General features: G+C 37.7%; 3 protein-coding genes across 5 annotated transcripts; 2 read left to right on the top strand and 1 right to left on the bottom strand.

Annotated features, from left to right (window-relative positions):
• The first annotated feature begins 5028 nt into the window (after positions 1 to 5028).
• Positions 5029 to 28947, top strand: LOC310731449 (uncharacterized protein). 2 transcript variants are annotated; one of them, XM_083551106.1, is made up of 8 exons: positions 5029 to 5558; positions 10093 to 10144; positions 10911 to 10991; positions 11112 to 11242; positions 14891 to 15005; positions 24879 to 26946; positions 27037 to 27125; positions 27670 to 28947. In XM_083551106.1, the coding sequence occupies exons 2-8, from the start codon at positions 10100 to 10102 to the stop codon at positions 27748 to 27750; spliced, it is 2610 nt and encodes an 869-aa protein (XP_083407232.1). In that variant the 5' UTR covers positions 5029 to 5558; positions 10093 to 10099; the 3' UTR covers positions 27751 to 28947. The 2 variants fall into 2 exon arrangements, with proteins under 2 accessions (XP_083407232.1, XP_083407233.1); XM_083551107.1 differs by lacking the exons at positions 5029 to 5558; positions 10093 to 10144; positions 10911 to 10991; positions 11112 to 11242; positions 14891 to 15005 and adding an exon at positions 20143 to 21517.
• LOC310732007 (palmdelphin-like) lies at positions 15413 to 20024 on the top strand. Its single transcript, XM_083552157.1, has 3 exons — positions 15413 to 15546; positions 17352 to 18299; positions 19555 to 20024. The coding sequence occupies exons 2-3, from the start codon at positions 17354 to 17356 to the stop codon at positions 19620 to 19622; spliced, it is 1014 nt and encodes a 337-aa protein (XP_083408283.1). The 5' UTR covers positions 15413 to 15546; positions 17352 to 17353; the 3' UTR covers positions 19623 to 20024.
• Positions 28948 to 29660: 713 nt separating the features above from the next.
• Positions 29661 to 40431, bottom strand: frrs1b (ferric-chelate reductase 1b). 2 transcript variants are annotated; one of them, XM_083551420.1, is made up of 16 exons: positions 40284 to 40431; positions 38495 to 38699; positions 37853 to 38007; positions 37637 to 37731; positions 37404 to 37536; positions 35961 to 36143; positions 35778 to 35876; positions 34892 to 35042; positions 34693 to 34806; positions 34478 to 34593; positions 34302 to 34388; positions 33302 to 33399; positions 32553 to 32611; positions 31999 to 32142; positions 31557 to 31651; positions 29661 to 30209 (listed from the first exon to the last, which is right to left on the bottom strand). In XM_083551420.1, exons 1-16 carry the CDS (start codon positions 40287 to 40289, stop codon positions 30117 to 30119), a joined length of 1833 nt encoding a protein of 610 aa, XP_083407546.1. In that variant the 5' UTR covers positions 40290 to 40431; the 3' UTR covers positions 29661 to 30116. The 2 variants fall into 2 exon arrangements, with proteins under 2 accessions (XP_083407546.1, XP_083407547.1); XM_083551421.1 differs by lacking the exon at positions 40284 to 40431 and adding an exon at positions 38783 to 38899.
• Positions 40432 to 52588: the final 12157 nt, after the last annotated feature.

Raw genomic sequence — 52588 nt, 5'->3', positions numbered from 1 at the left:
ATGATTCATTACTGTGTTCACACACATGCACACAAAACGTTCAGTTACTATATTCTGACATCGTTTCACTTGGTGTCAGCTGCCTTCCGACACATACTTGGTGTGATTTGCTTTTCATTAAAATAGAATCTTATCAATAGTTTGGCTTCAGTGCCATCTTCTGGTAGTGGGGTTTCTGCATATACTCATATTAACTGCATTTTCACTTTAGGCATTACTCAATATTGCCATGTAGACAAATCATGAGAGATATATCACCAGATTAGTGCTAAATGACTGTTAATGAATTAATTATCAAAGGATCAAAGATGAAACCATTTTCCTGTTATGCATTAGACACAAGTTAAAACCCATAGATGCAGCATCAAAACTAAATAATGAATATAAGTGATTCCTAGAAGTTAATCAATATACTATCTGATTCATGCTGAAGGTAAGATTTTGACATTTGGATTTAACTGGTATTAATGAACACATTTGAAAAGTAGAGGGACATGGTGTTTTTATGAAGGATGTCTTACATGCATCACTGAATCCTGGCCAACACTGATATAAGCCTGGAACAATATAATATTACTCACATCTACCAGTGGCTTACCTCTATTCTATAGTCTCTTATTTCCATACTCTCATTAGTTCAGACAGCAATAGCTGCTGGGAATGCAATGATTCCTGGCCCATTGCAATCTACAAAATCTAAAAGGAACCATGCTCAGTTATTAAAGCTGGCTCTACAGAGGCTGTTACACAACACTAATTAGGAGAATAGCTTACATAAACCTAACAATCCAAGCAGTGGGACACTTCTGGTTTGTGCAACACTAAAATTACTTTGCTCCTTCTAGATTTTGATGTGCATCCTGTTGAGTGCCCCCTGGTGGCGTGTTAGAAAAGAGGACCAACCCCCCCCCCCCCCCCCCACACACACACACACACACACACACACACACACACACACACACACACACACACACCTCCTTTCTTTCTTACTGACAAGGAGATATCCAGCTACCATGGCAACTGAACCACAGGCTTTATCTTATAGTTAATGTTTGTCTCTATGCTGTGTTTCAGCATTGTAAGAGCTGTTAAAGTCATCCTATTATCCTATAATTGTGTGACAGCTATTAACATGCCCTCAATGTCATCCTCCATTGACGAGGAGGCTTTTAGAGAAGGGCACAGTCAACAAACTGTCTGCATTTGAGGGGATTCAGGCTTACACAAGTGTGTTTTCAGTATGCAGCATATTGTGCTAAGAGAGTTGCTTAGTGCTCAGCATAATAATTAAAGCACTGATTCTAAAATGTCTAGCATGTCATGAAGTATCCAGCTTTAGAAAATGGGCGTGATGGAAATTAAGGGTGCACACGAAAGTAGGTTGTGAAATATAGAAAAAATATAGGAAGTTTTACTGGTTTGCTAACATTCTAGTAAATGCTTTTAACAGCAAAGTAAGCAGGAGCTAGACATTTTAAAAGATATAAAATTTCTGCCTTCTTTCAGTGTTTATGCTAAAGTCATGATCCCAAGAGACAAGAACAGCCAAATGTTAGTGAAAGTGCTCTAAACTGACAGGTAACATGGTTCAAAAATAAGTAAACATACTTCATCTTTGCTCTTGTTGTTTAGAAGTTGCTGGTCAGTTATTTGTTTTTTTCCATTTAAAATCTTACATTCCACAGACACTAGGATTTTACCTCATAGCAAACATTTCTATTAATGGAATATTATTTATATAAATAAAGATATTTTAGGACAAATGGCAAGACAATAATGTATTTTTTGTGCAATCCCAATAAAATAAATAAATAAATTAAACCATTTTAAGGGAAAAATTAAGGTCATTTTGAATTTGATGGCTGCAACAGGTCTTGACAAAGTTGGGTCATGTTTAAAACTGTGTAGCATCACGTCTTCTGTCTGTATACATCTGTGAAATGAGAAGATGAGTGACTGAAGTTTGGGGAGAGGAATTTTGTCCTATTTGTGTTAAATACAGGATTCTAGCTGCTCAACAGTTCTGGGTGTCCTTTGTTGTATTTTTTCGTTTCATGATACACCAAATGTTGAAAGGTCTAGATTGCATGCAAGCCAGATTAGCACCCGGACTTCTCTCACCCGGACTATGAAGTCATGCTACTGTAATACATTCAGTATGCAGTTAGCATTGTCTTGCTCAAATATGCAAACCCTTTGCTGAAAAACACTTTTTCTGAATTGAAGCATTAGTTGCTCAAAAACCTGTATATATATACCCATCAGCATTGATTGAGCCTTTCCAAATGTACAAGCTGCCCATTTTACAGGCACAGGCATCAAAAAAACTTTTTGAACTGATTGCTGATAACAAGCCAGGGGGTTCCTCTCCTGTTTAGTCTGGAGGACATGGTGAACATGGCTTTCAAAAAAAAATAAAAATTTTGATTCGTCTGACCAGAGAACAGTTTTTCACTTTGCCTCAGTACATCTTAAGTGAGCTTTTGGTCCAGAGAGAATGGCGTCGTTTCCGGATAATGTTCACGCATGACTTCTTCTTTGCAAGATGGGGATTTAACCTGCATTTGTGGATGACATGGCAAACTGTTTACAGAGAATTATTTCTGCAGGTGTTAACAGACCCATGCAGTGACAGAACCATGACTGTTTTAATTGTAGTGGCGCCTGAGAGCCCAAATATCACAGGCATTCAATATTGATTTTCGCCCTTGTCCTGGTGCACAGAGATTTCTCAAGGTGTGGAGGAACATTCAGAAATTTTTCGCACAATTTGTAAACACAGTCTTCTTGTATTCTTTTCTTCTGAGAGACTCTGGCTCTCTAAGATACACCATATATACCCAATCATCTTACTGACCTGCTGTCAATTAACCTAATTTGCTGCAAAATGTTTCTGCAACTGTTTAATTTTAATAACTCTCAAAGACTTTTGTTGCCCAATCCCAACTTTTAAAAAGACTTGTTTCCCCCATCAACATCAAACATTTGATATGTTTTTGTATGCTCTATTGTGAATAAAATATGGGTTTATGAGACTTGCAAATCATTGCAATTTTTTTTATTAACATTTCAATCTATTTTGGAAATGGGGTTGTAGAAAGTTCAGTTTGTTTCACAAACTTTCAAACACCACCATAAGTGCGAATGTATGCTAGAGCTTCTGTGCATTTCTATTTCAAGTGAAAAAGGGCTCTTAAACTTTACACTTAAAATTGGTCTAAATCTGTCTGACACTTTGCTGCTTAGTCTTTCTCACATCCTGAGTTTTGCACATGTCTAACACCAAATAATTCATTATCACGTTTTCATTATGATCCCTCTTTTGCAACACCAAAGGAATATAAAAAATTGAACTGCCTGAGAGTATCTGTGATTTAGGTATTCAAGCAGTTATGCAAAGCTCAATGGGCATGACCTCAAGCACTGTATTCTAGAAGGTTGTTTACTTTCATGTGAATCCTGGCCTACTGGAGCTATTTTTGTCAGCTCGTGTGAACTTCAGTGTCCTTGAAGGTGGACTGCTGGGTAAAGTCTCAACCATGAACCCCTTGCAAAGGCATCTTCAAAAACAAGTGTCTGCCAATCAGATCTTTAGATTGAATCAAAACCGTAGCAGCTTGAATCAAAGACTCAGTGGAATATATAATAGAATCTTTTAGAGTCTCTTGAGCTTGTTAAAATAAAGAAATAGAAGAGCAATTGATTCAGCCATATCTGCAGAGATTCCTGCACTCTGTGTGACAGCCTGTGAGTGGGTAGCAGGGCTGACTGTTTCTCAGTAAGCTTGTAGCTAAGACCTGCTTCTGATGGCACATTTTGTCTGCATTTCCGTTCATTAGAGACTCAGCAGGACGTGTAGCAGGTTGGTGAGGACGGCACAGCCATCGGGAATGTCCCACACTGGCACTCTCTGGCTGCAAGCTGTTCCTGTTCAAAAATCACTGTGAGCGTTTGTGTATGTGCATGCATATATATATATATATATATATATATATATATATATATATATATATATATATATATATATATATATATATATATATATATATATATATATATATATATATGTGTGTGTGTGTGTGTGTGTGTGTGTGTGTGTGTGTGTGTGTGTGTGTGTGTGTGTGTGTGTGTATGTGTTTGTGCATCAGCCTCTTTGTGCATTCTGTCCCTCTGAGCTTATTCTGCCAGCTGCTCATGATAGTTCATAGTTATACTCTGTCATTCAACTAGTGTTGCATTTGACAGTCATCACTCATGTAGGTGATCCAAGACAGCCATTCTAGCCAGAGAGTAACAAATCAATATTCATTTTCATCCTCATTATCCCTTTTGTAGCAATCCAGTGTCCCACACCGTTTGCCTGAACAAGTCAATGGACTCTTCAGCTTTAAACAATACTGTAGAGAACGGCAAGAAACATAAGAGCTTTTATACAGCGAGAATACGGCTGTGTGCCGCATGCTCCTATCTTTAGCTAGTGAAGGACCAGAAAATGTGGTGAGGGTTCAGCCCGTTGCCATGGAGACTTTTGTACCTGCCTGCGGCTGCTGAATGATGGCATGAATGATGGAGATAGAGCGGGGGAGTACCCAGCTGAGAATATACTCTGAAACATTACAATCCACCTTAAAAGGCCATTAATTTGTTTAACATAGCTATATGAATATACTTATAATAAATTACTGTGAAACACTAGCCAGCTACAGAAGGCAGAAGTGCAATAAGAGTGGAGTGTTTAAGGAACCAGATTATATAACAATGCTGCATTCTGAACCCACTTTCTTCTTCTTTTTTTTTTTTTGGAGTCGCTCAGTGTGCTGTAATGAATCACCTGGGTAATAAGTAATTTCAAGCAAAGGGTGAGGCAATAATATTTTGATGAGTACTGTGCATTGGATTATGTTACACATCTGTCATTTTACACATCTAAAACACTCTTGGTGAATACAATGAGCTGCATAATAATTTTAATAACTGTTTGGAGCTATAGTGCCACTGTGGTTATGAAAAACTAAGCATAATGCAGAACTGATTCATCCTCAGTACAACTGTGTAGGCGAAGCTAATGAAACGGCTCCAAACCACTGTCCTTCGTGGTTAATTTTAGAAGAGGTTACTGAGATAATTGTGTGAGTGTTTATTGGATGATTGACAGTCGAAGAACAAGATGGGCATATTGGGAGGTATCAGTGTGTCTGTTTCTCTGTTGTTTGGCAGTATTATACTCGCATATGGTCTGGCAGCCCAGTTCTGACAGGCTCAGGAGGAGCTTGGTGAGTGGGAGAGAGAAAGGAGAGAGAAGAGAGGGGAGTGAGAGAGAATTAAGCAATAGAAGAGAGGAAAGTGGCTGTATGTAAGTAAGCGAGCGTGGGGGCAGTCTGCCAGAGACTGATAACCTCAGCTTAACTCTCAGCCTACATTACCTGCACATCTACACACTCATTAGTACACACGCATGCGCACACACTCAGCTATGATGGACTGTGTTCTGAGCAGAGCAAAGTGACTTCCCTCCAGTATATGCTCACCAAAGATCTAAAAGCAGCCACAAACTATTGGTAAGTCAATGCCTCTCTTTCCTTTTACTGATATCATCGTGTTTATTGTATATGCTTAATCTTATTGAACTGTCTGCCTATTAAACAATAGTACTATCTGATTAAGGCTAATATCTGACTTCACAGTGTTAGTTTAATTAAAAAGTATAATTACTGGAATGATGGCTTTGTTTAGCTCTGAGCCTGTTGTCTTTTATTCAGTAATCTTATAATTCCTCTAAGCTTGGTGTGTTTCCATGCTTGCCAACTGTCCCTGTTGGAGCTCTTTAATGCCTGGATAATAAGATTTAAAAGGGTGTGACTTTTGGTAACACATTGCTGTCATCTATAAAAATCTCAAGAGGGTTACAGAGACACAGTGACGGCAGCACTGTGTTTGGGGAGATTCCCCAAGTCATCCCTTTTTTTTTATTTTAGTGGCATACCAAACGAAACACAAAACAGCATGGTTCAGAAAGAAATGCTATGATTTACAATTATATATGACATCTGAACACTAAAAAAGTATTAGATCCACGTATGTATGTATGTATGTATGTATGTATGTATGTATGTATGTATGTATTTCTATCTATCTATCTATCTATCTATCTATCTATCTATCTATCTATCTATCTATCTATCTATCTATCTATCTATCTATCTATCTATCTATCTATCTATCTATCTATCTATCTATGTCTCTTTCTGCAATAACTACAAAAGCCAAACAGAAACAAATGGATCTAACTCTTTGCCATGAAAACAGATTGGCTGTTTTTTGTTCTAGAAGAATGTACATTTGCCTCATTTAGCAAACTGTAGACACAATCCCTGCTTGAGGATTAGGATTTATTCAGAACTGATTGTAAATATTAAGTGTTCAGTGTATGATCAGAAACTCATGCAAAGAGAGAATGTAAAATTTTTTAGAGCAACAACTGAACCTAATCTGCTCACACTACAGCACTGTGTTTCAAAGGATCATGTCTGCATGACTTGTAGCGTTTTATTTGTTCGTTTACATTTTAGTTTAAATAGCAGTGGCACCTGCTGACAGACCCGAGGAGCACACAGGATAATGGCTGTGTTCCATTGCTCAGCACAGCTGGACAGAAAAGCTATTTTCAGTTGCAGGTAGATCCACTGGCAGCTTAGGCCTTTGTGACATAACCTTCTGTAGCCTGTCCTGACTGTGTTTGTGTTATACTACACCACTACATATCTGCTTGGTTACTGTAATGAGGTAAAGGGAAAAGCCCATTAGGGAGACACTTATTTTGCCTCTCTATCAGAGAAAGAAAAAAATAGCAACCTTATTTCATGATTCAAAGGGGTCCAATAATTCAAAAGTTAATTAATTAAACTGCTAATAAACGTATAGAGTAAACACCTCTGAAATCAAATACATATAATTATATCTGCTACTGTCTTTTATGTATAATGTTGTTTTTTTTTGTTTTGTTTTTGGATCTTAAAGAAATTTGCAGAAACACATGCCATTTCTGCTGCCAAAACCCTATTGGTTTTTTGTTTCCTGTTTGTACTCAGTTGGCAGACAATTTAAGGGAGTACACCACTATACTATACTAATTATGACTTTTCAATGAAAACTTGTTTGTATTGACAAAACCTGATAGCTAAAAGAATAACTGATTATAAGTAACATAGTGTAGTGCTAAAAGGAAGTCACCAAAGCATGATTTGTGTTACTGGGAAGCTAATTTTAAACATGACATGAGAAAAGCTGCATCATAGCTTATCATAAGCTCGCAAAGGTAGGAATAAAGGTTATAAAATGTGATTAGGAAAAAATATATACTTTTAAATTTAATGGAAGAAAAGTTCAATCTAAGAAAAAACAATCATATAAGTTTTAAGAAAAACATATGCTAGACAATTTTTTGGTATCCCAAGTAATTCTTGTGCACAAATGAAACTGAAACATTTAAAAACATTTTGAGGACATGGCTTACAAAAGAAATTATTTTTTATTTTTTTTATTTAAGCAGTCATCCGCAACTTTATTTGGTTATTAGGTTTCATTAGGTTGAATAAGAGGTGACACAGAAGCCAAATTTTCTTAGTCATCAGCATGGGAAGATTAGAGATTCACACCAATGAAATGATACAAAGTAAAATTATTTTCAGGCAAAGGGACAAGAAAATAGCTATACCCCTAAAATGCCCACATTGACTGTTGGGGCATTAATTAAAAAGTATAAAATAACTAGAACTGTAATAAACCCATGTGCAAAAGGATGAGAATATATTTTTTTCACAGGCACAGTGAGGAAGATAGTTCGAGAGGCAGACATTTCTCCATGGATCATGCACTGAGATTTGCAAAAGATGGTAGCATTTGGGTCCCAGTGCTCCAAATATACAATTAGACAGAAGTTTCATGCCAGAACAAAATTTTTTTCTTTCATCCAGTCTCAACGATAAGTGTTTGGTATTCACAAGATGCTATTTGAACCAGGTCTTATGGTCCATGAGACTCAAGGTGGGTTTGGTGAAAAAGGAAGAATGAAAATAAACACTATTATAGAGGCAGAGAAGCTGTGTTTTCTCCAGGGGACCTGGTACATGCATCAGGATACACGGTAGCATGTTTAAGCACGACAAAGATCCAAAACAGATTGATGTTTAAATTAACATAAGAAATCCTTCATTGGCAACATTAAAATAAGAGCACACCAGAAAAGGATTTGATTTGATTGGATAGCACATTTAATCACATTCCTTTCTAATGTAGACATTGAAACCCACCATGCTACACAATGCATTATATTTGCACTTGCACAACAAACTCATAAATTAAAGATATATGCCAATGGGTTGTGTTGATTGCACTCTTATTTGTTTGACTTTTCACTTGGGAATTTGGGTTTTATGTCAAATTAAAGGACGAGGGATGAAAGATGTAAAATATATGGGAATATTATATACATAATGTTCTAAACAATGGTGGAGCACACCCAAAACTCTTTAACCATGGTATGCACAGGTTGGTGTATGGTCTTCTACACATAAAATGCATCAGTCAGATGTATGCTAAGCTTAGAGCCACAGAGCAGTGTGATCTCTATGCTGAGGAGTTGCATGCCACTCACCCACCAAATAAAATCGCACTCATGTACACATGAACATTGAACACCAACATAAGTGAAAACTTCACATGTTCAAATGTCTTACTTCACATAGCCTGTCTCTACAAATTTAGACCCAGGGGTTCAATAAATCACTGCTGTTACTGAGCACAAGTCTAAAACATTGTTCAAATGGACACTCAGCCAAGATCAATTTTGTTTTTAACTGCAGTGAGTGAAAGAGAGAGAGAGAGAGAGAGAGAGAGAGAGAGAGAGAGAGAGAGAGAGAGAGAAAGAGAGAGAGAGAGAGAGAGAGTAAATGAACCTTCCCCGTGGAAAATGCCCAGTAGCATGATTTAGATGGTTTATATGAATGTCATCACACAACAGAATATTGTTATGGGAACACTTCAATGCTTATCAGATTCCTTTTAAGAGTTCACAAATGTTTGGAAAAACTTGATTTATAAGCAACTAGGAATTTCTGCAGTATTAATGATGAATAGTTTTTGATACTGTAATCTTGTAAACCCTCTTGCACTTGTGTAAATCAGTGGCCTATTTATTTTCCCGTTCTATTACTGACTGGTATTCACATACATCACTGCGGAGGACTCATATGTAGGTATGTTTCATAAATGCACATTGTCATTGGAATGCCTTTTCCTCACACTGCAATCATCTATCTTGCTTGTCGATGTTTGAGTGACAGATGTGAGGCTTCACTTCAGCAGACTATAACTAGCATGAACAACATAGCCTGTCATTCTTCCTATCAAATCCATCACAGACTGGCTTTGAATACCGCAATGGCTGCATATTTATAGATCAAATGTGTACAGTGCATGTTTTGGAAATGTTACAAAAGATTAGCAAGGCTTAGGGTATATATTTGGAACAATAAATCCTATAGACAACTTAAAACAAACCCTGACCCCTGTCTTACGACCATAAGTTTTATGTACTGTATGATATTTGAAGCCATTGACATTGGCCACTAGTTTTACTGATACACTGACATGTATTTATCTTCTCCTGTTACTGCCATTAAATTTGTTGCCTTTTCATCACTTATTTATTTACACCCAGGAAACTGAGAGTGACTTTTACAGGTCTACAGATCATCATGCTGGAAAAATCAGACACATGATACATAAAAAAACGCATCTTAACCTAATCTATTAGCTTATTAGTTCAATAAATTATAGCACTATTACTACCAATCCAGTCCTCCCTTCGAGAGAACACTGTTATAGAAAATGCTTACTCCTTTTCACCTTTTGCTTCCAAACCCCAGTGGTTTTCCAGCCATACCCAAAAAAAATGTGTGCCCCACTTTATCAACCATCCACCCAGCCATTGTCTAAATTTGGCTTTTTTTCTCTTGCTTGCTGCCTGTACACTGTTCATTCTCTGGCTGTATGCATTGCTCAGACGAGATTCTTCTCACCTCTATGTTTTAGAGTCAGTATGGAGGAGGCTGACCTTTTGCGGGAAAGACTACAGGCCATCACAGTAAGTACAGTACTATTCTAGAAACGAGAAATTCACTATATTTTCATATTTAACTGTATATTTTAGCTTGCTTATTGGTTACAATATTTTCTTATAAACCATTAAAGCTAAATTTCTTACCTCCTCATCTATACTTCTGAAAATTATCATTTATTCAACACATCTTAATAAGGAAGCACTAATATTATTGCAATGATATACAGTCAGATACTTATGTGAGATATTGTTAAAATTAAGAATGCAGGGTTTAATTGGAATATATATACCTAAATCTATAATCAAAAACAGGTAGAGGCAAGCTTTGTGGTTTTGTAGCCAAATTATTTGCAGCATTATGAGATTGTGATGTGCTTTAAGACATCAGGATCCTAATGTGCATTAAAATGTTTTCAGTTGATAAAGATCTAGTATTTTGAACCTGTAATGGCCCCTTTCGTGAAACTTGGTATTAAGTTATTATTAGCCTTTTTTCTACAAGTAAAATTAGAAGATAATATCAATCAGATTGTTCTTATGTTCAAATATCAGTTTGTATGGTTGAGAATTTATTTGCATGATCCCTTTTTTTTTAAAGTTGTGTTTAGGGCCATTGTCCATGTTATGTATGATCTATTCTTGTCCCAGGAAATTTCATTTGACACCTTATGCATGACTTTAATGTACACTACCAATAGAATTAAAACACCGACTCCACAATCACACAACACAATATGTTTTCAGGAATCTGAGAAGGAATTTATGTTTGTTGATTCATGTGTTGAAACAGGAGAAAAGAAGAATACAAGAGGATATTGCAACAAAAAGGAGAGAGATCGAGGAAGAGAAATTAAAACTTCAATATCTAAAGGTATTAAATGTCCTACAGTTTCATAATCTTGTATGACTTATTTGAGGTTCTATCATTTTAAGTATTGGCATACATAGTTAAAGACTATTAAACAGAGAAATCTTGCTATTGTCCAAATAGAAAAAAGCTCTGCGGGAACAATGGCTCATGGATGGCCTGAGCAGTCAGAATGAGCAGGAGGAAGAAGCCATGAGAGCACAGGCTCAAGAGGAGAAGCAGCAGAACATGCTATTGCAGCAACAAATCCTCAGGTACTTCAAATAGCAGGACTGCATCAGTTTCTGGAAGTTTCTTTTTTACTTTCTCTACAAGCATCTGTGGACTTAATTATTTGTAGCCTGCAGGCTTTAACAAAATGTAAGTAAATTTTACTTATACAGTGTAGCCCCAGACACTTCACAAGGTAGCTTTACAGAAATGCAGATGTAGATTTAGCTCCCCTCTGAGAAATCCAGTGGTGATTGTGGGATGAAATGAAGAAGAATTTGGGTGACATGGACAAATGTGTTGAAGGGATGTTCACTATGAGAATTTGAAGTCCTGGGATGAGCTATGAATTATAGTGTACAAGTTAGATAATGCACTGGAACAAGGCTAAACGTTGTGCATAAACTATTTTGGGGAAATCTTTGTGGTGTCCATGCAGTAACACAATGTGACTCAACAAAGCAGAAAATTTAAATAGAATTGAAGATGAATTTAGTATGTCTGAAAGGTGAGAGGATCCACAGTGATAGAAGAGTTTCAGGATCAAGCAACTGCATCATGTCTGGCAGCAGAAGTACACATACAGCTCGAGAGAGAGAGAGAGAGAGAGAGAGAGAGAGAGAGAGAGAGAGAGAGAGAGAGAGAGAGAGAGAGAGAGAGAGAGAGAGACCATATTTTATATTATATAGAGACCAATTTGCTCTAATCCTGCAGTGGTTTAAAATAGAGTGAAAATGGAGACTACAGCAGATTTAGATATGACAGCATATCTAATAGGGAATATAAAAATGTAACCCAGGCATGAGGGCATCCTGCGATATTCATTATCCTTTCACTCCACTATCAACAAATCTGAGAGGGGTGCAACAGCATCAAGACAAACTCTCAGTACAAAATAATCTCTCAATACCCAGTAGATCTATAACTTTACACAAGAGAAAGGCTATGTAACTTTGTAATGTAATGTTGGATCGAACAAAGTTTTACAAGACTAGATTTAAAAAACACTTTTTGGACGGCTGTTCAGAGGAAAGGGATTTGCAGGAAAAAGATCAGGACCATGCTGTAGGCTTTATTATTCTAAATACTAATCTCTTTGGAAAGTGGTTGAGAGGATTATTTAGGTAGGATTAATACGAATATGTTAAACAATAATTCTGCTGTGTATACTGACACGTTCTGTCTATTCACATCAGATCCATATTGATGTATGACTAAGAGATTAGTATTAAATAAATAATCACGGAACCATAAATAATGTATTGAACTTCTGCGCACTTAAGAGTGCATCAGTCCAAATAAAAAATTAAAGGAATTTAACAATCAATGTCTAAAATCTCTATCTCAATCTCCCATTATATTAGTAAAGGCAGGATGATGCAGTCAATAACCAGGTTGCATTTTATTTCCCCACAGTTGCTTGTGTTACACAGCTTGTTTTATATTTTCTTTGAAAAACAAAAGGAGTACAGTCAGACCCTGACCTACAACCACCCGACTTACGATTTACAACATTTAGATAAAAAAATTTTATGATTTACGACACAAAAAAAAGAAAAAATTCATAAAAATAAATTCATTAAAAAAATTATATATATATATATATATATAAATATATATAAAAAAAAAAAAATATATATATATATATATATATATATATATATATATATATATATATATATATATATATATATATATATATATATATATATATATATATATACAGTGAGGAAAATAAGTATTGGAACACCCTGCTATTTTGCAAGTTCTCCCACTTAGAAATCATGGAGGGTCTGAAATTGTCATCGTAGGTGCATGTCCACTGTGAGAGACATAATCTAAAAAAAAAATCCAGAAATCACAATGTATGATTTTTTAACTATTTATTTGTATGATACAGCTGCAAATAAGTGTTTGAACACCTGAGAAAGTCAATGTTAATATTTGGTACAGTAGCCTTTGTTTGCAATTACAGAGGTCAAACGTTTCCTGTAGTTTCTCACCAGGTTTGCACACACTGCAGGAGGGATTTTGGCCCACTCCTCCACACAGATCTTCTCTAGATCAGTCAGGTTTCTGGCCTGTCGCTGAGAAACACGGAGTTTGAGCTCCCTCCAAAGAGTCTCTATTGGGTTTAGGTCTGGAGACTGGCTAGGCCATGCCAGAACCTTGATATGCTTCTTACAGAGCCACTCCTTGGTTATCCTGGCTGTGTGCTTCGGGTCATTGTCATGTTGGAAGACCCAGCCTCGACCCATCTTCAATGCTCTAACTGCAAAAGGAGGTTGTTCCCCAAAATCTCGCAATACATGGCCCAGGTCATCCTCTCCTTAATACAGTGCAGTCGCCCTGTCCCATGTGCAGAAAAACACCCCCAAAGCATGATGCTACCACCCCCATGCTTCACAGTAGGGATGGTGTTCTTGGGATGGTACTCATCATTCTTCTTCCTCCAAACACGTTTAGTGGAATTATGACCCGAAACTTCTATTTTGGTCTTATCTGACCACATGACTTTCTCCCATGACTCCTCTGGATCATCCAAATGGTCATTAACAAACTTAAGACGGGCCTGGACATGTGCTGATTTAAGCAGGGGAACCTTCCGTGCCATGCATGATTTCAAACCATGACGTCTTAGTGTATTACCAACAGTAACCTTGGAAACGGTGGTCCCAGCTCTTTTCAGGTCATTGACCAGCTCCTCCCGTGTAGTTCTGGGCTGATTTCTCACCTTCCTTAGGATCATTGAGACCCCACGAAGTGACATCTTGCATGGAGCCTCAGTCTGAGGGAGATTGACAGTCATGTTTAGCTTCTTCCATTTTCTAATGATTGCTCCAACAGTGGACCTTTTTTCACCAAGCTGCTTGGCAATTTCCCCGTAGCCCTTTCCAGCCTTGTGGAGGTGTACAATTTTGTCTCTGGTGTCTTTGGGTAGCTCTTTGGTCTTGGCCATGTTAGTAGTTGGATTCTTACTGATTGTATGGGGTGGACAGGTGTCTTTATGCAGCTAACGACTTCAAACAGGTGCATCTAATTTAGGATAATAAATGTAGTGGAGGTGGACATTTTAAAGGCAGACTAACAGGTCTTTGAGGGTCCGAATTCTAGCTGATAGACAGGTGTTCAAACACTTATTTGCAGCTGTATCATACAAATAAATAGTTTAAAAATCATACATTGTAATTTCTGGATTTTTTTTTTAGATTATGTCTCTCACAGTGGACATGCACCTACGATGACGATTTCAGACCCCTTCATGATTTCTAAGTGGGAGAACTTGCAAAATAGCAGGGTGTTCAAATACTTATTTTCCTCACTGTATGTCACATATACCACTATAATTGAAAATAAATCTTTCTAATGCAGTAATTAATTTGACAATTAATTTAATAAGTCTCATCTTTCAGATTGGTAATGCTGATGTTCTAGGGGGCTGAATAGATAGCAAATAAAAGTAATAATCATCGTCATTTTTATTATTATCATTATGATCATCATTTTAATAATAATAATATGTATTGTTGAGGAAGATTTGTTAATTTATGTCATAATTTTTCATGAAAATTTAATTTGATGTATGTTTAGTTTTGTAATTGGAATTACTATTTAGAACTTCCTACAGGATATTCCTACATTCTTGACTGTTCTGTCGTCTTATTTTCTTTTTCCTTTCATTTGTCCTGCAGAATAGAGAGTGAAATTGAGTATCTTGAAACAAAGGAGCTGAATATCTCAGCAAAAGAAGGGCTCATTTTAAAGCGACTGAAGGAGGTAGAGAGGACAGCTGAGGACATTATAAAGGTATTGCTTGGTTTAGTTATTTGAGCATGTTTGAAGGCAGTGAAGACTTACTGCAGCATTCTGGGTTACTGCTGATGGGTCAATAGCACAAGGTGTGCTTTCGTTTTGTACCGAATGTTACAAAACTATTGTTTGCAATCTCTTGGCTGTGAGACCGGACAGAAGGCAGTTTGGTAACAGACGGATTGATTGTTACTTTGTTTGATATCTTTACATCATGTTATGTCTTTATGTGCACCAACTGTATTTCTACACAGGAAGTAAATGGTGATGTGCAAAGAGGTAAAAAAAAAATTCCTTGTTAGAACTTATAACATATTGCTATTTTATAATAGCATCTAATTTATATATATATATATATATATATATATATATATAAAAACAAACATCTGATTTATTATAGTAATATTTATTTGTTATTTTACAGAGATTCAATATATCTACTCCACAATACCTGATATCCCTAAGTCATATACCCCAACTGTTATAAGAAGAATCAACACTTCAGTAAAAGATCCTGTTAGTGAAGCAGAGAAAAGGGGTATGCTTCAAATTCTCTGCTTTATTTGAATAGCAAACATTTATTTATTTATTTTTTTTATATTATTAAAGTTAAATCTCTTAATAAGGGACAATTTAACATTAAGCAACTTCTAACCAATTTGTATTTACAGAGTGGTTTATTGTTTACTCTGAAATCGCATTTGGGCATTTAGTGCCAAATTACCACTAATTAAAGGCCAGTGTATATAAAGGTTAAAGCAGTTAAGCATATAACGTAGATAACTGACTTATAGAAAGCGCTAGCAGCAATTGGAAGACAAAATCACACTTTCAAGCATTTAATTAGACTGTTCCAGGTTGATTAGTTGTCAGATAGTACTAGCATGTCCAGTTTCAAAAAGCACAAATAGTTCTTTATTCACTTAGTTATTTAAATTAAGGTAATTTAAGTATAGATTTACCCTGGAACTAAGCATTCAGTTTTACTGTGCAGACTGAAAAAGACTATATGTTCGTTTTTCAGCAGAAAAAACAGCTTTAGTTAATGAAAAATATAAAAACAGATATTCCGCAGGAAATATTACACAGTTTATTTCCAATGAGTCAGAGTGATGGCTAGAAAACATTTGGTAGACAGCTTGAGGGAAACCAGACTTATAGACTTAGGAATGCCTCTTATAATAACATTTTGTTCATTTCCATATAGTCATATATTCAAAACGTATGCAGTATTAGATGCATTCAAAAGACAATGAATATTGGTTATCATCATACTGCTTACAGTATTGAGTATATGATAGACATACTGTTAATTAGAGGTTGCAACAGAGCAGTATCAAGGTAAAAATGAATCAGAATGATGAGTATCAGTTGTGAATATCTTGAGGATATTCTGGCCCTTTTTGGAGGTTACAGCTCTTGATGATGCAGAAGGTGCTGAAACCTGCAGAAGCAAGAAGAACAGCATCAGAATGAATCATGCACATTAGGTGGGAGAGTTGGGCCACAGCAGAAAAATGTGTCAGGATTACATCAGAAGACTGTAGAACACATGCAGCTTGGTGGATAGAAAGAACAGGTATAGCTAGAAGCACATACTCCATTCGGTTGAGCTATAAAATTCATCATGCCAAGCCACCTTTAACAGATATGAGTATCCTAGTTCACAAAAACATTTTTCATGCTCAAGGCCCCCCCTGAATCTGCCCCATTATCTTTAAGAAAAAACTTTTTAAAATTTGCATTCTTAAACAAATTTCGGAAGGATAATCCATAGCTGGAGATGTTATAGGAAAGGCGAGGAACTCGGTTTACGTAGCATTGTTCATAACACAAGGCTATTCAGAGTGCAATTCAAGGGCAAATATAAATATAAGTGAATTTTTTATTTATTTTTTTATTATGCTATATGCTGACTCAAAAAAACCTGCACTTTTTCATTAAAGCAAGGCAGAAAATCTAAAGTTCACTGTACAGAGAGACTACGCCTTTTCGGCTTCTCCCGTTAGGGGTTGCCACAGCGGATCCTCCGCACGTTTGATTTGGCACATGTTTTACGCTGGATGCCCTTCCTAACGCAACCCTCCCCAATTTATCCGGGCTTGGGACCGGCACTAAGAGTGGCTGGGGATGGTTCCCTGACCGGGAATCGAACCCGGGTGTACAGAGAGACAATTTTCCTAATTATTGTTACCCACCGATTTTTGTTTTTTATTGTATAAACAACAGATTATTGGTTGGAATTCTTTCATTGATGATCATTTGCCAATGCTGTTTAAAGTCTTTTAAATAGCAGTGTAAACCAATAGCTTGACTTAAGCTTAATTAGCCTTTTTTCTCCAGCTATGTATGCTATGGAGATCAGTGTGGAAAAAGACCTGCGCACAGGCAAGTGCCATGTTCTTTCTACTGCCACAGTCAATTCACAGAAATTCCAGGAAGGTATTAAAGTCTACGATGACGGCAGGAAGTCGGTCTATGTTCTTCAGTCACCTGGAAAGGAGTCTGAGGATGCACCTGATAAACTGAGCCCTCTGGATGTGAAGGAGCTTTTAAGAAAAGCCACAGTGAAGAAAGACCTAGCTGATGTGCAGTATCATGAGCCTGTTTTCTCCAGCCCTTACAGCAGGTCCTGTACTCCTCAAAAAATGGAGCGAGGGATAGTCAGCCCAGGTCCTAATGGGATCCATATACAGAGCAAGACCTTTAGTACAATGCAGCCTGACAATCAAATTTGTCAACTTCAAGATCCTAAAAAAGTACATTCTTATATTCCTGATCATGGGGATTTTCACATAAATAAGAATGCTGTGAAAAGACAAAACGCAAATATTACCAAAGGTTGTGGTGGTGTGCACATGAATAATGCAGAGCCCATGCAGGAGCTTAAAGAACAGAATCTGCCAATTCCAGTGTTTGATTCACAACTGGGATATAAGAAGCACTCCACATTTTATCCAAGAGAAGATGCTTGCTGCTATGCAGAGAACTCTTTCTCATCTAATGTGGATAGCAGTGTGCCTGTCACTATGATTTTTATGGGCTTTAAAAATGCAGAGCCAGATGAAGGAGACAGTGCAATCCAAGCTGAACTAGTGGTAATTGATAATGATGAAGAAGACAATGATAAGGAACCACCTCTATCATATCATCCACAAGGTTACCATAGCAAGGTCTTCCAGCCCAAGAATGACAATCTTTATCGTTCAGAAGTCAGGCACAGTTTTATCAAAAGTCAGATGTCCAGAAGACACCTAATGCAATACGGGACACAAAAAACAGATACCTCAGGTATATTCAAACAGCAGCATGGCACCTAATTGCATTTTGTATCACCTCTAACACTTCTCTATATGTATAGGTGCAGTCAGGAGCAGCAGTTTTACATCCCTGCTGAATTAACAAGCATGCCATATTTGTGTAGCAACCAAGAAGAACCTTCTGAATAAAACAATGATGACAGTTATGACTATATATAGTTGTGAAAAGTACAGAAAACAAATATTTGACTTTTTTGTGTCTCTCGACCAGAGACACACAAAATTTGTATTTGGACAATGGTATTTGGACATTTGTTACCTGATTGGTTGGGTTTATATCCATTTTGCTCGAAAATGTAAATAAATAATATTTGAATGTGAATAAATATTACTTGCTCAATAAATTTTTTTTTAACATGGTGTATACAGGTCAGATAAACTTTCATTTCAATAGGTGTGCTCCTCAACAATCATGTTCAAATGTGTAATGGCTCCTGACAGATAGAGATGATTTAGCTCCTCTCAGTGGACACAATTAGTATGTAAAAAATCTTGTAAAGATGAGAAAATAAATCACAATGACTAAATAAAGCAAATATTTTTTCCACAAATAAAGGTTTCTGTGTAAAAATAAAATAGTCTATAAAATATCTATTGACATTAATTTAGTAATATAATAGTAATATAATAGTTTTACTTAATTATTTTGTTAGTGTAATAAGTTTAAATGATTAAACTTAAAAAAAAATTAGTTAAAAAAAATGCCTTTCACATTATTTTCACAAACCCTGCTATAACTAATATTTAGGAAATGGAAGGAAAATGACATTTACTGATTTAATTCCATTACATGGCCTATTTTTCTGTCTGTTGTGTCTGTTGGTATTTCTGGGTTCAAAGCACTCAACCATTTTTTTGAGTCATGCAAGGCATCTTTCTTACTTTTTTCTCCCACAGACGTCCACAGTGCCAAAGTGGGATTAAATGTCTGTCTATGTCCTGTGCAAAAGAATAATGCCCTCTATTTTAAAGTATTTCTATGGCCTTTGCTGTCAATCATTCTGAATTGAACAGCTTGTCCTTGGTCACTCTTAAGAGTGTTCAGAGACATTTCGTTAACAGCTGTATGAGAGTCAGTTATATAACCTATGAAACTTTGCATTATATAATCCAGAAGATTACAAAAATGTACAAGATTCCATATTAATATATGATTTGAACCTGTCCTTTTATAGACTTATACAATACATCTGGATGCACTCACTGCTTTCCCTTCTTTTTCACAGTCTTGACAATGAAACAGCCTCAGCTAGAAAAATATGCAGTTCCTGCACAGCAAGATCCCAGGCTGTGATGAAGAAATAATAAGAAAGAGCGGACACAAGAACTGGGTGTTTTCTACAATAGAACTAAGATTTCTTGAATTAAATATGAGAAGAAAACAAAAATGAACAATTATTTAGAAATATTAAAGTAGTATGTTATTTTTATTAGCATGTTTTTTTATTATTCATGTACTCTCTGTGATTTTGTATCACAGAAAGTACATGAATAATCACCAGAGTTGTTGTCAGTTTATGAAATGCTCTGCAGTATATAATTATTTTAAGTGCCTTGAAAGTGCAAGTTAATGCAAGTGAAAAACAATTCTATTTTTTGCACTCATAAATATAAGCAACTATAATATTGCTAATTAGAAACCAGAACACAAGTTTTCTTTGTAAAAGTATTATAATGCTTGTGTTCAAATGAAATAAAAATGGAATGGTAAAGAGCAGTCCCAAAGTGTGGTATTAAGCTATTTTATTAATAATTATCTCTTTCTGGACAATTATTATTATTTAGGAGCTCTGATTAATGCTGAATAATAGAGCCTTCACAAAGAATAGAGCAGCGCAGTTTTCCAGGGATTTGTTAATGACATACCAAATCTGCTTTAAAAGCTAGACTTTATATTATAGAGGCTCTGGATCGAATACATAGAAAATAATCTTGCATTGACTGAATGAAATACATTTATTTTATTTATTTTTTTGAGAGCATTTCCCAATGCATACACTGGCATGAGTTAAACACATTAACAAACCACAAACAAACCAACAGAACCCTAAAGCATATATGAAGACATACATTTCCTGCGCTGATTTTGCATTTGAATTTGTTACATTGTTTCTGAATTTGCTGTTGTGCTTTTTGCTTGGTTGTTGCATTGTTTAATTTGTGAATGACTTTCTGGCACTGCAAATCCTTGATAGACATTTTTTCTAAGTAAGAAAAAAAAAAGCCTTTACTTGGGGTGAATGAGAATGCTTTAAATAACCCACAATATTTTTAGACTGTGTGTGATGATGTATGAAGAGGAAATGTATTTCATCATTTCATGATTTTGATTTCATCATTTCTGGTTTTCTTTTGTTTCTTTTCTACATATTATTTTTAAAGGCAGACTATATATTTGTGCATCCCAGTTTGGAAGCTACTACGTGTGAAAATACACTCCGTGGTTCATTTAATCATAGGAAAGTTGTTATTTCAGCAAAATCGTTCATCATGCATATGGCTGATTATCACTACTTCACGTCTTCTAACAGATATAATGTGATATAATATTCATATGTTTGAGCATCTAAGAAGCTACTAACTGAATTAGAAAATGCTTGATGGCAGCCTTGTATGAATTTACTTTTTAAAATTTTCATTTCACAGTGGATTGGTGTCTCTGCATTAGTGAGTCTGCAGGTTTTCATATCTAAATATTCACTTTAAGACAATAAGCATTTGATTAAACACGAGGATGAGAAACGGCTCCTGTGTGACTTTAATGCAGTAATAAAAACCTCAGTCCTTTCTTCAGAATTAAATCTGAAAACTTCTGAAATTATATTTAAATAGTAAATGTTTATCAAATTTTATCAAGACATTTCCAATGTCTAACTCGCAGCCTGTGTGTTGCTGAGTGTGTTACACACAGGAAGAAATCCGTACTCACAGATCTGATTTTTGCTTGCGAATGTCACTTGGAGCTAAATATCTGCAGTCCTTGCTGACAGTTTCTGAGACCTCCTGTGAGACTGTGAGTGTGCATGTATTTCTGTGAGTGTGAGAGTGTGTGAGCTTGTAACGAAGCAGCAGAGACAAACTGCTCAGCTATTGGCTGCTCCTCTCACATTCAGTGTGAGTCGCGTTTCTGTGGATACAGGGAAGAGCATCAGCTTAGCACTCTACACTCTGCTGCTGCCACAGAGCAAGGTAGGACAGCCACAGCCTCAGCTACACTCACAGCCAACTCATTCGTTTTACTTTTCCAACTACAGCTAGCAAATCAATGACCCCTGTGTTTTGTAGGCACAGTTAGGAGCTTTTGAGCATTGCAGTGCTTTTGATAGGCAACCATGTAGAGAGAGAGCACAGGCACAAAGAGGTACTGACTTTCAGCTGACAGGAATGTTAATTGGGCAAGTTTATAAGATTGCATACGTGTCTATTAATCATTTGTTATATTTCTGTGAATTGTGACGTAATGTGTGGAAGGTGATATTTTCCCCATTTCTTCTTTTTTTTTCTTCTTTTTTGCTGTAGTGTTTATATTGTATGAGAAGCAGATTTTGTATAGTTTGGGCAAAAAAATCTTTTGGACAAATCCATTTTCAGAACATATTTTTAAACATTTGAATATGTTGAACATATATTTGTTATAATTTTTCATTTGGTAACTTCATACAGTAACATTCTCATTTTAGAAAAGCTAAATTTTTTTATACCTACACAGATTTTCCCGCACACATCAGCATAAATACTAATTGAGTGGTAGTTTTGAAATTGCGTAGCATGCAAAAAAAAAATGCAAATAAAAATCTTTCAATTGTAATGAAAACCTTGTTTGAATTTTCCTGGTGGATGTTTTAAATCGACATATCTGAAACTGCGCAAGAAGTCAGAAGTGGCTGATGAGAAGTCTGATTGCGAATGATGTGTTTCTGCTCCTTTCTGTTGCCTCATTAAAAAGGCAGAGTACTGGAGTCTCGGCTTTCGACCCTTTAAAGGAATAAGAAATATTTTACTGTAACAACTAGATTTCAGCAATCTCTGTAATAGTTAAAGTTGAACTTATAAATGACAGCTAGACTAATTTTTTTCTTTTTTACATTTTTTTCATAAAATTGAAATGTTGATGTATATTATTACATATAATGACCAAAAAAAACCTCACAGGGTTCAGCTGGAACACATTTAAGTATTTAAATGACTATCACATTTAGTGTTTTTTGACTGATCTCTTATGAAACTTGTGAAACATGTGCCCCTGCTGTGCAGTGACAGATGGAGCCTAATCAAGCTGTCTCTTAAGGCTGTTAGCTTTTCAGAAAAGTGGCTGGCTGGAGGTCTGAATGACCAGCCCACGCACTGCACAGTCTCTTTCACTTCAACTCTGCTTATGATTCAGGTTTTTGTGCTTCAGAGAGCAAAATGTCCCTGAAATGATAAAGCGAATTAAAACACCTTCCTTCTTCTCAGTGAGCAAAGTCTGAAGGTGACCCTCTGAATCGTGAAGCTCTCTTTCAGAAGACGCACTGACAGAAAGCACAATCTGTTAAATGTAACCTTTATTTCCCTGATAGCCAAAAAGTATACACATGAGGGCCACATTGATAGTGTACAAATCTATACATGTTGCACAATCAATTATTGACCTCATTATGGAAAGTGTGGAGTGAAAGTATTGCCTAAAGCAACAGGCATCAAAGACCGAAGCATACATATAATGGCATATCTGCCAATATTTCAATGTTATCCTGCGTTATTCAGTTGCCAACACCAGCTCTAAGCTTCATGTATTATCCTAAAATGAAAGCCAGAGAGCCTGTGCATTCTGAGGGAGGAATAGTTGACTTAGCAATAGAATAGAGATGATCTCCGGCTGGAGATCATGGAAGGTGTTTGGCTTTAGAGCTACCTCTGTTTCTCTGTGTCTGTCTTCAGTCCTAATGTCACTGAATTATTTATTGCATACTGATTATTATGACACAAGTGCTGAGACATGGAGGCTGTGAGCATGGACGTTTACGCACCAGCTGAGCTGTTATACCTTCTGGGCTGTTGCCATGGTGCTCAACACTTTTCTGTGTCTGTTGTTTTCATTGCGCTTTAAGCCTTTTGTGGGATTTGTTTAGTGAAAAATGCATTTTAGCTTTATAATTGAATTCATGAGCTTTTGTAAGTATTCAAGAAAGATTCGTATTCCAGGGAGTGGAGGATATAGACAAGATGAAACATTCTGAATGATTAAATCATGTCTGATCCACAACATAACTATTTTTAACTGTGTATTGGCGAAAACATTCTTTTTGGCTTCTGATGGTGCAAAACTGAAATGTTAATGAAACACTCTCTTAAAAAGCCAATGGAATTGGAGTGTATTCTGTAGTAGTAAATCTCTGCTTTGTATGAAGCGGCTGTTGACTGAAAGAGTTTTAGCATTAGGCAGCACATTACACTGAAACTTGGCAAGGGGCATTGGTGAGCTCACTGTTAACTTTGTCTGCCTTTAATCATAATGATTACAATATAGGAAACTACATAGTCATTACCAAACACTAAATCAGAAGGAACAACTGTGGAAAACAATCACTTTAAAAGTAGCTTTTGATATCTAATTCAAAATGAAAAGGGAAAAAAAATCAACAAAAACAGGAAATTCAGATCTGCAGTGTTTGCAGATTTATGTATGAAGCTGTGTGTTAAAACAAGACAGGGACATTTCCTTATGGGCTTTTGATTTGCTTCATTCACTTCCTCTCCTCAGCTTAATGGAGGGCAAGGCTAATAAGATGCAGGGACCCCGGTGCATCATATGTGGGCGAAGGACCCATTTTGTGGGCTTACATAACGGAAGCATTTAATTCCATCTGGCTTCTGCTTTTCCTTGCTCAAAGCCACTGAAAGTGTGAAATGATTCACTGCAATAGTAAACAAATCATTTTCTGTTACTTTTCTGTTCCGGATTGTCTGAGATGCATTATTTTGTGCTTTTAAGTGCTTAAGGCAAAGTGAATTTTTTACAACTGCAGTGAAATGTTTTATGTAAACTGTTCAACACTTAACAGGGAAAGATGTGAACGTTTGAACATTTGATTGAAAAGGACATTTGTGTGTTGATCAGAAAATAAAATGCTTGGTGGTATCAAGGTATGATATTTTTGCATGACACCAACGAGGTAAGGTATAAATCTGCTGTACGCAGATAAATAATAACAAGCAAAAAGCACATTTAACACCTTTAGTCCCATTACTTGCTACTTACATAAATAGAACGTTCACTAATCATGTCCATGTCAATAAGCATTACAATCTGCATAATCAATAGGCATAATAAGTCATGTAGCAAAAATAATCTTGATCTTTGTTACATAAAAAAACACTTTTATTTAATGCCATTGAGTATTCTGTATGCTTTATAGTATACAATTTAAAGCCTGAAAAATCTCTGACTAATGATCACATTGCACTGTAATGCCTTGCTACTCGTTAAAGGCTTCCTGCTTGGGATTTACCATGTTTAAAAACTTTTATGAGTATTATAACTTTTTTTCATATTCTTTTTCTCTTGTAGGGAGCTGCAAGCAAGATTCCAGAATCTGGTGGCCCAGAAGTGAATGAAAGTTTCTTCTTGATTGAGAATAAGACACAAACTAAACCTGAGACCCTCTCCAAGATAATCACCATGGAGACAACTGAGCAATCTAACATAGGAAATATACCAGACTATGAGGTGGAAGTCCAGGAGACTGAATTAATTGAGAACAAGGACATGAGTGCTGAAGATGAACAGGTTTGCAATGATGATGTTCTATTTGAATCCCCGAGTGCCAAAGTAGCGGATGCCATTTTAGTAGACTTGCCTCCCACAGTGACAAATGGTGATGAATTCGAAGATGTGCCATCCCCTAAAGAAGCTTTAATATTGGACGACACAAATGGTGAGCTTAATCGTAATGAATCTATTACCTCATCTATGTCTGATACACCATCTAGTGCTGAGAGTATGTATGAGAATGAGGCCATGCAAAAAAGACAGGATTCAGTGAAAGAGGAACTGTTGAAAAATATTGTGCCTGTAATAGAGGATGCTGAAGACGTAGATATACTAGATCCATTCAAAGCAGAATTCCCTGAGGATATCTTGGAAGGCTTAGGGTGTGAAGTAGACGAATCCATGTTGGAATCATTCATCCGGCAAGAAGTTATGTCAGATATCTCAAATGAGTCTGGTCAAAATCCTGAAGACTTAGATGAGTGTCTATTGGTTGAAATTGCTGCAGCATCGTCTGACAGTGAAACTGATGAGAAATGGAGAACAATATTTTCTTCATCCATTAATAAAGAGGATGATGACTCCTATCTTGATAGCCTTCAGTTAAGTGCACAGGAGCTTTTCATTCAAAAACCTGAAGTGAATATTCAAAACAAATCAGATGCATATGAAGAACCTGAACAGGATCTGCCTGTGGAGGACACCATGTTGGAGCAACCTGAAAGTACTCCAGTTAATGTACAGCCTACACAAGAAATAGCTTATAATCCTTCAACACTATTCCATGGCTTGTCCAAGATATCCGAGGATGAAGAAGAGCCAGGAAAAGGTTCTGTAAACCATAAAGACTTTTCATCTACTTGTGTCAAGTCAGACTCCAAGAAGAAAATGCCAAAAGATTATTGTGTGATTCAAGAGATGAAGAGTGAAAATGTCAGTACAGAGCATGTGAATTTCAGAGTTGCACGCAATCAGTGGCTGCAGATGGAGGAGCAAACAAAGAATCTCACACACCAGCCTGTCATCAGAACTGGGACCTGCCAGGGTAATCACAGCTTAATGTTTACCCCAGTGCGTAACATTGACAGGCAGAAGAAGGATGCTGAATTAGAGAGTTTGGCACTTAGCAAAGACTACCAACATACCCAGTTTAGCCCCACCTCAGAAGATTCGGGAGTAGATGACTCGAGTTTTAGGTCACCTTTTGATGACCCGGAAACCCCAGTAGAAAAAGAGATTCGCTCTGCCATGGAGAAAGAGGAAACCCTGAAACGTGGAAGGGGAATGTCCAAATCATACTCAAGTGATTGTGTGCCAGGAAAAGGAAAACCAGTCATCTTGAACCCTGGCAAATTATGTCAAGAGGTTGACGAGAAGAGAAAGATGCTTGAGCATGAGGAAGATGACTACAGATTATCCCCCAGCTCCCAGATGCCATCATTCATCATTACATCCTCCCCAACCAGATCACAGAAGCACGAAATGGCAGGTAACAATGTCATTATCCTCGAACCCGAAACTTGTCACCAAAGCCCTCGTCATGCTGGAAAGTTGGTGACCTCTAAATCCGCCGATTGGAGATCAGATGAAAGCCCAAGTGTGATTATACTGGAAACATCAAACCTAATTATTCGAAGTGCATCAGAGTTAAACCTGAACTCTGCTTCTGAGGCACCTGAGGAGAAAGCCTTTCTCAACAACCCGTTTTTCAAGCTGCGCTCCCGGAGCACCCTCTCTTTGGTTGATGAAGAGATTAGGATGGTAAAACAGCGAGAGGAAGAACTTAAAAAACAAAGAGCAGGCGTTTACACTAAAGAGAATTTCTTGCCTTCTCCAAATCTCCTGGACAACCCATTTGACAAACAAGGTTTGTGTATTTTCAAGCTGATTTGTTGACAACTATTTTCATCTGGAAAAATGCATTTTATAAACTCGTTCTTTGTTTGCTGGTTTTCAGATGATTTCCCCATCAAATGTAAATCATCCCCCTCATCACCTATGAAGACTTATAAGATGGATCGGGCAACTCTATCATGTGATCATAGAGTGAGTTCCAGTCAAACTGAATTTTATTAATACAAAGTATATACACTATATGGCCTGAAGTTTGTGGATACCTGTCTGTCACAACCATATGTGCGTCTTCATAATAAACTGTAACTATTTAGAGAAGACAGTTGAAAAGACCTAAGAAGCCCAGACCTATTCCAAAGTGACAATGCCCCTATGACAACCCATGACAATTTTTGGAGGCTGAGCCCTGATCTCAACCCTAAGGTACATCATAGGGAGAAACTTGAATGTTGACTGTACCCTAAACCTGAGTGAGACTCAACATCCGTACTTGACCTTACTAATACTTGTGTGGTTAAGAGGGCAAATCCAGAATCTAGTCCATAGACTGGAGCAAGTATATTACCAGAAAGAGGGATTAAACATTGAATATTCAAGAATCACATATGCGTGTGATGGTTCGGTGTCCAAATATTGTATCTTGAGTGTTTTTTTTTATTTATATAAATGATATATCTAGGAAATGTCACCTTTGACAAGGTTGTTCTAAATATACTTTAACCATTTGCCTCCATAGTTTCCTGAGGCCTATTCTGGCGGTCGGCGTAAGAGTGCCATGGCTCTGCGATGGGAGGCAGGGGAGTTTGCAAACCACTAGAGAGGAACAGAATAGATATCAATCATTAATTATCCTTGTTCTTTGTAAGAAACTTCAAGCAGCGCTACAAACTGATACCGATTTCATCATAAGCACATGCCGTTGCTTGTGTGATATTCGCAGCTTTTCATTTGTTGTCTCAGAGGCAGGAGATCTGAGTGCTTGCCAAGATGCCTGAATGTTAGCTGAATCTTAGATGTTCAGTCTACGCTTGTACTCGTTATAAACGTCCACAAAGATTTTAATCACAGTTTATTGTAATGTCTTAGTACAGAGTTCAGGAAAACTTGTCCTGTATTTTCATACTGTTTTTTTCTTGTAAGGCGAGTTCGTAGATTTATCCCTGGGCTAAACTTAAATATGTGAAACTGTAGAGATTAATATTACTATTATTATCAGGTTATTTCTGCCTTCATTCTGCACTGCAATAAGGCCAACCTAAAAGGATTCATTAGGGCACTGACTTCTGCCAACTTTTCGACAGAAAGTTAGTAATTGGTCCAATATATGTCTTTTTATGACAAGATCTTTACCTTTTAATATAATTATTATAGAGATCCTAAATGAGGGAGAAAAACTTGAATACTGAACACTGATATTTATCTGCTTTATTGTGTAAATGGGAAATCATAACGTAAATGCTTTCCTATTTGTCTAAGAACATATTTGTATGCTCATGTGACTCTGTTTAGGTCTAAGTATTATGGCTATAAGTATTGCTAGTTTGTATTCATGTATGCCATCATTAAGTACACATATGTGTTGCTTTATATCTGAGAAAAAAGATTGGGGGAAGGAACAAACAACATTTGAGTTGTTAACATTTACATGAGCATTAAAACATTGAATTTAAATGAGCAGCAAATAAAAAAAATATATATATATATGACTTTCTTGTTACTTCAATAATATTTCAAAATTTGAGAAAAAAAAAAGATTGCACTAATAACCCTAATTAAAGAATATGTTGAACTGAAGCATATAGCTCCATCAGAGAAGAGCTTGAGGAAGCAGCAGAGACTTCAACAAGACAGTCATGAGAAAGAAAGCCATTAGGTAAAGGGTTGTTTATTTTTAATTTGTACATACAATTACATTTTTGCATATACAAAACAGATCATGTATAAAATTTTTATGCAAAATTGAAGACAGTCACAGTGAAAAATGTTTAATGTAAACTTCATCTTTTACCAAAACCAGTGTTTTTCAGCCCTTTACTTTTTTGGCTTTAGTACACCATATATAAAATGTTAACCCAAACAAATATAAATAGTAGGCTATAGTTTGAGCTGTTGTCCTTGTACTGGTCAGGTTATGGACATTCCCAGGAAAATAGATAAAGAATATCATATGTTGTAGTGTTTCTAACTGGAACCCATGATTACACAACAAATATTCTTATTTTTATTTTTTGTAGTAGCTCTGAACAGTTTATGGTATCAAAGGCAACTTTGATGATCATGACACAGTGTTGCACAAGACAAATAACAGGAACTTTGAAGTGAATGGAGACTAATGAAAAGGTCAGAATAATCAATCAGCATTTCTTCTTATTATTCAATGTTCCATTAAGCTATTTCATATGGATAGAATTGCATTAGAAAATCATCCATGACCCCAAATAAATCTCCAATGTGTGTGTGTGTGTGTGTATATATATATATATATATATATATATATATATATATATATATATATATATATATATATATATAGATAGATAGATATAGATATATATAGATATATAGAGCACCAACATTGAACATTAAATGCCTATTGTTATTTGATGCACTCACACATCACATCAATAGTATATTCTGTATTATTCTGCCATGGTATTCAAACAAGCAAAAGACTTGTCAAGTTAAAGGAGCATGAAACATGGAACATAGTAAAATGTAGAGTCCAAATCTAGGCAAATATACATGCTTTTATTTAGTTCTTTTTATATGTAATTACAAATAATCATTTACTTTTAAAACTTGCATAAAATCATAAGAAGTAGGGCAAATCTGCCTTCTGTGTTCGTTTATCACTCATTTGGCATTCAAAATCGTTCAGGCAAAACAATTTATATTTTGACAATACAGATTCAACGACAAACACTAAAATGATGTGACATTTTGTACTTTTGCCTCAAGACAATCAGTTCAAACTCCAGCATTAATTTTTATAGCACATTATTATCCAGTTTTTCCTGGGAAATGGATTCGGTGTTGGAATGTCGTTGTAAAAAAAGAGTTGATCCAGTTATCCAGTGTGATTTGTTATAAAACTCATCTGTGTGATTTGTTATAAGCCTTGTCAGCTCACTAACAGAAGCTGAGTAAAGCTTAGTAAGGCACATGGTTTGTTTTCTCTTTACATCATACCTCACTGATTGTGGCCAGAAGCAGAGCTAGAAATACAAGGTTTCCACACAGGTACACTGCCAAAACAATCTTTTTAAAAGAAGTCCCCTGGAAAAAAAAACAAAAGAAACAGGAAAGTTAAAGTCTGCTTGAGAATTATAGGCACACTTGGTAAAGTTAAAAAGGATGCCTGCTAAAGCAAAATTCTTAACAAAACTACACGCAGACGAGCCATCAAACTTAAAGCAATGCAGAAAAACACCATTCTTTTATCTACACACAAATGTCTGGAATATGCCTACGCTACTGGATCTTTGAGTGGAACTGGGTTCTATTGTGAAATGACGATAATAGCAGAGATTTTTGTCAACAAATAGTCGAAGTGGATTTGGTGTAAAAAAAAAAGAAAATGGTTATAGAGTGGGGGGGGGGAACATTTCCCAGCGTTAGTATGGTAAAAGATCTGTGAGCCGTTTCTGTGAGCTTGTTGGCGTAATGACATAATGGTTCACTTGAAGAACCAGACGATTTTAAAAGAAACTCTGGCTGCCTCTGACAGAGAAGCTACAACAAGGTCATAATTGGATCTTCCAGACGGACAATGATCTATGACTGGTAAGTGTTGCCTTGTTTCACAGGGGGGAGAGAGTAATGTCATTCCTCCCACCCATCAGGATTTAAACCTGAGCTCTCTTGATATCAGGCCAAGTGCTTTGCAGTTGCTCTGATAAAAAAAAAAAAACCAGAATCAAGAGTTTGCTGTGGCGATCAAGTCCCTTGATCTTAACTAAATTAAAGTATGTAGGGTTAGAAAAGGAGCAGCTAAATTACAGGAAGTATGAATTCTGTGTTAGAAGTGTCTCGCCTTCCTGGCTCTGTATTATTGTGACACTTAATACTGTCCGGTGTATTATTTACATTTTATTTATTATTTTAATAGTGTTATTAAAATATTTAATTTAATCTTCATCAAAGGATTTTAATGCTGGTAAAATTAAAAGATGAGTAAAGGCATTTCAACAAAAGATAAGATATATTTTGACACTTGAAAATTATTGGGCAATTATTAAATGCGATGCAATTTTTTTCTTTTTGCTTTCCTTTTAAAATTTACGCTTTTGCTAAGGGGAAAATGATTTAAATGGAATTTAAAAAATGGTATCATTTAAAAACAGCCCAAAAAAAATAAATAATCAATCTCTCTCTATAGATCTATCTATCTATCTATCTAGACAGACAATTCAATGACAGTTCATTGTTACAGTCACGCTGGGAATAAACTCTGTTCCATGAGCTTTAATTACCGTACATGTAATATAAATATCGATTAAAGTTCCGTGTACAGTTTAGGTAATTGGAAACAGTCCATTTGGGATCTGCATTCAGAACTAAATTCATTTAGATTGGTAAAAATCTTTTCATTTGTTGGCAAATTATGTATTTCAATCTTCTAACCTTTCCTTCATCCTGGGACTGAACAAACAGAATCCCCTCTTTGTCTTCAGTTTGGAGGTTTTCAGTGTAGACCTGAAAGTTTCTGAAAAATTGTCCTAAAAATAAAAATATAAATTAAACTTTAAAAACAGAGACTGCACTTTACTTTAATAAGGACTTTTGATATATCCTGTGTAATAAATTGCGTATTATTTCTTTCACCAATTTTTAGTATTTAGAGCTACAAAGCAATTTCTAACAACATCCCCAAAAAACCTTTTACAATTTAGGCAATCTGACAGTTCAAATGATTTTCTTCCCACAAGCATAAACCCTTTAATCACCTTCATGATCCGAATTATTGCTGTGTACAGACAGTGTGGTCATTCAAATGGAAGCAGTGTTAAAAGCTACAGCACAGGGAGAACATTTATAATGTAAACGGTATGCTAAATGCACTGACCAATGCGTAAAAGGCCCCTCCTGTGCACCTCAAGTGCCAGGTCCGCTAACACAAACCAGACCACACAGGCAGCCAGGAGACCTGTGGTCCAGGGGGCAGGAAGCAGCAGAGCTTGTTGATGGATACCCAAGAAGATGGCCACAACTATAATCAAGAGGTAAAAGCCATGTGAATATATTAATGTTTATTGCCTGGACAACTTTTATACAGGAAAAGAGGTCAATAACTGTATAGAAAAAGAAGAAATTCTAAATTGCACTGGATAAGCGTAACTGCTAGATGACAAATGTACATAAGAGTTATTTTGAAAATGGGTATTTTATTACTTGGTATGCTTAACTTTCTGCATTTAAAAAAATCTAATTCTTTAATTTTCAGTCTTATTGCTATAGATATATTGCTTAGATATAAATCAATGTGATCTGTGCCCATTAGACATCATAACTTCTAAACAAAGACAGAAGATTATTTACATAATTACTACTTATCACTTAATATATGTGATAACCATGTAACCATCATTGTTTTATAAATAAATCATAGTGACAGCTTACCAGCAAGCACCTGGGCGATAGTCCCTGCACCTAAATGGGCCCAGTTAAAAATATATCTCCTGAAAAATTGAAAAACAAAATGCAAAAAGTCAATAAAGAATGTATAGTAATAGCATAGTCTGGGTATAAAATAATACATGCATATCAAATATACAGAGTTGGCAGTTTGGTGTATAATCATCTGTCATATTATACATTACTGACTGTACCCTAAATCTTGCGACATTCAATATCTGTCCACTACTGTCCAGATGGTAGCTCTATGGCAAACACATTGGTCCAAAAATCTCCCACTGGTGTTCAGCTAGGTTGCACTCTGGTGACTATAAAGGTATAGTGTATAATTTACAACATTCATCACATTAATAAAATCATTTAGTAAGTCCTCTTGCCCTATGGATTGCAAAGATAGAAATTTTTCATCATAGGATAAAGGTGAGCAGTCAAAATAATTTGTATTGATCTGCCCTGACTGCAAAATGCCATCTATGTCATTGATTTTTCTTCCCGTTCACATGTCTGTGCAAAATAGCATATAAGCAAACTTGATCAAATGGTAAGTAGTTGTAGCTGCACAATAATTAAATAACAAATATTTTATATATATATAAAATATACCCAGACTGGGTGCATATTAAACTGGGTCTGGCAATGTGTTGGGTTAAACCATAACATTACAGTTACTCTACAAACACATTAACTGTCTTTGGCAGAGGACAGGATTTAGTAAGTAATAGCCTCTATTGTACCTAGAAGAGTCTGGAGCAGGTCTGAACAGAGCCATGATGGGCTGGATCACAGTCAGCGCCATAATGGTACAGCCGAAGTAAGGGTGTGAGCCTGCACGCTTAAGAAAACACATACAAAGTGTTACCTTGAAGGAAATGATTATTGCTAACCTTTTTACTCCCACGCCTCTGTATCCACACAGTGGATTTGGCACAGCTTTTAATAAATCACACACTAGACACACGAGTGTGTAGTGTTGCCAGGTGATTTTGAAAAGCATAGACAGCCTGTATGTTCTTCATTAAAATGGTGAAAGGACGACCTCTATTGGCCAAAACAGTTAATAAAATCCAACCCCGGTTTTTATTCACTCACTCACTCACTCACTCACTCACTCACTCACTCACTCACTCACTCACTCACTCACTCACTCACTCACTCACTCACTCACTCACTCACTCACTCACTCACTCACTCACTCACTCACTCACTCACTCACTCACTCACTCACTCACTCACTCACTCAACCAACAACAGCTATTTCTATTGGCCAAACTAATCTGCCTACAAGTATGTTTTTGAAAAGTGGGAGGAAACCAGAGATGCTACACATGCTAAACCATGTATAAACAGTAACATGGGGTCAATTTTTAACCTGGGCCCCTGGAACGTTACTTTTAATTTCAACATTACTTTTCTAGGATCTCCTACTATGTTAATTCATTGTTTGCAAATATCAAAAATAATTTAGGGGGATAAAAGAATTCCACTATGAGGTCATAATAATGAATAGCCTTACTGTTTCAACTTTTTTTTTTCTCTCCATAAAATGTACTCTGCAATGGACTGACATGTGAGTGTGTGACACATTTAGACATAATGAGCAGTCATATGGGGATACATTTGGTGGCGGGGGCTGAACGAAAACGTGACACACAGATGAACATTAGTCACATAGACCGTGTGTGTGTGTGTGTGTGTGTGTGTGTGTGTGTGTGTGTGTGTGTATATGTTTATTACCTTGCTCCAGCCTTTCCTGTATACAAAAGGCAATATAAAACCAATGAATGTCAGAAAGACCGTAAGCAACATCAGGCCTCTGTGAAACTGCAAAGACAAAATGTCCAATTGTGAACATCTGTATTAAATAAAAAAAATAAATAAAAATCATGTACTCTTTTAAATAATTTTCCTACCTGGAACCACACTCTCTGTCCACAAACAGTTGTTTCAGGCCAATCGGGTTTAAAGTATCTGGCTATAATTACACCAGTGCTAACAGTCGTCATCCAGCCGATGAGCATGAACGCAGCTATAAACCCAGAGAAACACGGCCAGCTCTAATAATTTAGCTGTACAGCTGATTTGTGTAACACGCAATTTAAGTTCCACACATTCAATTGATTCTCACCGTGAAACTTGATGAGTAAGGGAGCACGAGAGCCACTCAGATCCTCTAGAGGTCCAGTAATAACAACTTGCTTTGTTGAAACCAGAGGCTGTCGGTCATGTCTATGGGTTCTTCCTACAGTGAATAGATCATTAAACAAATGCATTGAAATATTTCGTAACACTGTAAAAAATACTGACAACAAAAAGTTGAGCTTTACCATTGTCTGCCCGACCATGAGCCATGAACAGGTAGTACATCTGATCCAGGTCAAATCTGTCTTGATAAGGGTTTGGAATGTGTACGTTTCTAAGAAAGCTGCACTGGATGACCCCATCGGCCAGCCGCCATGCCGTTTCTCTCAAAACATTCTAGAGCAGCAAGAGGACAAAGATCAGAGAGAAGGAATTCTGATAACATATTAGGAATATGCCATAAACACTAGTGTTTTAAAGACTGACACTCTCCATTCTATTTCACAAAAATGGTGTTTCAAAAAAAACACCACACATTTTTCGTCCTCTTTTTCAAGTGACAATTTTTTTCAGCTACTGTTCCTTGTGTAAACAAGTAGCAAAACATATGAAGACTTGGCATTAGGGATGTTATGACAATGTTATTGATTTCACAGTACATTGATGTCATGACGCTTATCAGTTTTTGTCATACTTTTCCAACACTGCTGGTGTTTACTGTACGTGACTGGATTTTAAAACCTGTTTTTTTGTTGTTTGCTTTTTAAATTAAGCAACAAAACAAAAGGAATTATTGTATTTAATGAATTCTTAATAAAATCTAAGCAAATTATACATTTCCTTCCACATCACAAAAATGATTCATGATCTGAATGTTATATGATTTACCTCAAAAATGTATTTATTTTAAACTGCAAAATAATAGACTTGCCTATGTCTCTACCACTCTGTAATATAATACTATTAGCTATAAATAAAATGTGACACAAGCACATGATTTTCACGAACAGTACGCACAATTGTTTTTTTCACTAGTCAACACTGGAGAATTTTCGATCATCTCAATCTTTCCATTAATCTTGTTATATATGTGCCCGCTCCAATCAAAATTGCATCGAGACAGATTACTACCTCTGACGCCGTCACAGGATGTGTCCTTCCCTCAACATAAGCGGCGCTGATGCTGACCCGGTCTGCGTCACGAACACACAGATAGACATCATCATTTCCCTACAAACAGACACACGGTCAATTCCAAAGCACATTTCACAACAACTGACACGTTGTGCTGTAGGGAAACACATTACACGTTACCATCCACTGATCTGTCGATAAGGCGAAGGAGACATAACCTGCAGCCTGTCCACTGAGCTCAAACTTTACACCCTGCTCGACCTGCTTGAACGACAGGAAGTAACAGAGTGTATCGTTCTCTGGATTGCAGCCTTCTGGATCTCTCAGGCAAGTCTTTGTACTTCCACAGCCTTCTGAAGTGAACTGTAAAGGTATCAGATGAAATAGAAAGTAAAATTAATTTGCCAGCGATGACTACCTTCACCACGTTCTCCCTTATTAAACAATAAAAAAAAAACTTTTTGGAGAAGACAAAAGTCGATTTTCCCTTCTCAAAGGATATAAGAAATAGTGGGGAGATACTGTACACTATATAGACAAAAGTATTGTGACATCTGACCTTTCCAGCCATATTTGGTTCTTCCCCAAACTGTTGAAAAGTTGAAGGCACACAACAGTAGAGGAGTGTGTGGAAGTGGTAGCATGACTTTTTTTTCTTCAGTTTAAGTAGGAGACTCAAAACTGTTCCAGCATGACAATGCCCCTGACGATTCACAAAGCAAGTTCCCTAAAGTTATGGGTAACATGAGTTGAATTGGAAGATCTTGAGTGGCCTTAGTCATTTATAAACATCCACGTGGTTTAAATGAGCACAAGTCTCCACAACCACACGCCGAAATCTAGTGGATCATCTTCCCAGAAGAGTGGCGGTTATTTTTACTAAATATTCTGTGGACTAAATTTGGAGTTTAAAAAGGACATTTAACTTATGGTCAGATGTCCACAAAACCATTGTGCATATAATAAAGCAGTTAATATAGAACAGATGCAGACTTTTGTATTACAATTTAAAAACATTATACATTTTGAACACTTACATCTGCCAAACCCCCCCACCCCCCCAAATGCCTTATTCTCTTCACTGCTGAAAGAATGCGAACTATTGTAAATATGCAAAGGAAACAAGTTTTAAAAAATACAATGAAAATGTCCCTAATGAACACGAGCATGTTATCCAGGTTAAAACATTATACTGTATAATATTATAAGGTTTATAGGCTGGGCTGCTTGGACAACGCTATAAGAGAGAAGACATCACACTGTTAATACCACGGCACCAGAGGTGTGTTTGGTGTAGAGTTTCACGGTAATAAGCCATCTTGGAAAGCGAAGAAATTAGCTCAGGCAGATTAAGCGCTAAAATGCACAGTTCCCAAACACATAATTTGTTTGGATCTGTTTGTGTATATCTCTGGTCCGAATAACTTTCATTTTAGCTTTTTAGCAGACAAGCTCAAACGTGTTCAACTCAAAAACAGACGGTCATATAGATGCTTTTGTTTAAAAAAAGAAAAAGAAAAAAAAAAAAAAGATAAAGTGCATGTTTTATTTCAAAAAGGTTTTTGCATTTCAATAACCATTCCTACAGAAATCATGATAAACTCGTGGGGTAGCAGAACTCACCGGGTGGGGCAGAGGCGTGGGAGCGGTGCTTGTCTGAGGAGATAATGATGCTGGCGGAGGCGCACCATTTAAAGACAGTACAGGACCTGGCATCTTCACCCAGAACAACTCATATTCCTGAACCACCGTTGCTCTGAAATTTACACCACCAAACATATATACACACACACATTAACTCTTCACTCTGAAAACTCATTAGAAACAGAGACCCACAATGTAACATGGACACTCACAGAAGCTGGACACTAGCCGGGGGATCCTGTGGTGCATTCCAGATCACCTGAACTTGTGTCTTATGGTGATCACTGGTGTGACTCACCGCGGAGCCCTTACAAAATACATTTAGAAGATAAAATAAACAAATAAATAAATAAATAAATAAATAACACCATCATACAAGTTACATGAGTATAGCCTTATGCCCTCAGTAACATTTGTATGTTGCTGACCTCTCTGTGGTGACAGGCAAGAAGCTGTGAGATGGACGAGTCAATGAGGGTAAAAGTTCCAACAGATCCACCTTGAAGATTCGCAGCATCTCGGGCTTCTAAAAGAAAGCCTTTAAAGCGTGCATTGCTCTCTGAAGACAATGCTGATAAACTCACTGCAAACAGAAAAGATCCACATTTACTTATACAACGGCGAACATGCTCTCAATTCAACTTAGGGAACCTTGGAAATCAAGAAATTATATATTTTTTTAAATCATGCTAAACTTTTTTTAATTTAGCCTAAAATAATCTGTACAAGTTGTTTGTTAAACGCTGCAGTCAAAAGTGTAAGTATTTATGACTAACGACTAATAAATGTGAAACACTTGCAATATCATAAACAGATTTCCTTCCTAATATGATTACTACAAAGCTTAAATTCTGCAATGTAAAATGAAACCCAAGCTGGCAAAAGGATTAGCACAAGGGAGGAAATAATAATAAGGGAAACACAAGAGTAGAGTTCGGTCGAGTTTGAAGAAAAAGCATCATAGACGTTTCCAGGAGGTTTCGTATATATCAACACCGGAAGTGCTCTGCTTGACTGGAATAAAGGCAAAGTCTGAACAATATAGCAGCCGTAACATGATATCTAGGTACCTTTAATTTGATCTCCAGGATTGAATACAGGCTTATCCACAGTGATGCTGTACGGTGGAGATGTAGGACTGGGGCTGCGATGATGATGACCAGGCATCATGTCCTGACAAGCTTCTTTAACCTTTCCATTGCTGTAACTAGTAACTACACCGGACTGTATACACACAGCAAACAGGAACAACAGCACCTTCATCTTCACACCGGTCTGGAGAAATACAGAAATCAATGACATAGGGAAAATGAGCGAGATCATCATGCGTTCGTTATCAATGACTACCTTGAACTTACAGATCTGTTGGCGTAAAGGTTGGTGAAATGGACCAGAATGAACTCAGACAAGTAAAAAAAACTGGAAATGGAGGTCACAGGTTTTATTGCTGAATAGGGAGCTGATGATAAACAAGCTGCATGTGGAGATAAGAGTGTACGTGCAGCAGGCTGTCATCATGCACGTTCTTAACACGGTTTCATTACACAAATCTCAAAAGTTTGTTGCAACATTAAATGCAGAATGTTTACATAAAGTATGGAGTAAATTTGCAACACATATTAAAACACATTTAGTGCAATTGACTGTTTAAATAGCTCTTTAAAAACCTGCTACCTCTACATTCATATTTATGGAAATGAAAATCTGCTGTTAAATCCTCATCCCAATCAGGCATGCTGAAATAATTTAACTCAATTAAATTTAATACATTTTTATTTGTATAGCGCTTTTCACAATTAACATTGTCTCAAAGCAGCTTTACACAGATAATGTGGTGATTAAAAGTGAATATGTTCTTTATAAGTAAGTTTGTCTCTGATGAGCAAGCCGGTGCCGACTCAAAGACTAGAATATTTTCTGGATAAATCTGATGCCATTTATATGCCTCACTAAAGAAAACTGTAGTTATAGATACAGCTTTTTTGTACGCAAATGACAGTTGTGGCTGCAGAGTCTTTTAACTGAAATGACGTGACTATATAATGACTAACGTGACACTCTGATGTAACTATTTAACGTGACTATGTGAATATCCAACTTGCCCAAAGTCACTTTAACGTGAATATCTAACGTGACTATTATGTGACTATATTACATGACTATCTAACTTAAATATTTAACATAACACTCTGACGTGATTATGTAAATATGACTAACGTGACTATTTAACATGACTAACGTGACACTCTGACGTGACCATATAAAGTGAGACTCTGAAGTGATTATTTAACGTGACTATCTAACGTGTCTGTTTAAACTCTGACGTGATTAACGTGAGACTTTGTCGTGACTGGTTAATTTGACTTTTTAACATGACTCTGACGTGACAATTTAACGTGAATAAAGTTATTATCTAACGTGACTATTAAACATGACACTCTGACCTGACTATTTAACGTGAGACTTTGTCGTGACTGGTTAATTTGACTTTTTAACATGACACTCTGACCTGACTATTTAACGTGAGACTGACGTGACTAATGTGACTATTTCTCAGCCTTCAAGGTCAGCTTGTGCCGCGTCCAAACAGCCTGAGTGTGTTTTCTGCTCGACTGTAAATCTGCTGTAATGTTTTGCTTTACAGATTACTGTTTAGTGGAAAACCACATGAGATCTAAATCATGAAAACAACAAAACAAGAAACACAGCATTTCCTACACACACACTTCCACACACACACACACTTCCAGACAAACTTCCGGTTTATACACGCTCCGAAGTTTGAGTTTATAAACACGCAATCAGACAAAGAGAAGTGTTCATTATTATAAGGTGAAGGTGAAGATTATAAGGACATACCTCCATTGTCCTACACTGCTGAATGGAGTTGCGTAAACTGAGCCACTTCTAATAAGTTGTAGAGCTGTAAGAAGGAGCTCTCGGATTGGCTGCTAGCAGGGCAATAAGGCGGGGCATGACAAGGAAGTGTTTGTGTCTGATCTAGAAAGCATTAATTCCGTGACTTCTTTAGATACCATGAGATGTTGATCGGCAGTTCCGACTGTGCTTTGTGCTGAAGAACCTCCTGATAAAGCGGCCAGGCCTGCTGCTTAGTGCGAAAAGGCTCAGCTGGAGTAATGTGCTCATGAATGTTCTGCAAAATAGAGAAAGAATCGGGAAACAACATTCATTTTAATAACTGAAATATGGGGTCCAAGCGCCATTTGCAAATAGCACCCCCTAGTGTCCAGACTGCCAAGTAATACAGAGAATTATACCGAGCAGAGGTGCCCAAACATGATTCCGTGTGAACCAAAAGTAAACGTTGCATGAAACTAAATGTTCTTGCCGCCATATTATATGTTTCATAATTCATAAAACAGAAGACAGTTTCCTCCTGTATGTATGCCATGGCTTCGATCTCATCAGAGCTACCTGTACGTCGAGTGTCATAAAGCAGGCTGTATCTGCACATTGAAGTGCACATACACACTAAATTAAAAAAGAGAAAGTAAAATCTATTTATATTCTCTAATCATTGTTAGATATTACATTGGGAATGAAGATCTGTGCCACACACCCATTATTTTGGTGCATCTTAAAGGTCACTACGGGACAGCTTTGGCTGACAGGCCCTAGTTTGGACATCTCTGATATAGAAACTGTACAAAGGTTTCATGTCTGCAACCCAGTGTTAATGCTGTAATATGTTTGCTGAATGCTGATTGGCTGTTAATATTAATAAATGACAACAAATGCAGTAATATTATTAATGATAATAATGATAATTAGTAAAAAAATTTGTAGGGAGAATTCAGCCTAGTCAATTTAGCATCAATTGATCTACCTGCATGTTTTTGGGAGGTGGGAGGATAATCAAAGTGTCCAGATATAATGGACATGACTATGAGGAGAACATGCAACACAAGACAGCATCAATCACCTGGAGACACTGGAGATGTGAGGCAACAACACTATACCAGCAATAATAATAATAATAATAATAATAATAATAATAATAATAATAATAATAATAATAATAATAGCTGTGTACCAAAAAAAAAAAAGTGTAGATTGCAGATATAAGGATAGAGATATAGAAAAGTGGGGATGTGTTTGTCTCTCACTGCTCTTAGGTTATTACGTTACATATTTTGTAGCGATTGAAGAGTTCTTCTTGAAGATTGGGATTAGCACTTAAAACAAACACAGTGACAAATTCATTTGTGGTTCCTTTTTTTTTTATAGTATAGGAATGTATCCTTGTTTTGCCATGTACTGGCCGATTTGTTCTCTTCTCTCTGAGTTCTTCTTCTTCTTCTTTTAGAGTGAGACTGTAGACTCTGAGCCTGTTCATGCACTGATCTGACTTTGGCTAATCAAGCAGTGAGGACGTACTCAGTCAAGTCATAATTCTCTGATTAGGGCCCAATTACATCAAACTAATATCCTGTTCAGGTCTAAAGAAGGTAATAAGTGACACCGTTTACAACACTGCAAGTTACACTATATAACAAAGTACACTGCAATTAGAGTCAGCATACCTATCATCTGTTTCAATAACACATATGTAATGTTTCCTCTGATTACAGCCTTCAAGGTCAAGTTATACACAACTCACCTCACCATTTCCGCTGCACATTTTGATAAAGGCTTATTCCTCTTTCACTTATATTCCCTCTAATGATGTGCAATATAAGATGTTATTTGTATGGATGATAGTCATGCGTACAACCTCAACTTCACCATTTCAGCATTGTAGTGTAATTAAGGGTTGTTTCAAGAATTCATATTGGTTAATTTTTAAACAAATTGGCTGATTTTTGTTCATTTATTACCAAGTCTCTTTACTTACACAAAATGTAAAGAAAAAATGAATTGTATGCACTGACAGATGTACAACATTCTTTTGTTTGATAATACTTCAAATATATTAATGAAGAAAGACATGATTCTGTCTGTTATAAAGACATTTTATCTTGTGTTCTTGAGCACGAGTCAGTTCTCAATAGTGTGTGTGTGTGTGTGTGTGTGTGTGTGTGTGTGTGTGTGTGTGTGTGTGTGTGTGTGTGTGTGTGTGTGTGTGTGTGTGTGTGTGATTCTTTGAATTTTAATTGTCCCAGAAAAAGATTACAGACAATGGCCACATGTTTCTAGGTGCCATGGCCACTAGGGGACCCTAGATGAGCATACACTCATTCACGTTATTTGGACAAAGCACTGTAAGGCCACAGTGAGCGTAGCTTCCCCTACAATAGACGTTGAAGATTGGAAAAAAAAACGTCACCTGGTCCAATCTGTCTAGTTTTAGTAAGCCTATGAGCGCTGTTGCCTAAAATGCATCGAATTCATTGGAACATAATAGTAGCTCTAAGAGATGCTTTTCTGCTCACCACATCTGTAAGTCATGGTTATTTGACCATATACTTACCATAGACATCCTTTCATCTAGAAAAAGTTTGCCCATTTTCTTCTAACCTCTCTTATCAGCAAGGCCTTACAACCCACAAAAATGCCACTCAGTGGGTGTTTTTATTTTTTGAACAATCTGAGTATATTTTAGAGACTGTTATGAGAGAAAATCTGAAAACGTTTGATGGTTTCAGAATTGATCAGTTATTTTAAACAGGCATATAGGTTCCCTGGTGGTCTAGTGGTTAGGATGCGGTGCTCTCACCGCTGCGGCCCGGGTTCGATCCCCGATCAGGGAACCAACCCCAGCCATTAGAGTTGCACAAGCCAGTGCACTCTCAGTGCCGGTCCCAAGCCCGGATAAATGGGGAGGGTTGCATTAGGAAGGGCATCCAGCGTAAAAATGTGCCAAATCAAACGTGCGAATGATCTGCTGTGGTGACCCCTAATGGGAGAAGCCGAAAGAAAGTTTATTTTAAACAGGCATATACAGTAGTACAAGTTGGTGGCTCCTACTTGATTAGAAATCACCCACATAGGCCCAATGCTTATGTAAACTTGCACATAACCTCACACTCTGTGTACTAACAAAAAGGAAACAGGCAGATGTCATTCTTTTTTGTTTTTTTCAAACTAGTCGGAATAATTGCTTTAAACTAAAATGAGACCAAAAATACATGCTGCCACTGCTGGCCAATGAATCAGAGCTATTTAAAGAGCTGATGATTTAGTGAATAAGATTTTGTGAGATAAGAAGCAGGAAAGAAGCCAGTCATCTAAGGAAGCAGAACCTTCTATATAATCTACTCTTATACTTATAATGGATAGATAGTGTAGTAATGAATGTGGTTTGGTTTGCATATTTGTGTAGGGAGGGGCAACTGGAACTTAGGTTTCCTGCCCAGGGTAGTATCTTTATAATAATGATTAATATTAACGAATAAACCTTTAGATTGAGTGTGTTACATAAAACAGTGCATGTGTGCTTAACAGGGTAAATCTGTATAATCCCTGCATGTTTTCAGAAGAACAGGTTCAAATGAAAAAGCTTGCATGTCTTCTCACAATGCAAACAAAACTGCTTTTGAAGACACAGTTCTCCGCTGACTTGTGGTTTAAGGAACCTGCTCAAGCTCATTGCAGGGCAGCTGATGAGTAATGATTGCAATTGATTTGAACTTTACTGCCACACATACAAGTTATTGAGGAAGTAATTACCCAGTTCTAAGGCTTAATTTAGGGAAGTGTGGCGAACATTATATGTTACGTGATGAAAGCATGCAGCAAAACTTACAGATGTTCTCACCATTATGGTTTAATACAGCTTTTATGCTATAGTTCAGCAGGAACAATTGCATCTCACATTGCACTGTTAAACATAACGTGTTCAGCCACGTATTGATTATTGTAGCACAATGTGAAATTGAATTACAGCATGTTAGACCTTCTCCAGTGTGGAATGGTAATGCACATCTTCTGGACTTCAAAATGTGTGTGTGTGTGTGTGTGTGTGTGTGTGTGTGTGTGTGTGTGTGTGTGTGTGTGTGTGTGTGTGTGTGTGTGTGTGTGTCGGGGGTAAATATTCATGTATATACTTTCTTTTTTGTTTTGGTAATTTGTTTAATTTTTTTCCTCCTGGTTTCCACTTATGATTACCTATAGAGGGTTTGTCGAAAGAGTGATGCTAGTAAACAACTGGAGCTCAAACTTAACTAACTGTCCAAGTAAAATGATCAAGTGCATGAAAACAGAGTTGGCAATGTCTAATGAGTTACATTGTGAAAAGGTGTTGCTTAAATTAATAATAAGCCTTTTATTAGAATCTTATTGCCAAAAGTTGCTTACAGATATACTGTTTAAATCTAAAATTAAATATCAATAGCTAAAATTGTAAATCCAAAATCACTGAGATCAGTAAACACATCACAGGAAGATACAAAACAACACTAAGAGCTTCTGAACTAAAAACCAACACAAGATGAAAGGTCTTTTTAACAGACTGACTTATATCTGTCTTCGTGCATCTGTTTCCAAATTGGGTGGCCAAGACAGACAGTTGCAGTTTTACAGAACTGCAGATCAGCTTTATATCTACTGCCTAAAGATTGATGCCAGAAAATGTCAGAACAAAGAACATTGATATTTGGCTAAAACAGTTAACTACTTGAGAACAACTCCCCAATTGTGCATAATTGATGTCAGTCTTCAAGTATGAAGACAAAGGGCATGGTTTAAAAAGGAAAAGCCCTTTGGCTATTCAGTCTAATACCCCTATTTTGACTTCCTCACTCCCTCTTTCCATTGACTCTTCAAAGTTCCTTATTTATCAGTCATCCGTGAAGGAGTTGTTTGTAGGATATTTGTTTACACAGTGCATTATAATTTTTTAATTTCACAAGACATCTTTGGTGCACAATACTTTTAATGGCTTAAAAATGTCCCACTGGGATCTATTTCCTACCATCTTCCTCTGTTCGGCACTTAATTGATCAGAGGAAATGCGTTTTAAGACATTTTCGGGTACGCATTAAACAAGACAGAATCAACAAGAAGGTTTTACACAAATTGAACGAGAGGGTTTTTTTGGGGGGGCTGACTGGACATATTCATGTATATCCCAGGAGACTTAGGAATCCATTATCTCATTGTCTGCACTATTAGGTTTAATTTAGTCGGAGTAGTATGGATGTCAAAATGGACTCCATTTTCTGTAGTCTATAACTGCACAGCCTTTATTGCTTATTGTCCACAGAGCAGGACAGTGTCCACTGACACAAATCTGATTCCATTTATAGGTTTTATCAGCATCTTTTTCTTCTTCTTCTTTCAGCTTTTCCCCATTATGGGTCGAAACAGCGGTTCATCCGTCTCCATACCACCAATGTCCTCTACATCTGCCTCTTTCAAACCAACTACCTGTATGTCTTCCCTCACCACATCCATAAACCTCCTCCTTGGCCTTTCTTTTTTCCTCCTACCTGGTGGCCCTATCCTCAGCATTCTCCTTCCGATATACAGTGAGGAAAATAAGTATTTGGACACCCTGCTACATAATCAAAAAAAAAAATCCAGAAATCACAATGTATGATTTTTTAACTATTTATTTGTATGATACAGCTGCACATAAGTATTTGAACACCTGAGAAAGTCAATGTTAATATTTGGTACAGTAGCCTTTGATTGCAATTACAGAGGTCAAACATTTCCTGTAGTTTTTCACCAGGTTTGCTCACACTGCAGGAGGGATTTTGGCCCACTCCTCCACATAGATCTTCTCTAGATCAGTCAGGTTTCTGGCCTGTCGCTGAGAAACACGGAGTTTGAGCTCCCTCCAAAGATTCTCTAATGGGTTTAGGTCTGGAGACTAGCTAGGCCATGCCAGAACCTTGATATGCTTCTTACAAAGCCACTCCTTGGTTATCCTGGCTGTGTGCTTCAGGTCATTGTCATGTTGGAAGACCCAGCCTCGAACCCATCTTCAATGCTCTAACTAAGGGAAGGGGGTTGTTCCCCAAAATCTCGCAATACATGGCCCCGGTCATCCTCTCCTTAATACAGTGCAGTCGCCCTGTCCCATGTGCAGAAAAACACCCCCAAAGCATGATGCTACCACCCCCATGCTTCACAGTAGGGATGTTGTTCTTGGGATGGTACTCATCATTCTTCTTCCTCCAAACACGTTTAGTGGAATTATGACCCAAAAGTTCTATTTTGGTCTCATCTGACCACATGACTTTCTCCCATGACTCCTCTGGATCATCCAAATGGTCATTGGCAAACTTAAGATGTGCCTGGACATGTGCTGGTTTAAGCAGGGGAACCTTCCGTGCCATGCATGATTTCAAACCATGACGTCTTAGTGTATTACCAACAGTACCCTTGGAAACAGTGGTCCCAGCTCTTTTCAGGTCAATGACCAGCTCCTCCCGTGTAGTTCTGGGCTGATTTCTCACCTTCCTAAGGATCATTGAGACCCCACGAGGTGAGTTCTTGCATAGAGCCCCAGTCCGAGGGAGATCGACAGTCATGTTTAGCTTCTTCCATTTTCTAATGATTGCTCCAACAGTGGACCTTTTTTCACCAAGCTGCTTGGCAATTTCCCCTTAGCCCTTTCCAGCCTTGTGGAGGTGTACAATCTTGTCTCTATTGTCTTTGGACAGCTCTTTGGTCTTGGCCATGTTAGTAGTTGGATTCTTACTGATTGTATGGGGTGGACAGGTGTCTTTATGCAGCTAACAACTTCAAACAGGTGCATCTAATTTAGGACAATAAATGTAGTGGAGGTGGACATTTTAAAGGCAGACTAACAGGTCTTTGAGGGTCAGAATTCTAGCTGATAGACAGGTGTTCAAATACTTATTTGCAGCTGTATCATACAAATAAATAGTTAAAAAAAAAAGTCATACATTGTGATTTCTGGGTTTTTTTTTTTTTTTTAGATTATGTCTCTCACAGTGGACATGCACCTATGATGACAATTTCAGACCCCTTCATGATTTGTAAGTGGGAGAACTTGCAAAATAGCAGGGTGTTCAAATACTTATTTTCCACACCGTACCTCATGTCCCTCCTCTGCACGTCTTAACTGTCTCAATCGCGCCTCCCTCACTTTGTCTCCAAAAACGTCCTACATGTGCTGTCCCTGTAATAAATTAATTTCTAATTCTGTCCATCCTTGTCACTCCCAATGAAAATCCAAAAATCTTCAGCTCTGCTACCCCCCTTTCACCCTTGTAGATACCTTTCTATCACAAATCACTCCTGCCACTCTTTATTCCACCTTGTCTGCACTCTTTCTTCACTTCTCTAACACACTCTCTATTACTTTGCACTGTTGCCCCGAGGTACCTGAACTCCTCTACCTTCTCCACCTCTTTTCCTCTTTTCTGTCTTACTCCCACTGACTTTCATTCCCCTCCTCTCCAGGCTCTTCTCAACCATGTATGGTTCCACAAATCACAATATCCACAAATCACAATATCATCCGCAAAAATCATAGTCCACAGAGACTCCTGTCTGACCACGTCCGTCAACCTGTTCATCACCACTGCAAACAGGAAAGGGCTCAGAGCTTCTGTCACACTGTCCTCATACATGACCTGCACCACCCTCACATACTTCTCTGACACACCTGTCTTCCTCATAGAATACCACAACTCCTCTCCCTGTTGTACGCTTTCTCTAAATTCACGAACACACAATGCAACTCCTTCTGACCTCCTCTATACTTCTCCATCAAATTTCTTAACGCAAATAATGCGTCTGTGGTGCTGTTCCTCTGCATAAAACCATACTGTTGCTCATAGATGGTTACCTCTTCTGGCTTCCACTACTTTTTCACATAACTTTATGGTGTGACTGATCAACTTTGTTCCCCTGTAGTTACTGCAGGTCTGCACATCTCCCTTATTCTTAAAGACCAGTACCAGCACAGTCCTTCTCCATTCCTCAGGCTGTCAAAAAGCGTGAGAGGAAGGACCCAAATACAGGATGCAGGATGAATTTCAAAAGGCAGTCTTTTAATTAGATAAAACAAAGTAATAATACAAACTGTCCGTAAACTCCCTTAAATCGGAGCACCAAAAGACAGAGAGGAGGAAAAGGCAAACCTAAACAACAAACCAGGGGCAGGGCAGAAGAGACCGGAAGCTGACTGAAAAAAACAAAAAAAAAACGTCAAAGAACCGGCAAAAGAAAAAAACAAAATCCGGGGAAAAAACGCTAGTCCGAAAAAAACGAGAGATCCAAAATGAATGTAAAAAATATTCCACAGGGAAAAAATAGCAGAAAGGTCCCAAAACAAACAGATAGCTGGTTGGAATAAAAACCTGCACCCACACTGGCCCTTTCTGGAAATGATTGGAGACCCCTGATTTATACACATGGAAGACGGCCGCCGGAAGTTGGATTACAGAAAGTGCGGGCGCCGTCCACTGACAGTATCCCCCTTTCAAGGCGGCTCCAGGCGACCCTCCAGGCTGCTCAGGATGGTCCAGATGAAACTGAGAGATGAGGTTGTGGTCCAGAATCTGCCGTGTAGGAACCCGTGAGTGCTTCTCTGGGCCATACCCTTTCCAGTCCACCAGATATCTGCTGATCTACAGATACCCTACCCCGATGTCAGGAGCGGAGTAAATGATCCACCATATTGGCGGGGCCTCCGTCGATGAAATGAACCATTTTGGAGAATTGGTCCACCACGGTAAGAATGACGGTGAATCCGGCAGTTATTACGGACCTTTGAAGAAGTAGATGCCGAACTCACAAACATCCCGAACCATCTAGAGACGCACCAGTGCCATTTGGATCCCGCTACATGTGTGGAGTTTGACATTGTACCTCCTGGAGTGTTTAAAGGCTCTGGCATGGAGAAGCTGATGCTGGATCTGTGATGATCACAAATGCTGAGCTTATAAAACTAGGAGCTACTAACCATATAGACTGTATAAGACTGCAGAAAGAACATCACTTATAATCTTATACTCCAGTAATCATGTTAGTTCTCACTCTCCAGTGTTCTGTATTGTTGAAAGATTTATGATCAAACTCTTGATGTCACCCAAATGAGGATGGGTTCCCCTTTTGAGTCTGGTTCCTCTCAAGGTTTCTTCCTCATAACATCTAAGGGAGTTTTTCCTTGCCACAGTCGCCACGGCTTGCTCATCAGGGACAAATTCACACCATTTACCTTAACTGTTGATTTGTGTAAAGCTGCTTTGAGACAATGTCTGTTGTGAAAAGGGGCTATACAAATAAACTTGACTTGAATTGACTTGACTACCCCTAAGTCGGAGGCATCAACTTGCCTCCTGACAATCTGGCAAGTGATAAAAGTAGCTGGAATCCATTTATACACACGGAAGCGGAAGTTTGATTACCGGAAGTGCGTGCGCCCTCGACTGACACAGGCATCCTCTCACCTTCCAAAATCTTGTTCAACAATCTTGTTAAAAATTCCACTGCAATCTCTCCAAAACATCTCCATGCTTCTACCGGTATGTAATCTGGTCCAAACATCTTTCCACTCTTCATGCTCTTAATCGCTGCTCTTACTTCCTCCTTACTAATCCTATCCACTTCCCGCTTCACCATCTCTACACCATCCAACCTACTCTCTCTCTCATTTTCCCCATTCATCAGCTGCTCAAAATACTCCCTCTAATTTCTCAACACACTTTCCTTACTAGTCCACACATTTCCATCTCCATCCTTTATTGCTCTAACTTGCAGCACATCCTTCCCAGCTCGGTCCCTCTGCCTGGCCAATCGGTACAAATTTCTCCCTCCTTAGTGTCCAAGTTCACATACAGTTTCTCATATGCCTTTTCCTTTGTTTTAGCTGCATCCCTCTTCACCTGCTGCTGCATCTCCTTGTATTCCTGCCTACTTTTCTCATCACTCTGTCGATCCCAATTCTGTTTTGCCAACTTCTTTCTCCTTGTGCTCTCCTGCACTTCCTCATTCCACCACCACGTCTCTTTGTCTTCCTTTCTATTTCCAGAAGTCACACCAAATACCTTTCTAGCTGTCTCCCTAATAACTTCTGCAGTAGTTGCCCAATCGTCCAGCAGCTTTTCACAACCACCAAGCCCCTGTCTGATCTCTTCCCTAAATCTCACGCTACAGTCTTCCTCTTTCAGTTTCCACCATCTTATTCTTCTTTCAGTCCTTACTCTCCTCCTCCTTATCTTCACCTCCAAAACCATCCTACAGACCACCATCCGATGCTGTCTAGCTACACTGTCCCCTGCCAACACCTTACAGTCTCCAATCTCCTTCAGGTAGCATCTCCTACATAGAACATAGTTCACCTGTGTGCACCTCTTATACTTCACCCTATGCTCCTATTTCTTAAAATACATATTCACTACAGCAATTTCCATCCTTTTAGCAAAATCTACCACTATCTGCCCTTCCACATTCCTCTCCTTAAGGCCATACCTACCCATCACCTCCTCATCACCTCTGTTCCCGTCACATGCCCATTAAAGTCTGCCCCAATCACCAATCATTCATTCCTAGGTTTACTCTCCACCACTTTATCTAACTCACTCCAGAAGCTTTCCTTCTCCTCCATCTCACAACCCACTTGTGGAGCATAGGCACTGATGACATTTGTCATAACCCCTTCAGCTTCCAGCTTCAAGTTCATCACCCTATCAGAAACTCTCTTCACCTCCACTATTCATTCATCATTCATTTTCTCCCGCTTATCCGTAATTCAGGTCGCGGGGGCAGCAGTCTAAGCAGGCCCCCGCCTTCGACTGCTCCCCAATCCTCACAGCACCGTCCCTTATGGTCCCTCCTGCAGGTGGTGAGCCCACGGGAAGGCGGCCCCACGTCACTGCGACGTCACGGACCTTGATATTTCCCTCGTAAGGGACCCCCGGAGCATAGAGGGTTAAGGGCCTTGCTCAAGGGCCCCGGTATCGCCAAGCTGCCACTCTTGGGCCCACCTCCACTACACTCTTACTAAACTCTTCCTTCAGAATCACCCCTACACCATTTCTCTTTCCATCCACACCATGATAAAACAGTTTAAACCCCCTCCAATGTTCCTGGTCTTACTCCCTTTCCACATATCAGCTACCTCTCTCCATTTACCAGTCATAGTACCAACATTTAAAGTGCCGACCCAAACCTCCACTCTCCTACACTTCTCCTTTCCCTGCTGTCTCTGTAGATGTCAAACTTCAGCCAACAGTAGCCCAATTTCCACTGGTACCCTGCTGGCTACAATACCAGTGGCGGTTGTTGATAACCCGGGCCTCAACCGATCCAGGATGAATTTCTGATTCGTGATCCGCATATTTGATTTGGCACATGTTTTACGCTGGACGCCCTTCCTAATGCAACCCTCCCCATTTATCCGGGCTTGGGACCGGCACTAAGAGTGCACTGGCTTGTGCAACCCTAATGGCTGGGTTTATAGGTTTTATCATCTAAATCTTAAAACAAAGCCAACTAAACATCCACAAGGGACAGTTGGGATTGGCCTGGTGCTCCTTTGTTGTATATTTCAGAATAATTGAGTGTTAAATCGCTGGAAAAACAAATAAAAAGGAATATAGGAAGTGGATACAAAGTGAAGAGATGAGCTGTGTATTTTTATGAAACACTACGTACTATACATGATTATTTATAGGCCCGAGGTTCCTGTGCACTGTAGTAAAGTCAAAGGTTGCCAACCTTTTCAGAAGCCAGTGAAAGCTAATGGGGCAGTTTCCCACTCTCATAACTCTACCAATCTAATATAGAAGGACTAACTTTCCGGCTTCCACTCACTAATGTGGTATCGAATCACTCTCTCTCATCTAAAAATATGCCTGTTGTACCAGTGTGTGCTGAGGAGAACTGCTTAATCCACTTTTATTGTCTTTCCTCTGGTCAATCTCACTGCATTCTGGCACGACTTCAGGTGTTTTAACACAATGTTAAGTATGATTCATATCTGATGGACTGAAGCTCTCGAAACTTGATATATCAGTTTTATATATCAATATATTCTCATCTCAACTACTTCTTTTTCTGATTATTAATATTATTATATAATTATAACTATTAACTATTGTTGTTGCTGCTGTTCTGTTGTTGTTGTTGTTGTTGTTGTTGTTGTTGTTGTTGTTGTTGTTGTTGTTGTTGTTGTACTAGTACTAGCTTTAGTAATAATAGGAGTGGAAGGAGTTGCGTAACACTTACTCGTACCTCTTACTACCAAAAGATTTTCCTTGTACTAATTTTATATACTGACA

This window comes from Silurus aristotelis, assembly GCF_946808225.1.
Source record: "Silurus aristotelis genome assembly, chromosome: 1".
Taxonomy (NCBI): domain Eukaryota; kingdom Metazoa; phylum Chordata; class Actinopteri; order Siluriformes; family Siluridae; genus Silurus; species Silurus aristotelis.
This window is presented reverse-complemented; position numbering and strand designations above follow the sequence as displayed.

Excerpts from the sequence above, each read along its gene's own strand:
- LOC310731449 (XM_083551106.1), top strand. The coding sequence starts at position 10,100 with ATGGAGGAGGCTGACCTTTTGCGGGAAAGACTACAGGCCATCACA. Across the intron at positions 26,947-27,036 it reads CAACCCATTTGACAAACAAG|ATGATTTCCCCATCAAATGT; the intron begins GTTTGTGTATTT and ends GCTGGTTTTCAG. Across the intron at positions 27,126-27,669 it reads CTCTATCATGTGATCATAGA|TTTCCTGAGGCCTATTCTGG; the intron begins GTGAGTTCCAGT and ends TTGCCTCCATAG.
- LOC310732007 (XM_083552157.1), top strand. The coding sequence starts at position 17,354 with ATGTATGCTATGGAGATCAGTGTGGAAAAAGACCTGCGCACAGGCAAG. Across the intron at positions 18,300-19,554 it reads ACAAAAAACAGATACCTCAG|TCTTGACAATGAAACAGCCT; the intron begins GTATATTCAAAC and ends TCTTTTTCACAG.
- frrs1b (XM_083551420.1), bottom strand. Across the intron at positions 37,732-37,852 it reads TTGCCTGTCACCACAGAGAG|GGCTCCGCGGTGAGTCACAC; the intron begins GTCAGCAACATA and ends GTATTTTGTAAG. Across the intron at positions 32,612-33,301 it reads CCTGCTCCAGACTCTTCTAG|GAGATATATTTTTAACTGGG; the intron begins GTACAATAGAGG and ends TCAATTTTTCAG.